Source organism: Bubalus bubalis, chromosome 7, assembly GCF_019923935.1.
Source record: "Bubalus bubalis isolate 160015118507 breed Murrah chromosome 7, NDDB_SH_1, whole genome shotgun sequence".
Classification (NCBI taxonomy): Eukaryota; Metazoa; Chordata; class Mammalia; order Artiodactyla; family Bovidae; genus Bubalus; species Bubalus bubalis.
The window spans coordinates 74540376-74612464 of NC_059163.1; positions in this window are offsets into that span (position 1 = coordinate 74540376).

The following is a 72089-nucleotide window of genomic DNA, read 5'->3' on the forward strand; positions in this document are numbered from 1 at the left end:
CTCTCCCAATATGATTAGGAAGATGAGTTCTTCCTATTTCTTGTTTCTGAAAAAGGAGGCTACTGGGCCTTTTGTTCACTTTTATGGTGATTATGATGCCTGTGAACACAGATACTCTCTCTTCAGCTGTCAAGGCCTAAGAGGCTGCTGCCGTGGCATTTATTAAAGGCTACTGAGAAACTCAACAGAACCAAGCATCTTGGTTAGATCCATTGACTTGATTCTTTTATGTGAATCTCAAAATATAAATATTAGCTATGAGGCACTAGCTATAAAATTTTTAAAATCTATCTCCATATGTTATTCTTGCTAATTTTTTACATATATATGGAAGTGCTATACTAAATCTGAATTTTGGAACTTGGTACCCTAGATCTAAGTCCTTATTCTACTATTTATTGATCATGTGACCAAGAATAAACACTAAACCTCTTCAGCTTCAGCTGTCTCCTCTGTATAAAAAGGATTAATAACATTGATTTGATGATTAAGCACAGAACATTTGTAGAGTGCCTACTACAATGCCAGCCATCTAATAGTCTTTACAATGTTGGCATTAATCTGTACAAACATAAGGCATATGCTTAATGGTTGTGTACTAAGATTTATAAGTCACACATAAAAATAGAACAGAAAATTTAGTGGGATTTTCCCTTTTTCCTAGGCTTAGTGCTTGAGGTCCAAAGCTGAAGAAAAATTGGTATTGAGTCCCCTACATGCAAAAGAGAACTTGTAACAACTCTGTCCTGTCCTAACAGCTCCTTCTGTATCTTACTTTAAGGCAGCAAAACTGGCCCTGCCACCAGCTACCAAAACCAGAATGCTCCACAATTCACTTCTAGCTAAAAAATAATACTGGAAAAAGGAAAAGTTAGTTGACACCCTGGGGAAGGTAGTGTCTAAGGTTTGAAAGGAACTGTCCTTCCACTCCTTGACAAAGCTATCTCACGATGGTAGGAAGAACCTCTTCTCAGAGGCTGGTGTTGTCTGAAAGGAGGAAGGACTCACATCTCTGTTTCCTGTTAGGTGATTGATTAACTAGCATACTACAATTGTTGAGAGAGAATGATTTGCATTTTCTGAAGCTTAGGGTCTTACAAGAGCACTGATACTGAGGTCTGACCTCACTGATACTGAGGCCTGTCTGGAGATTTCTGAAAGTGAGAAATGCTTTTGACAACACGGTAAAAGGAATCTCAATATAGTATGCCCAGGAATAAGATGGGGGCAGTTTTCTACCCGATCCCATTTTCTGCAGCCCTCTAAGACTATTGATAAAGAAAACAGGGATAGACATATATGCACTATTGATGCTATGTATAAAACAGATAACTACTGAGAATTGATTGCATATCACAGGGAACTCAATGCTCTGTGGTGATCTAAATGGGTAGGAAATCCAAAAACGAAGGGGTGTGTGTGTGTGTGTGTGTGTGTGTAGGGAGAGAGAGAGAGCTGATTCACTTAGCTTTACAGTACAAACTAACACAACATTGTAAAGCAACTATACGCTAATAATAATTTAACAAAGAAAAAAAGAAAACAACTATTTCAGATTCCAAAGAGTCCAGTGCTCTGAGGTAGAAGCAGATACCCTGGGCTGTCCAAATGTTCAAAACTAAGAGAACATGTTAGAGGCATGAATTGCTGGTAAGAGCTGGAGAGAGGCAGGAATTTCATCCCTACATGGGCCACAATAATAGAAAGTCTCAGGTTACAGCTGATCACTGCTGTAGTAAGCTACACACACTCTCCATGTGGAGACCAATACATTGGCAGAGACACCAACAATGAATACAAGGTACTAAACCAGAGTAAAATTAGGGAAACTTTCCTGCAACCAAGTCCGAGAAAATGATTTCTTTCTCATTTATTCCCCTGCCCATCCCTCATTCCTGAGGCTTTGAAAAGGGGCAGTTGCTTTAGAATAGAATGAAGAAGGAAAATAAAGGCCCATCCCTAAATCAGATCTCTTTGATAAGGAAGTGTGTATTAAGTGATTAAAATGATAATAAAAATAGCAGTTATTATATTAATAGCTAATCCATATTTCTTTCACTCTATTGCAGGCAGTATTCCAAGTTCTCCTCCACATATAGAAGAGCTGTATAATGTAGGTTATTTTATTATCTGCATTTACTTGCTAAGGAAATGAAGCCCATTTGAGTTTGAGTGACTTACTCAAGGAACCAAAACTAGTAGTTGGTGGTTCTGTGATTGAAACCAATAGAATATGGCACCGGCATCTGCATTCCTAGACATGAGTTCAAAATTGTAATCAGGACTGAAATTTTAATAGTAAAAATGTACACAAGTTTTTACTGAAGGATGTGAGAAAAGAATATGACAGAGTGTGAAGACAAATCCTGGAGAAGAATAGAAGCATCTCATAGTTATACCTTAATGAGTTAAAACTGCTCAATAAACTCTCATGATTTTAAAAGCATAGGAAAATATATATAGATGATATATAATATACATGCATTTTATATGCGTGTGTGTGTGTGTGTGTGTGTGTGTGTGTGTGTATACACACAGTGATAGTGGTTTAGTTGCTAAGTCATGTCCGACTCTTGAGATCTCATGAACTGTAGCCTACCAGGCTCCTCTGTCCATAGGATTTTCCAGGTAAGAATACTGGAGTGGCTAACCATTACCTTCTCCAGGATATCTTCACAGCCCAGGGATCAAATCTAGGTCTCCTGCACTGCATGCAGATTCTTTATCGACTGAGCTACCACGGAAACACCTTATATGTGTGTGTGTGTGTGTGTGTGTGTGTATGTGTACATGGATATGGAGGCTTCCCAGGTAACTCAATGGTAAAGAATCCACATGCAATGCAGGAGATGCGAGTTTGATCCCTGGGTTGAAAAGATCCCCTGGAGTAGGAAATGGCAGCCCAGTCTAATATTCTTGGCTAAGAACTCCCATGGAGAGAAATACCTGGTGGGCTACAGTCCATGTGGATGCAAAAGAGTCAGATGCAACTTAGTGACTAAACAACAAAAACACACACATATATATATGAAACAAATTTAACACTTATAAGGGCACCTAGTAAATTTTGTTAAAAGAATGTTACTCATATAACAACAACCATAATGTGTATAATTTGCATAACATATGTGCAAATTCTATGCAAATGTTAGAGATTATTATTGATCATAATTGAAATTATTGACCAAACTATATTGAATTTATTTTTATTTCCTAAATGTTTACCCTGAGTTTTCTTTATTTACAAGCCAGAGAAAATAAACATAGATATATCCTCTTAAGAAAACCAACTCTCAAAAAAAAAAAGAAAACCAACTCTCATTCTTTATATTTATGTCATTACAATGGAAATGGTAGATGCATGATCACAGGGGAATTTAAATATAAGATTGAAGAAAATATTAAAAAGTACAGCAGACTGGCTAAAATGAGTCTGTACTAGCACAGGGGAGGGTCCTGGTGACATGCTAGGTCTTCTCCTCATCTAATTTTGGTAATATGATTGATGATGTGATTTCTCATAAGAGGTGGAGAGAAACAACATCAAAACTAATCACATTATGCTGGCATTTGAAAGCCTGAATAAAAGGTATGTGAACTCATTACAGGAGGATATTTTTTCATTTGAAATTTAAATTTGCCAGCCCATCCATATTTGTCTGGGAAAGTTGTGAATTTGTTTGTAGATGAAAATGACCAGAGATGAGTAATCAGTTCTAGCTGATTACAGTTTATAATAGGCAGCCCAGGGACTTCCTGGCAGTTATAGATCTGCCTTTACAAATCTCAAGAATAAGGAGGATGATGCGATGCCCTGAGTCTTTGTGGCCATATTTCTATGTCCCTTCAAAGGAAGAAATGACCCCCCTCCACCAGCCAGACGCTAATGAAATTTCTATTTGCAAACGTGGTTTTCTCTGTAGTTAGATTTTTTTCCTTTAAAATGGAAATGTTTAGGAGTTTTAGTTGAGAGGATAGTACGCCTTTATTTCATAGACTTTTCAATGATATAGTCATGACTGTGTGGCAGTGTCTACCAAGGGGGATATTAAATTTAATATAAAAACACACAGCTAGGAGAACTCAAGAAGTCTATCATTTTTCCAATATGCAGTATTCAAGCCCCACAGTAGCACACCCTACACTTAAGCTATCAAGAAATTTAGGCTATTTGAAATGTTACAAATGTGCAAGCAATACCCATTATCCTAGATGGGCAATACAATTTATGGAAGATATAATAAATAGAGGGAAATTTAGTATGTTTGTTCAATACAGAGTAGGTAATTGAAGTACAGGATCCAAAGTAAAACCATAAACAATAATTAGATAGTGAAAATGTGGAGAGTTAACTGTGACCCACATAATAATACAGCTGAGCATCAGCAAAGACAGAAACTGGCTTGCATTTGGAAACAGATTATAAAGGGAATGTGTGCTTAATAAACATCTGGAGAAGCTGTGATGATATCTGAAGAAGAAGATTTTGAAGAAGGGAACTTTCTAATCTTAACCTTACAATCTTAATTTGTGGAGGAACATATGATTACGTAGATGTTATTATGTACATCTGGAGTGGAGTTAGTATAATATCCTTATGAGCCTCAGCGTTGAGCAAATTGCAATAAAACTGTGTAGAGTTGCTTAGTACAGCTAGTACCACTGATAGTTTCAAGTTAAAAGTTCTCTTCAAGTTTGCAGTACTGTTTAGGGTCTTGGGTGCAAAGAACAGAAAGAGATTATGTCTACATTAAGCAAAAATAGAATTTAATGGAGAGATACAAGGGGCTCACAGCATTACTGGGGGTGAAAGGATAGAACTGTAAAAATGAGTAGGGCAAAGCAGCAGGAATAATCTTGGGTAAAATGAAAGTGAAAGTCTCTCATTCGTGTCCAACCCTCTGCAACCCCATGGACTATAGAGTTCATGGAATTCTCCAGGCCAGAATACTGGAGTGGGTAGCCTTTCCCTTCTTCAAGAGATCTTCTCAACTCAGGGATCAAACCTAGGTCTCCTGCATTGCAGGTGGATTCTTTTAACAGCTGAGCTACAAGGGAAGCCCAAGAGTACTGGAGTGGGTAGCCTATCCCTTCTCTAGTGGATCTTCCCAACCTAGGAATCAAACCCAGGGTCTCCTGCATTACAGAAGGATTCTTTACCAACTGAGCTATCAGGTAAGCCTCAGTCTTGGGTAACGTACTCTCATTTCAGCTGCAATGCACACTTTCTAACCAGTACCTACCACATGACCAAGAGTCAAAGTACCAGGAGAGAACATCTGATTGGTTGATGGTAAATTGAATGTACATCCATCATTGTACTGGGACAGAGAGGCAGACTATGCCACCTGAAACTTCCCTTAGGAAGCATGTGCTTCTTAATGCCTATTATGTTACAAACACTTTTGAGTGTCTGTTATATACAAATATTATATAATATATATTAATATTATATAATAAACATCACAAAGCTTCAGGAAGTTTGCCTTTTGGGAATTTATTTTCTACATTTAATTACTGCAGGAGGTAAGAAAGAGAAGTACAAGACAGAACCAAAAATGGGAGCGTGTGTTACATACAAGGAAGGAGATTCCATAAAAGTGATATAACATACCACATGTTACACAGCTTGAATAAAAAGAAATGAAAATCATGAGCACTGTCCAATGAGTCAGTTAGGGTGGCCATAGTTTATTGACCAAATCAGAACATTTTTGAGAGTGAAAGGCTTGCCATTAATATTTTTGCCCAGACAATAGGCTTAAATAGGAGTATCCTTGGTTTATCATATCCTTAGTATATAAGAATGCAGTAATCTTGAGAATGACAGCATTCTACAAAAGACATTGTTTACTGGCTTTGTCCACTTTAGGCAGAAACAACAAGAACAGCGTCGATTGAAGGATGGAAATGTTCTTTTTTCATGTGCCCAGTGTGTGAAATCTGTCCAAAGTGTGTCAGATGTTAACTACATGTGGTTATTGATCTCTTGAAATGTAGCTAATATGATTAAGGAACTAAATATTTAACTTATTTCAATTTAATTAATTTAAATGTGAATATATACGCATGCCTGGTGGCTACCAATAAGAATAGCACAGAACTAGATTTTAATTTTAACTTAGGGTTCATTAGATTTTTATAGCTACTTACCACAAGACTCTAAGAGGTGTTTTAACTTGGGACTTCATCATGGAAGAAGGATTAATGGTTACTTAACAATGATATTCAAAGACTAAAAATGATAACTAATATTCAATTGGAATAAGTGAAAAAATATATACCAAATATGGCAAATAAGTCTCTGGTATTTATTTCTAATTCCATTTCATTAAGTAGTTGTGAAATTCTGGATATTCTTTTTGTTTCTTATTGTAGGAAAAGTAAAACAATTTACTCTCTTCCATTCTAGGTTCTTGGCTGAGACCCTCTTGTAATAAAAGCTATTAATAAGAGAAAAACAAACAGAAGTTTAATAACACGTATGCTTCCTATACACATGACAGATACTCAGGAATACTGAGCCAAAATGACTTGAAACACCACCTGAAATTCTATCTTCAGCTATTATTTTTCTCCCCTCCCTTTGCTCACGCAGAGTTTTGCTTTGTTTTGTTTTGTTTTCTTTTATCTGTGACTGATCTTCTGCTTTGGAAGCCATGGTTGGTGTGAGATGCTAACTAATTGCTTTACCCCAGGAATGACCTCTGTCAAAATAATCCCAAAGTCCTTAGTTCTTTTTCTTATCTATTTGCTTCTGTGTGTGTCCACCCTGCTTCTGAGGGAAGAAAGGGATTTTATATTTCATTTCTTGGCATAAAGAGTAACTACAGCTTGAGTGTAACAAATTGGGTCCCCCACTGGGCTGAAGTTTCGGATACCATTAAGCAGTATAATAGCATGGTTGGAAATACAGGCTCCGGTGAAAAGCTATTCAATCAATTACTAACTGGATGATCTTGGGCAAATTATTTATGTTTCTTGAGTCTCAGTTTCCTCATTTATAAAACAAATTTTAAAATGTGCTTTCCTCTACAAGTTACTGTGGGGCTGTGCATATAAAGCACAAAGCGTGGTTATAATGCTGATATAAAGTAAGCATTAATTCAAGTCAATTACACTTTTGAGCCCCTGTAGAGTATGCTAAGGGCTGCAAAATGTGTCACGGAGCTGACAGTTTAGTGGCAATTCTGCCCGTACCCCAAACCCTGACACTATGTTGATATATGTCGATAGCTTGATGGGAGTTCTCTTGTGTGTGACTTTGTTTTCCTCTTGCTGCCCTTAGAATTCTCTCTTTAACTTTTGCCATTTAATTATGACATATCTTGGTGTGGATCTCTTGGAGTTCATCTTGTTTGAGGTTCTCTGTGATTCCTATAACTGGATATGTGTTTTCTTCTTCAGGTTTAGGAAGTTTTCCACCATAATTTTGTCAAATACTTTTTCAAACTTCTCTCTTTCTTCTCCCTCTGGGATCCCTAGAACATGAATGTCAGTACACTTGATTTTGTCTCAGAGGTCCCTTAAACTGTTCTTTTTGTTTTCTTTTTCATGTTGATGTTCTATTGGGTGTTGTCCATTATTCTATCTTCCAGACCATTTATGTGTTCTCCTATGATGCTGGGAGGGATTGGGGGCAGGAGGAGAAGGGGAAGACAGAGGATGAGATGGCTGAATGGCATCACCGACTCGATGGACGTGAGTTTGAGTGAACTCTGGGAGTTGGTGATGGACAGGGAGGCCTGGTGTGCTGTGATTCATGGGGTCGCAAAGAGTCGGACATGACTGAGTGACTCAACTGAACTGAACTGATATCATATAGTCTCCCCTTTATTCTTTCTAATTGTTTTTTTCATTTTGGCTATTGTATTCTTCAGTACTGACTGGTTCTTTTTTATATTTCTAGTTCCTTGTTTAAATTTTCACTGTGTTCATCTATTCTTTTCCCTAGTTCAGTTAGCATTCTTATACTAATGCTTTGAACTCTTTATCTGATAAATTAGTTATCTCTGTTCCATTAGTTGTTTTTTCAGTTATTTTCTTGTTCTTTCACTTGAAACAAATTTCTGTGCCCTTGCATTTTGCTTTAATTTTCTTGGTCTCTAATAAACTAAGTGAAACAGTTACCAATTCTGGTCTTTAAGTTGTGTTTTTGTGTGGAAAGCACCCCTATCCTCCTGGAGATGGAAATGGCAACCTATCTCCAGTATTCTTGCCTAGAGAATCCCATGAACAGAAGAGCCTAGAGGGCAATAGTCCATGGGATCACAAAGAGTCAGACACAACTGAACAACAACAACAATCATTATCTGCTTTGTGTGTGACCTCTGGCTTTGGTGGGGCAGCTGAATCTGAAGTAAGAATGAGTTGTGTCTTCTTTCAAAGTGTGCTGACCCCTATTATCTTGTTGGGAGGTAGGGACAGAGATAGAGGGCTTAGAGCCAGAGCCATGTGTCAGCTGGGATTTCTGCTGTGCTCAGTGGTCAACAACACCCTACAAGAGGTTGGGTTGGGTCTTAAGGTACTGGAGCAGAAGCCCTGAGGACTGGATTCTAGCTTGTTCCATTTCAAGTGTGTGCTCTCCTCACTCTCAGCAATGGCATCATTGGCCCAGAGGTAGCAATGCCGGAGCAAGAGGGGCAGAGTGGGAGTCCAGTCCGGGCCAGAGCACATGCTGAGGCTGTCTCAGCACACAATCAGAGCTCCAGACAGTTCCAAGAGCACCAGTAATGGTTACCCTTGCCACATTCAGATGTAGTGCCAGGTCCAAGCCAGCTCCTTCACACTACAACTGCGCATTGTCCTCACCTACAACAGGTTTCACTCTAGCTGGGAGCTGCACAGGTGAGTAAGAGGGGTCAGGGCAAGCACTTGGTCTGGGCCAGGATGCAAGCTGGGGTAGGCGTGGGAAATCAGCCAGAGTAACAGGCAGTTCAGTTCAGTCACTCAGTTGTGTCTAACTCTTTGCGACCCCTTGGACTGCAGGACTCCAGGCCTCCCTGTTGATCACCAATTCCCAGAGTTCACTCAAACTTGTGTGCATTGAGTCGGTGATGCCATCCAATAATCTCATCCTCTGTTGTCCCCTTCTCCTCCTGCCTTCATTCTTTCCCAGCATCAGGGTCTTTCCCAATGAATCAGTTCTTCACATCAGGTGGCCAAAGGATTGGAGCTTCAGCTTCAGCATCATGTCCTTACAATGAATGAATATTCAGGACTGATTTCCTCTAGGATGGACTGGTTGGATCTCCATGCTGTCCAAGGGAATCTCAAGAGTCTTCTCCAGCACCACAGTTCAAAAGCATCAGTTCTTCGGTGTTCAACTATCTTTATAGCCCAAATCTCGCATCCATACATAACTACTGGAAAACATAGCTTTGACTAGATGGACCTTTATTGGCAAAGTAATCTCTCTGCTTTTTAATATACTGTCTAGCTTGGTCATAGCTTTTCTTCCAAGGAGTAAGCGTCTTTTAATTTCATGGCTTCAATCACCATATGCAGTGATTTTGGAGCTCCCCCCCACAAAATAAAGTCTGCCACTGTTTCCACTGTTTCCCCATCTGTTTGCCATGAAGTGATGGGACCAGATGCTATGATCTTAGTTTTCTGAATGTTGAGTTTTACGCCAGCATTTCACTTTCCTCTTTCACTTTCATCAAGAGGCTCTTTAGTTCTTCTTCACTTTCTGCCATAAGGGTGGTGTCATCTGCATATCTGAGATTATTAATGTTCTACCGGCAATTTGATTCCAGCTTGTGCTTCTTCCAGCCCAGCATTTCTCATGATGTACTCTGCATATAAGTTAAATAAGCAGGGTGACAATATACAGCTTTAACGTACTCCTTCCTGATTTGGAACCAGTCTGTTGTTCCATGTCCAGTTCTAACTGTTGCTTCCTGATCTGCATGCAGATTTCTCAGGAGGCAAGTCAGGTGGCCTGGTATTCCCATCTCTTTCAGAATTTTCCACAGTTTATTGTTATCCACACAGTCAAAGGCTTTGGCATAGTCAATAAAGCAGAAGTAGTTTTTCTTCTGGAACTCTCTTGCTTTTCCCATGATTCAGCAGATGTTGGCAATTTGATCTCTGGTTCCTCTGCCTTTTCTAAAATCAGCTTGAACATCTGGAAGTTCACAGTTCATGTACTGTTGAAGCCTGGCTTGGAGAACTTTGAGCATTACTTTGCCATCATGTGAGATGAGTGCAATCGTGCAGTAGTTGGATCATTCTTTGGCATTGCATTTTTTGGGGATGGGAATGAAAACTGTCCTTTTCCAGTCCTGTAGCCACTGCTGAGTTTTCCAAATTTGCTGGCATATTGAGTGCAGCACTTTCACAGCATCATCTTTTAGGATTTGAAATAGGTCAGCTGGAATTCCATCACCTCCACTAGCTTTGTTCATAGTGATGCTTCCTATGCTCGCTGGACTTTGCATTCCAGGATGTCTGGCTCTAGGTGAGTGATCACACCACCGTGATTATTTGGGTCATGAAGATCTAGTTTGTGTGGTTCTTCTGTGTATAGTTCTTCTTGCCACCTCTTCTTAATATCTTCTGCTTCTGTTAGGTCCATACCATTTCTGTTCTTTATTGTGCCCATCTTTGCATGAAAATGTCCTTTGGTATCTCTAATTTTCTTGAAGAGATATCTAGTCTTTCCCATTCTATTGTTTTACTCTATTCTTTGTATTGATCACTGAAGAAGGCTTTCTTATCTCTCTTTGCTATTCTTTGGAACTCTGCATTCAGATGAGTATATCTTTTCTTTTCTCCTTTGCCTTTAGCTTTTCTTCTTTTCACAGCTAATTGTAAGGCCTCCTAAGACAACCATTTTTCCTTTTTGCATTTCTTTTTCTTGAGGATGGTCTTGATCCCTGCCTCCTGTACAATGTCACGAACCTCTGTCTATAGTTATTCAGGTACTCTGTCTATCAGATCTAATCCCTTGAATCTATTTCTCACTTCCACTGTACAATCATAAGGGATTTGATTTAGGTCATACCTGAAAGATCTAGTGGTTTTCCCTACTTTCTTCAATTTAAGTCTGAATTTGCAATAAGGACTTCATGATCTGAGTCATAGTCAGCTTCTGGTCTTGTTTTTGCTTCTCCATCTTTGGCTGCAAAGAATATAATCAATCTGGTTTCAGTGTTGACCATCTGGTGATGTCCATGTGTAGTGTAACAGGCAATCTCAATTTAATTCCTCCACCTGGTTTTAGGAGTAAGCAAGTGTATACATATTCTTCATGAGGAGAGTTTAAGTTGCTCACAGCCTCCTTGCCACTGGTCTTCAAAGCAGCCAAGAGGAATTATCTTCCTGATATCAGACTCCAGGGCTGCAATGCTCAATACATGGTTTGAACCACTCACTCCCCAGGGAGGATCTTGAAATTTTTTCATTCTCCTCTTTCTTTGCCCCCCCTGGGGTACAGGTCCCAATCTACTCACTGTTCTTCTTCTACCTGACTTTGTATGTATCTTCTTTATAGCCTTGATTGTATGAGTCTTTCTGCCAGTCTCCAGTTTATTTTCAGTGAGAATTGCTCTTCATGTAAATGTATGTTTGATACATTCATGCACAGCAATGACCTCCATTTCCTCCTACTCACATCTTGATATCCTTCCCCTATATTCACTATTACTGTCGATGACCTTTCAGATACAATCTGAAGTTCACTTTGTGTGTATATATTATATCCTCTGTGTGTGGACGAATGTTTCTCAAACTATGAGGGCTGAAGGACCAGTTCTCTTTTTGAATCTGTTGATATTAATAGGCAGCTCACACTATACACAATCCATCATACAAGACAGGGAACACTAAAACCAACTAGTAACCAGTGCAGTAACACAAAGCAGGAGACCATGAGCTTGAATGTTACAGTGATAGCAAATTGCCATAAAAGTTTCTAGACAATTTTCATTTGTATACCAGCTACAAACAGTGGGTGTACTAACTCCTGTAAAGATTACATGGCTAGTAGCTCTGATATAAATTACATTAATATGGGAATAAGCCTACCATGTGCATTGGTGCTACTGCAAAGGAATGGGTGGAGGAGGAAGAGGAGAAAAGTTCCCATTCTAATGACTTGCGTATTAGATGACCGTGTATAGTTTGCACCCTGTTCATACTGGGAACATTAATGTGCATCTATATCCACAGCAAATAAAGTGTTCTTTCATTCAGGTCCACTGAATCCTCCACAGTAAATAAAAGTTTTGCAGCTGTTGTGTGGGAAAGTTGAGGGAGGAAATTTTCAACTTGCTTTTATGAAAGACTCAGAAACATAAATGGAAAATAATTAGATTTCAATTGACAGTAGGGTAAGGGATTGATGATAGTAGTAGTAGATATAGGGTAATATTTAGTATCCTAAATATCCTAATATATATGAAGGAGAATATTTACTAATCATTTTCCTGAAAAAAGTTAATACTGTTTTTTTTTAAGTTATTCATTTTGTTCCCAAAGATTATCAACCATATGTCAAATCAGATCATATCTTAAGGGTCATCTTTCATAAAGACAAATTTAATAAACTAGCTTATGACATATTTCTAAATATAACTAATAAAGAAATGTGTTTGATCACTTACAAATTTTTAATAAACTAGGATGAAATGGATATACTTATTGAACTTAGGCATGAGGGGAATCACACCTCTGATTAGTTATATTTGTAGATATCTGCTATTTTCCAACTCGTAAAGAATGCTTTTTGATGATTTTACACATTATATGATGCTATCTGCTATATTTTTATTTGGAAGATAAAGAAATGTAGAATCTAAAATTATCCATAATCCCAGAATTTAAATGCAAACACTAAATTACCTTGTGCTGTATTCAGCACCATCATTTCAATAATAGCGATTTTTGTGCTTGACGTAACTAGGCCTGCCTAACATTTCTGCTTCCCATAGTAATAAGTTTTTGTGGGAAATGAAGATTCCAAAACTTCAGCAAAACTTTGAATAGGAAGCTCTTTGTTGATGCAACCACTACAACATTGGACTATCTTGGTCTTGTGAATAAGACTCTGATACTCACAAAAGAAGAAATTATTTGGAGATTTTTAGCTCAGCAAGAATCAATTCTTAAGTCATATCTAAATTCTTATAAATTCAGAATCAAAATCCAAGTTAATGAGGTTTGATTGTATCCTGGGCTATTGATAAAATTGCAATGCCACAGAACACAGTGACTCTCACCGAAGTTGCACTCATTGCAGCTTCAACAAGGTTTGTGGAGGGCATATTCTTCCTGGCACCCAACATCAGCGCTTTTTAATTACACTCGTATGTGGTATAAGGTAGACCTATAAGGTGACCTATCAGAGGAAGTCAGCACTTTTTGAGTCAGCACCAGCATATTTTTTTTACCTGGCTCTGCAGCCCCCTATTCACTTTCAAATGGATCAGGTTTCCTTTCTTTGGATCTTAGCTTTAGTCCATTAGAGTTTCCCCTAAAGGCTATTTTATCAAACAAAGCCAAACCCTTTAGAAAAGATTGTAGTAAGTTCTTTGCAGAATTGTAGCCTATGTTTTGTTTATGTATAGTGAACACTTACTGAGTTAGCACTCCCCATAGGAAAATCTGGGAAGATATCAGGAAAATGTTTTCAGTAATTGCTACTTGGTTTGATCTCCTGGTATTTTGTTGTGTGTTATGCAGCATTAATGGAATAGCCTGAGATTCTCAGGGTATAAAAGAGCTTCTAAGTACAGGTCTATTATCAAAGGTAAGGGAGTCAATTTTAACTCTCAAAGGGAATCAAGCAAGTTGGTATTTAAATGTTGTTTTTGGAGGAATGTGACAACATGCCTATAGAAGATTTAATCCATTTCAATGTTTTATGTGTGTGTGTGTGTATGAGCATGCCTAATCAGAAATGTTATCTGGTTCCTCATTTTCAGCTACACAGAAATATCTAATAAAGTTATATTTGGGGACAAACCAGTCAATTAACTTCAGAATACCTATCATAGATGTTTATTGTTGGTGCTCAGTCACTAAGTCTTATCTGACTTTCTGCAACCACATGGACTGCAGCATGCCAGGCTTCCCTGTCTTTCACCATCTCCCAGAGTTTGCTCAAACTCATGTCCTTAAGTCGGTGATGCCATCCAACCATCTCATTCTCTGTCGCCCCTTTCTCCTCCTGCCCTCAATCTTTCCCAATAGATGTTTGTAATTTATGTAAATTTTGAAATTCCTGGAAAGTCTGTCAACTTCATTTAATTTGGCATGAAATATTTCTGGTCTCTAATCTTCAGCATTCTCATTCATAATACTTGAGACCTGGGAAGTGACAGAGGAGGTTGTCATTTATAAGGAGAAGGTCATAAGCAAGTTTATATCACTTACCACCTTGGTAGTTCACTAAGTTCAACTGCCCAGTGACTAAACTCTTCTCCTGGATCTGAAATCTGGCCTTGTCAATGGGTAATCAAAATGTCCATTAATTTGGTGGAAATATAAGCACATCCCACTATCTGTAGTCTTCAGGATACACTTATTTTTATTCCATATTTTAGTGATTGCAGCCATGAAATTAAAAGATGCTTGCTCCTTGGAAGGAAAGTCATGACCAACCTAGACAGCATATTAAAAAGAAGAGACATTGCTTTGCCAACAAAGGTCTATCTAGTCAAGGCTATGGTTTTTCCAGTGGTCATGTATGGATGTGAGAGTTGGACTGTGAAGGAAGCTGAGCGCTGACGAATTGATGCTTTTGAACTGTGGTGTTGGAGAAGACTCTTGAAAGTCTCTTGGACTGCAAGAAGGTCCAACCAGTCCATACTAAAGGAGATCAGTCCTGGGTGTTCATTGGAAGGACTGATGCTAAAGCTGAAACTCCAATATTTTGGCCACCTCATGTGAAGAGTTGACTCATTGGAAAAGACCCTGATGCTGGAAGGGATTGGGGGCCAGGAGGAGAAGGGGATGACAGAGGATGAGATGCTGGATGGCATCACCGACTCGATGGACATGAGTTTGAGTAAACTCCGGGAGTTGGTGATGGACAGGGAGGCCTGGCATGCTGGGATTCATGGGGTCGCAAAGAGTTGGAGATGACTGAGCGACTGAACTGAACTGAACTGATAGTGCATCTTTATTTTGCTGTATCTTTAGTCTTGGATATCTAGAGTGTATTTCACTAAGACAGATGCTCCAGGCACATTCTCAATGTACCTGGTCTCCAGGTCAGGAAGGAGAGGACAGTAGCAGACTCTATGACAGGAATTCTAGCTAAGACGGGCACTGGGAGCTGTTTTTCTGATGGTACCTGGAAATAAGAAGTATGCTATAAAGAATCTGGTTTTTGAATTCCCATTGAGTTACTTCCTCAGCTACTTGGATAGCCTCTCCAACCCTTAGTTTTCTCAGCTGTGAAATGGGGTGAAAGGACATACGTTAGACCTTTGCCATTATAATCACAAAGATAGGGCATCTTAAGAACTTACGGGTAGTTAAGAACTTATGGGTAGTTGTCACTTTAGATAACTGAAGAAAAGAGGATGAATCTCTGACACTTTAAGGAAAGAAAAAAATGGGTACAGGTATCTTAACTGAACCTAAAAAGTGATTCAATAAGCCAAGATGTTAGGAGATATGGGGTGTTTACTGGGAGGATAACACAAAATCTGCCTGGTATACCTGAAGCAATTTACCCACTGGGTGTGCTATGGACCCTGAGATTCCAAATTCATTTTTTGTGACCTTGGATATTAAAAAATGTGTGAAAACATAAAATAAAAAATAGTAACTAGAATAATAAAAGTTAATATAGATTGAGTGATTTCTAAGCAGCATGAACTGTCACAGGATAGTTATCAATATTATTTAATCATGTCAGTATTAAAAATAATAATTAATATTTATTGAGTGCTGACCGTGTGCCAGGCAATATTCCAAGTGTTTGATTTAAGCTAAAATATCCTGAGTTAGATATGTTGCTATATTCACCTTAAAAATGAGGCACAGATAGGCGAAATAATTTGTCCAGTGCTTTGTTGCTAGTAAAAAGGCAAGGTCAGGTTAGGAATTTGAACAGCCTGATTCTAGTATAGACTCTTAATGCCTAAATTTACCAGAGCATTCTGTCTTCACCCAATGCCCTGCCTTTTATCTAAACTTTAATGTGTCTGTTAAAAAAAAAAAATGCTTAACTATGTTGACTTTTAGGGTAGCTTGGAAGTACGAAAGAAAGAGGCTGTTTTACACATCAAAGTGGAAGTCTGGTTTAAATAGACACTGAAAGTGGCCACAAGAGAGTAGTGGTTGGGTGGCTAAGTATGATGTCACTGGAGCCACATTCTTGGTTTTACATCCAGCTATTTTGGGCTTCCTTGGTGTCTTAGATGGTAAAGAATCCTGCTTGCAATGCAGGAGACCTGGGTTTGATTCCTGGATTGGGAAGATCCCCCAGACAAAAGAATAGTGCCCACTCCAGTGTTCTTGCCTGAAGAATCCCATGGACAGAGAAGCCTGGCAGGCTACAGTCCATGGGGTTGCAAAGAGTCAGCCACGACTGAGCAACTAACACTACTACTACTATGCCACTCTTTGGCAATTATTTCTCCTTTTAGCTCAGCTTCCTTATCTGAAAATAGGTTTATTAGTACCTTCTCAGAGATTTCTCTGAGTTAGTATAAGTTAATGTGATTAAAGTATTTAGAGTGAGTTCTGACATATTAATAATAAGCAATGTGTAGATTAGTTAATGTTATCATTTGGATCCATATGCAGAGCTAGAATCATAAGTCTTCTGGAAACAAATTTCAACACACTAAGAGTTGATTTAAAAGACTGTCCAAAGGTGGAACTAGGAGAAATGAGCTCCTCATCATTGGAAGCATCCAAGAAACCCAGATTTGGTATAACTTCTGAGAGGTCATACTGACTGGATCACTTCAGGCCAGCTCGCTAGAAACTAACTTTTAATTAGGAGGTTTTATGCTTCTGTGCAGAGAAGGCAATGGCACCCCACTCCAGTACTCTTGCCTGGAAAATCCCATGGGTGGAGGAGCCTGGTAGGCTGCAGTCCATGAGGTTGCTGGGAGTTGGACATGACTGAGCAACTTAACTTTCACTTTTCACTTTCATGCGCTGGAGAAGGAAATGGCAACCCACTCCAGTATTCTTGCCTGGAGAATCCCAGGGACGGAGGAGCCTGGTGGGCTGCCGTCTATGGGGTCACAACAGAGTCGGACACGACTGAAGTGACTTAGCAGCAGCAGCATGCTTCTGTGACCATTTGTAATCTTTATCTATGATGGCCACATCAGAGCCAGTTCATACAAGAGAATGAAGAACTAAAGTAGTTAGAATAATGAGGTGTGCTGGGAAGAGACAAAGGCTTGTCAGCAGAGGGCTTGACCTTGCAATTTGGGGAAAGTCCTTAACTGCTTTGAATTTTTCACACACACACACACACACACACACACACACAGAGGGAGGGAGAGAGATGCTCTGGGATACAGTATATAACTTAGGATGTATAAAGAACTATAGATAAGGGTTTCATTTACTATGAGAAAGAAGGAATCAACTAAGGCCTAGAGCATGAAATACCACCCAGGATGAGCTAAAGCTAAACAAGCAGAGAACCAGGAGGACACTGGTTTGCTGGAGGGGCTAAGTTAGGATATTAAAGCACAGAAATGGAGGAGCTCCAGATCCTGGAAACAAAACTATTTGCTGCATAAATCCACCTGAGACTTCTAGCAACATCTCTCCCACCCTCCTAGTCAGAGCTCCACCAAGAGAATTCTGGTGAAATAAGTATCACCTCACCCTGCATTTCAGCTATCTCTGGCTACAATACTATAGAAGCCACCATTCTTAAAGACTGTCATCTTTTATTTATTAGCATCATGAAACATCCTGGCAGTGACTGAATTATGCGATCAATGTAAATGCTAATCAAAGTTATCAACGTCGAGTGTTCTCTTCTCCACATGGCGGGTCCTTGCTGCTCCCATGATGCCAATTGCATGATTTGTACATAGCCCTAATTTGCTGATTACACTGATCTTCTCAGTTCCTGCTATTCTGAGTCCTTACCCCCTTGCTATTTTTGGTTTCAGTTCAGCATTAATATTAGGGAAATGCCATTAGGAAGAACAAGGTATTCAAAAGAAAAACCAGTCAGATAAATTTTAGAACCTAAAATAAGTGACTCTTTTGAGTCTCTCAATTATTAACCATTCAATTTTTAATAAATAATTCAATCAGATTAGAAGGGAAACTGGTTTAAAAAATATACATTTATTTCACATATAAGCCTCAGTCAAACCATAACAGGAATCAGTAAGTCACATGCCAAGTACAGAAAATTACTTCCTGTAATAACTGCATCTTCTCTTATTTCATTGTATCAGACGGTAAGTATAAATTCATACGTAGATGCATTAGAACATCATTGTAGAATATGCTATTTCTTCCTGGACAGAAGGAGGGTTTCTGGAAAGAGAGGAAATGATTCAAGAGGTATTAAAAGGAAATTGAAGCTGGGGAAGGGGGCAGGGGATGGTTGGATTCAGAGTTTGGGACTAGCAGATACAAACTGTTATACACAGAATGGATAAACAACAAGGTCCTATTGCATAGCACAGGGAAGTGTATCAAATTCCTTCATTTGTGTGTGCTCAGTTGCATCTGACTCTTTGTGACACCACGGACTATAACCTGCCAGGTCCCTCTGTCCATGGGATTTTCCAGGCAAGAATCCTGGAGTGGCGTGCCATTTCCTCCTCCAGGGGATCTTCCCAACCCAGGGATCATACTTGTGTCTCCTACACTGCAGGCAGATACTTTTCTGCTGAGCCACTGGGGATGCCCATATATGTAAATATATTAATATTTGTATGTAAAATGCATGTGTATATAAATAGTTGAGAGAGAGAGATATATATATATAATCTGCTAGATTGTTTCCAACTTTTTCTCTATTAGCATTAGTGGTGCAACTTATATATTGATGTTATAAGCTTTTATCTAATTTATATTGTGAACCTCAAAAATCTTAAAGTGAATCTCAAAAAATGAACTCACTAACTCCAAGGCAAGTCTAGTGTTTAACTACTATACATTCAAATAGTGTATCTGCTAGCATTCATTTGTATTAGTAGGTAGTAATACTGTATCAACAGTTTAATATTTTCAATGAGAACTATGTTCTAAGAGTATAGAGATTTTTTAATGCATCATTTTTGAAAGAGATTTTTACAATTCAATTTGCAAAGTTCTCACCAAGCTGAGCTAAAATAAAATCTACCAGGTCATATTGAAGCTCTCTGCTTGCAAACATAAGAAACACAAATTTATCACAGAAGTTTAATCAATAGAATATAATGGAAAAAATATTAAATCTATAGATTACCTCAAAAGCTGAAAATCTCCCTCAAGGAACATTCTTTGTAGCAGATCCACTTTCCAGACTCACTCCAGGAGCTCAGAGGGCTTATTCTGCTCCCCAGCCTTCCTGCTTCTCCCCACCTGTCTTGTCCTGTGGGCCCTGCTTCCTGCTGGGTGGGGCTAGCACTATTGGTTCAACAGGTCCTCATCTCCACTGCCACCATTTCTCAGTTCTCCAGAATCTTCTCCAGTCTTATTTGGAGAAGGAAGGATCTCATCCTTGGGTTCTTTCTGTGAACTGCCACTTCCTTTGGTCTCTCTCATCCCTTCACGTGGGACCAGCCTTCTTTCTGCCTTGAAGGCAGCATACGCAATACCTTTCCTTTAGCGCTCTCTCTCCGGAGGCTTTGCCGGCTGTGGGGCTTCCCAGGTGGTGCTAGTGGTAAAGAATCCGCCTGCCAATGCAGGAGCCAAGAGGAAAGAAAGGAGGGTTCAATCCTTGGGTCAGGAAGATCCCCTGGAGTAGGAAATGGCAACTCACTCCAGTATTCTTGCCTAGGAAACCCCATGGACAGAGGAGCCTGGTGGGCTACAGTCCGTTGGGTCACAAAGACATAACTGAAGAGACCTGACTGACTGACTGCTACTGTCAGGCCTGCTTCCCGTCTGACAATGAGAAAGTAATATCCAGATGCCTCAAGAAAGGTGTAAAAAAGGTGTGTTACTTTGGTCTATCAGCCTTCAATAAAATGAATCTGAAAGTTAAATTCAAGCATATGAAATAAGCATTTAAATCAACCACATTATTGTAACAGAGGTTAAATAAGCAAATAAATGCATAATAAGAAGAACTTTTTTTCTGTAAAAATCTAATCATTTTCAGAAGACCTTGATCAATGGATAGTCAGGAAGGTTTACAAAGCATATTAATCGTAAATATACTCCTCTTCCTTAACTTAAGCTCATCTCTATCTTGTAAATATCCCATCAAGATCACCCTCCTTTCCTCTGCTCTTTACCAAGATAGTGTCTGAGAACAGGAGAGAGCTTTCAGCCTGTAGGTGCTGGTGATGAAGTGATATCTCACCTCTGGCTCCAGTTCTCCACATCCAGGCAGCTGGTCTCTGAGTGAGCATTGTCAGGTATCTTTTGAAATCTGCCCCCATATCTGGGGTCCCTTGTAGGATGTGCTGCTGCTGTCTGCTGCCGGGGCTCTTTTGTTCTGTTGTTTGACTTGATCAGGTTCTCAGCCCCATCTTACTTCTCCCTGGTGCTGCCTCCAGAGTTCAGACTGTAACAACTAGACCATTCCTGGTCTGGGTGCTGCTCAGTTGCCTCAGACATAGTGTAATATCCTTCTGTCACTGTACACTCCTTGTTAGGTTTCCTAACCAGTCCATGAGCTCTCTTCATCTCCAGACCTATTACAGGCTCTTTCCGCTCAGGATCTCAGTGTCCAGCTCTGGATTATTACCCTGGGCTCACTCTGGCCCACCTCTGCTCATTCTGCCTCTGCAGGTTGGAAGAGGGCCACACAACACAGAGAACTCTGAGGAACATAAGGAGGAGCTCATCAAAGCACTGTTGCTTTTATCTTTCCTTTGGTTACCATCTCTTTCCTCTGGGAAGACAATCAGACTTTTTCCTACTAATTCTTTCTTTTCCTTCCCACAGTTGCCAGCCGGCAGGACCAGTTTTCTTTTTTCTCTTCCTCTCTGGCGATGACTTTTACAGTGCTTATTCTCTCTTTTTCTGGAGGCCCTAAACCTGACAATATAGCTTTACTTGTAGACAGAGTGAAGAAAGGGAAATACACTTACATATAGTGAACATGTATGATTAAAATTTTAGAAATATTATTTTCATTACCTATTTTATGTTACGGCTTTGTTGGTATAACAGGGCTTCCCAGGTGGCTCTAGTGGTAAAGAACCTACCTGGCAATGCAGGAGGTAAGAGACAGGGGTTCAATCCCTGGGTTAGGAAGATCCCCTGGGGGAGGACTTGGCAACTCCCTCCAGTATTCTTGCCTGGAGAATCCCACGGAGAGGAGCCTGGTGGGCTATATATAGTCCATAGAGTCACAAAGAGTTCCGATGGCAAGAGTCTGCCTCCAATGCAGGAGACCCAGGTTCCTTACATGGGTTGGATAATCCCCTGGAAAAGGAAATAGCAACCTACTCCAGTGTTCTTGCCTGGAGATTTCCATGCACAGAGGAGTCTTTTGGGCTTGCAAAGTGTCGGAGATGACTGGGTGACTAACACTTTATTGGTATAACAAGAAGAGAGATTGATTTATAAGAAACTCCATGGAATATTCTATTGGAATCAAGATAGAATATTTCTGGATTTCACACCATAATAATAATTGCTAACACTTATATATTAATAACATTGCTAAATGCCAAGTCTGTTCCAAGAATGTTACATACAACTCACTTCCTCAAAACAGTTTTATGATACAGGCACAATTATTCTCACTATTTTAGAAATGAGGAAGAGAATGGATGGAGAGGTTATTTTTCCAAGACCAAACAGCTAGAAAATATTTATTTAAGAACTGAATTTTTGAAGCAAGAAAACCTGGCTCCAGAATTAGTCTTCTTGACCATGATGCTTCCCTGTCTTGGCATGCTCAACTCATGACATATCATCACCTTCCTTTCTTCCTTCTTTGTTTCACCATTTGCTTATCACATGTCTTCTAGAATCTGGGCAATGTTCTAAGAGCTGGACTCTATTAATAAAGAAAAATGATGCCCAGGAAAAATAAAGTGGGGAAGACTAGGAGAAGCAAACTTTATCGTATTCACTATTCCAGAAAGAAAAAAATCATCTTAGTGAGCAAAGTGGTAAAATTTGGTCAAAGCCTACCTTGTGATATCAAGGAAAATATTCAAAGCAGAAGAACTTACTTACTTCCCTACTTAATTACTTCCCTACTCATATTTCCCATGCTGCACTGGTTAAAGAAGGCTACATGATGTCATGGAAAAAAGTAAAAATTTAAGGCTCAGTAGCTTAGCAAACAAAGATTATTCCTCATTCTCACAAAGTCCAGCGTGGCTATTCCTGATTGGGCTATTCTGAGCAGACTCCTTCCGAGCAGTGACTCACCTGTATAGGTTCATGAACTCTTTCCTTCTCATTCAGATGAACAGGAAGGAGACAATGTATGGATAACCTGGAGCATTTTGATATATGGCAGCCCCTTTGCAACCATGAGCTTAAGGATGAACCATTAACGTACCACAAATGTAAAAGCAAAAGGATACTTGGGTCCTTGTTGATAGAATTCAAGCAAGTGACCCAAAACCTGAGCCACCAAACACCAGCAACTCTTCTTATGTATAAATATTAATACCTCCTTGATTGGGCCATTTGTTGCTGCTGCAACTGCTGCTAAGTCGCTTCAGTCGTGTCTGACTCTTTGTGACCCCATGGACTGCAGCCCACCAGGCTCTGCCATCCCTGGGTTTCTCCAGGCAAGAGTACTGAAGTGGGTTGCCATTGCCTTCTTCGGGGCCACTTGTTAGACCACAGCTATTTGGGTTTTCTCTCACTTGCAGTGAAATATCTCTGAACTGTTACAAAAGTATACTACCTATTCACTGAATTTGTAACATACTTTTGTTATATAAATATATATCAACTTAAAATCAACTCCCATTTTATGAATTTTTGAGATATAATTCACATATCATATAATTTACCCCTTTAAAGTGTGAATTCAGTGTATTTTGAGTACATGTAGAGCTGTGAAATCAATTTTAAAATATTTTATCATTCTCAGAAAAAATTCTATATTCATTAGTAGTCACTATTTCCCTTGAAAACCTCGAATATACTTGAGTTGTTTCCACTTTGGGTCTGATATGCATATTACTGCTATGATCTTGCATGTACAAGTTTTTGTGTAGACATATGTTATTTTTCTTTCATAGCTAGGGGTAAAACTGCTGGGTCATAGAGTAACTCTAGGTTTAATCTTTTGAGGAATTACCAGACTGTTTTTCAAATATTAATATTAATATTCTCATCAATAGTGTATAAAGATACCAATCTTGCCACATCCTCAACAATATTTGTTATTATCTTTTTTTTTAAGAAAAAACATTGGAGTTTTATTTTAAAAATCAATAAAAACACAAAAACTAGTTCTATTAACATTGATGACACTCCTTAGGATATATCCTGAAATATTTCAACATTTCCAACCCTATGATCAGGAAAATAATAATTTTAGAACACTTTCAAGTTTTTTTTTTTAGTTTATATATTTTTTATTGAAGGATAATTGCTTTACAGAATTTTGCTGTCTTCTGTCAAACCTCAACATGAATCAACCATAGGTATGTGTATATATATATATATACCTCCCTTTTGAACCTCTTTCCCATCACCGTCCCCATCCTACCCCTCCAGGTTGACACAGAGCCCCTGTTTCAGTTTCCTGAGCCATACAGCAAATTCCTGTTGGAAATCCATTTTACATATGGTAGTGTAAGTTTCCTTGTTACTCTTTCCATACATCTCACCCTCTCCTCTCCCCTCCCCATGTCCATAAGTCTATTCTTTATGTCTCTTTCTCCACTGGTGCCCTGTAAATAAATTCTTCAGTACCATTTTCTAGATTCTATATATATGCATTAGAATACAGTATTTATCTTTCTCTTTCTGACACACTTCACTCTGTATAATAGGATCTAGGTTCATCCACCTCATTAGAAGTGACTCACATGCATTCTTTTTTATGGCTGAGTAATGTTCCATTGTGTAGATATACCACTACTTCTTTATCCATTCATCTGTGGATGGACAACTAGGTTGCTTCCATGTTCTAATATTGTAAATTGTTCTGCAATGAACAATGGGATACATGTGTCTCTTTCAATTTTGGTTTCCTCAGGGTATATGCCTAGGAGTGGGATTGCTGGGTCATATTGTGGTTTTATTCCTAGTTTTTTAATGAATCTCCATACTGTCTTTCATAGGGGCTGTATCAATTTACATTCCCACCAACAGTGCAAGAGTGTTCCCTTTTCTCCACACCCTCTCCAGCATTTACTGTTTGTAGACTTTTTGATAAGGGCCATTCTGATCGATGTGAGGTGATATCTGACTGTAGTTTTGCTTTGCATTTCCCTAATAATGAGCAATATTGAGCATATTTTCATGTGTTTGTTAGCCATCTGTATGTCTTCTTTGGAGAAATGTCTGTTTAGGTCTTTCTTCCACTTTTTGACTGGGTTGTTTGTTTTTCTTGTATTGAGTTGTATGAGCTGCTTGTATATTTTGGAAACTAACCCTTTGTCAGTTGTTTCATTTGCTATTATTTTCTCCCATTCTGAGGGTTGTATTTTTACCTTGCTTATAGTTTCATTTGCTGTACAAAAGCTTTTAAGCTTAATCAGGTCCCATTTGTTTACTTTTGATTTATTTCTGTTACTCTAGGAGGTGGGTCATAGAGGATCTTGGTTTGATTTATGTCATAAAGTGTTCTGCCTATGATATCTTCTAAGAGTTTTATAGTTTCTGGTCTTACATTTAGGTCTTTAATTCATTTTGAGTTTATCTTTGTGTATGGTGTTAGGAACTGTTGTAATTTCATTCTTTTACATGTAGCTGTCCAGTTTTCCCAGCACTATTTATTGAAGAGGCTGTCTTTGCCCAATTGTATATTCTTGCCTCCTTTGTTAAAAATAAGGTACCCATAGGTGCATGGGTTTATTTCTGGGCTTTCTGTCTTGTTCCATTGGTCTGTATTTCTGTTTTTGTGCCATCCTGTCTTGATGACTGTAGCTTTGTAGCATAATCTGAAGTCAGGAAGCTTGATTCCTCCAGCTCTATTCTTCTTTCTCCAGACTGCTTTGGCTATTCAGGGTCTTTTGTGTTTCCATATGAATTGTGAAATGTTTTGTTCTAGTTCTGGGGAAAATGCCATTCATAATTTGATAGGGATCACATTAAATCTGTAGATTGCATTTGGTAGTATAGTCATTTTCACAATATTGATTCTTCCTACCCAGGAACATTGAATATCTCTCCATCTGTTTATGCTGTCTTTGATTTCTTTCATAAGTGTCTTATAACTTTCTGTGTACAGTTCTTTTGTCTCTTTAGGTAAGTTTATTCCTAGATATTTAATTCTTTTTGTTGTAATGCTGAATGGGATTGATTCCTTAATTTCTTTTTCTGATTTTTTCTTGTTAGTATATAGAAATGCAAGTGATTTCTTTGTATTGATTTTGTATCCTGCAACTTTGCTAAATTCACTGATTAGCTCTAGTAATTTGCTGATACTATCATTAGGGTTTTCTATATACACTATCATGTCCTCTGCAAACAGTGAGAGCTTTGCTTCTTTTCCAATCTGGATTCCTTTTATTTCTTTTCTTCTCTGATTGCTATAGCTAGGACTTCCAGAATTATGTTGAATGATAGTAGTGAAAGTGGACACCCTTGTCTTGTTCCTGGTCTTAAGGGGAATGCTTTCAGTTTTTCACCATTGAGAATAATGTTTGCTGTAGGCTTATCATGTATGGCCTTTACTATGTTGAAGTAGTTGAGGTAGTTTCCTTCTATGCCCATTTTTTGAAGAATTTTCATCATAAATAGGTGCTGCATTTTGTCAAAGTCTTTTTCTGCATCTACTGAGATGATCATATGGTTTTTATCTTTCAATTTGTTAATAAGGTGTATCTCATTGATTGATTTCCATGTATTGAAGAATCCTTGCATCCCTGGAATAAACCCAACTTGATCATGGTGTATGAGCTTTTTGATGTGTTGCTGAATTCTATTTGTTAAAATTTTGTTGAGAAATTTTGCATCTATGTTTATCAGTGACATTGGCCTGTAGTTTTCTTTTTTTTGTGTTGTCTTTGTCTCGTTTTGGTATCAGGGTGATGGTGGCCTCATGGAATGAATTTGGAAGTGTTCCTTCCTCTGCAATTTTTTGAAAGAGTTTTAGAAAGATAGGCATTAGTTCTTCTCTAAATGTTTGACAAAATTCTCCTGTGAAGCCATCTGCTCCTGGCTTTTGTTTTTTGGGGAGATTTTTGATCACAGCTTCAATTTCACTCTTGTAATTGGGTTGTTCATAATTTCTATTTTTTCCTGGTTCAGTTTTGGAAGATTGAACTTTTCCAAGAATCTGTCCATTTCTTCCAGATTATCTGTTTTATTGTCATATAGTTGTTCATAATAGTCTCTTACATCCTTTGTGTTTCTGCATTGTCTATTGTAATCTCTCCTTTATTTCTAATTTTGTTGATTTGATTCTTCTCTTTTTTCTTTATGAGTCTGGCTAATGGTTTGTCAATTTTATCTTCTCAAAGAACCAGCTTTTAGTTTTATTAATCTTTACTATTGCTTCTTTCATTTCTTTTTATTTATTTCTGCTCATACCTTTATGATTTTTTTCCTTCTATGAATTTTGGGGTTTTTTTTTTTTTTTTTTGGTCTTCTTTTTCCAGTTGTTTTAGGTGTAACATTAGACTGTCTGTTCAAAGTTTTCTTGTTTCTTGAGGTAAGATTGTATTGCTATAAACTTCCCTCTTAGGACTGCTTTTGCTGCATCCTATAGGTTTTGATTTGTCAGGTTTTCATTGTCATTTGTTTCTAGAAATTTTTTCATTTCCCTTTTGATTTCTTCACTAACCTGTTGGTTATTTAGAAATGTGTTGTTTAATCTCCATGTGTTTGTGTTTCTTACAGCTTCTTTCTTGTAACTGATATCTAGTCTCATAATGTTGTGGTCAGAGAAAATGCTTGACACAATTTCAATTTTCTTAAATTTATTGAGGTTTGATTTGTGACCCAAGATGTGGTCTATCCTGGAGAATGTTTCATGTGCACTTGAGAAGGTGTATTCTTCTGTATTTGGATGGAATGTCCTAAAGATATCAATGAGATCCATCTCATCTAATGTATCATCTAAGACTTGTGTTTCCTTATTAATTTTGTTTTGATGATCTGTCCATTGGTGTGAGTGGGGTGTTAAAGTCTCCTATTATTATTGTGTTACTGTCAATTTCTCCTTTTATGTCTGTTAGTCTAATGTATTGAAGTGCTCCTATGATGGGTGCATAGATATTTACAATTGTTATGTCTTCCTCTTGGATTGATCCCTTGATCATTATGTAGTGTCCTTCCTTATCTCTTGTAATTTTCTTTATTTTAAGGTCTATTTTGTCTGATATGAGGATTGCTATAGCACCTTTTTTTGCTTCCCATTTGTATGGAATATATTTTTCCATCCTCTCACTTTCAGTCTATATGTGTCTTGAGGTTCGAAGTGGGTTTCTTGTAGACAGCAAAAACAAAACAGGGTCTTGTTTTTGTATCCATTAAACCAGTCTGTTTCTTTTGGTTGGAGCATTTAATCCATTTACATTTATTTTTTTTTATTTTTTTTTTAATTTTATTTTATTTTTAAACTTTACATAACTGTATTAGTTTTGCCAAATATCAAAATGAATCTGCCACAGGTATACATGTGTTCCCCATCCTGAACCCTCCTCCCTCCTCCCTCCCCATTCCATCCCTCTGGGTCGTCCCAGTGCACCAGCCCCAAGCATCCAGTATTATTGATATATATGGTCCTATTGCCATTTTCTAATTGTTTGGTGTTGATTTCGTAGATTTTTTCTTCTGTTATATTTCTTGACTATAAAAATCCCTTTAACATTTGTTGTAAAGCTGGTTTGGTGGTACTGAATTCTCTTAACTTCTGCTTGTATGAAAAGCTTTTTATTTCTCCATTAATTTTGAATGAGATCCTTGCTGGGTACAGTGATCTTGGTTGTAGATTTTTCCCTTTCAGTACTTTAAATATATCCTGCAGTTCCCTTCTGGCCTGCAGAGTTTCTACTGAAAGATCATCTGTTAAGCATAGGGGGTTTCCCTTGTATGTTATTTGTTGCTTCTCCCTTGCTGCTTTTAATATTGTTTCTTTGTGTTTAGTCTTTGTTAGTTTGGTTAGTATGTGTCTTGGCTTGTTTCTCCTAGAGTTTATCCTATATGGGACTCTTTGTGCCTCTTGGACTTGATTGACTATTTCCTTTTCAATGTTGGGGAAATTATCAACTATAATCTCATCAAAAATTTTCTCATACCCTTTCTTTTTCTCTTCTTTTTCTGGGACCCTTATAATTTGAATGTTGGTGCATTTGATATGGTCCCAGAGGTCCATGAGACTGCCTCAGCTCTTTTCATTCTTTTTACTTTGTTCCACTCTTCAGAAGTTATTTCCACCATTTTACCTTCCAGCTCACTGATTTGTTCTTCTGCTTCAGATATTCTGCTATTGATTCCTTCTAGAGTATTTTTAATTTCAGTAACTGTGTTGTTTGTCTCTGTATGTTTATTCTTTAATTCTTCGAGGTCTTTGTTAATTGATTCTTGTATTTTCTCTTTTCTGTTTTCAAGGGTTTTTTTTTTTTTTTTAAATCATCTTTACTACCATACTAAATTCTTTTTCAGGTAATTTTCCTATTTCCTTTTCATTTATTTGGACTTCTGTATTTCTAGTTTGTTCCTTCATTTATGCAGTATTTCGCTGCCTTTTCTTTTCTTTCTTTTTTTTTTTTTAAGTTACTGTGCTTGAGGACTCCTTTTCCCAGGCTTCAAGTAAAGTTAAATTCTTTCCTTGAAGAAGGTTGAATTGACTTCCCTGGTGGCTCAGAAGGTAAAGTGTCTGTCTACAATGCGGGAGACCTGGGTTCCATCCCTGGTTTGAGAAGATCCCCTGGAGAAGGAAATGGTAATCCACTCCAGTACTATTTCCTGGAAAATCCCATGGACAGAGGTGCCTGGTAGGCTACAGTCCATGGGGTCACAAAGAGTCGGACATGACTGAGTGACTTCACTTTCACTTTCTCTTTCAAGGTTGGTCCAGTGGTTTGTGTGAGCTTCCCATAGGGTGAGATTTGTGCTGATTGAGATTTTGTTTGTTTGTTTGTTTTTCCTCTGATTGGCAAGGCCAAGTGATGTGGTAACCCTGTCTGCTGATGATTGGGTTTGTTTTGTTTTGTTTTTGTTTTGTTTTTTAGATGAGGTGTCCTGCACAGGGTGCTACTGGTGGTTGGGTGATGCTGGGTCTTGTGTTCAAGTGGTTTTCTTTGTGTGAGTTCTCACTATTTGATACTCCCTAGGGTTAGTTCTCTGGTAGTCTAGGGTCTTGGAGTTAGTGCCCCAACTCTAAGGCTTAGGGCTTGATCTCTGGTCAGGAACGAAGATTCCACAAGTGGTTTGTTATTGCATTAAGTGAGATTAAAACAAATATCCAAAAACAAGAAACCAAAGATGAACCTCAGACAAATGGCAGTTACAAAATCAGGCAAATAATAAATAAAATAATGGAATATATACATATACACCCATGAGCAAAGTGAAAACAGTCCAACAGAAATAAAGTACAGTAGATTGATCTGGCAAACAAAGGAAATCAAACATTATATTTACCAGTTAGGAACGAAACCGAAATAAGCAAAACTGGAAAACAAAACTAAAGCAAGGTGCCAAGTGGGGAATAAAGCAATGAAAACAAAACTAACAAATATATTGAGAGGAAAGGAAAGAAAAAAAGGATATGCAAAGTTAAATAGAGGCAGATGAAGATTTATATACATTAAAGATTGACTGCAAGAGGAAAAAAACAGTAGGAAAGGCAAGCAAAGGAATAAATATAGAAAAAATATAATAGGTTTAAAAAATTAAAATTCTAAAAAAGAGAAAAGAGGAAAAAATTAAAGAAGAAAGAAAAAAGGGGGAAAAAAGGAAAGTTCCACAGAACTGCAAAAGCCCAATGTAGAAGCAGAGGTTTATAATGACAATAGAAAATGTGAGTGAATATACACATATACATATACACCCATAAGGAAAATCAAAACAGTTCAAAAAATTAAAGTACAATAGATTGACCTGATGAACAAAGAATACCAAAAATTATATCTACCAGAACAAATAAATTAAAGTGCAAACTGGAAAACAAAACTAAAGTAAGGTGCCAATTGGGGAATAAATCAATGAAAATAAAACTAACAGATATGTTGAAAGGAAAGGAGAGAAAGAAAAGAAAAGAAAGATGTGCAAAGTTAAATAGAGGTAGATTTATATACATTAAAGATTAACTGCAAGGGGAAAGAACAGTAGGAAAAGCAAACAAAGGAATAAATGTAGGAAAAAATAATAGTAGGTTAAAAATTTTTTAATTTAAAAAGGAAAAAAAGAAAGAGAAAACTCCACAGAACTGCAAAAGCCCAACATAGAGTCAGAGGTTTATAACAACAGTAAAAAATGTGACTGAGGAAACAAAAAAGCTCAAAAGCTTAACTGGGTTTCTTAGTGCCAATAAAATTGACAACTAAAACAGAGGGAGAAAAAAAGGAAAAAAAGAAAAAAATCCAAAAGAATCTACAGAACCAGTCAAAAAATAAGATTAATAAATGTTTTTCTTGAGTCACTGCTGTCAGAGTCCTTTCCCGTGCTGGAAATCACAGTTCACCTAACCTCCCTAGGATGCCCTCCAACACTGTGCTGATCTCTGGACCTGCTCTTGTGGCTGCTCAGATTCTAATCTGCTCCTACTCCTGTGTGTTGTCTCCAATGTCCACAGCTATCAGGGCTAGTGCATTTTCTTTTGTGGGAGCTCTCAATGGCCTTTTATATATTCCATAGACACAGAGTCTGCTTAGTTGATCATATGGGTTTAATCTGCAGTTTGTACAGCTGGTGGGAAGGTTTTGGATCTTCGTCCTTAGCCAAGCTATGCTTAGGTTTCAATTGTGGTTTTATTTCCACCTCTACATGTGGGTTGTCCACTGGGCTTTGCTCCTGAGGCTTCCCTGGAGGACTTGGGTTTACCCCTCTGAGAACCAGGTATGGCAGTGGTACAACTACTTGGGTCGCAGGGGTTCTGGCAGCACCAGGTACTCAGGGGGGTTGGCAGCTAGGGTGGCAGGAAATATAGCGCTCTAGAAGGGTGTGGCAACCAATCTTGTCCAATACACTCCAGTATTCTTGCCTGAAGAACCCCCTCTCTGACAGAGAAACCTGGCAGGCTACAGTCTACAGGGTCGCAAAGAGTCAGACATGACTGGTGACCCTACGTGCATAATCACAAGACTTTTTTTGTTTGTTTGTTTTGCCTGTGGCAGTTCTCCCCCAGTGAGAGTTGAGCTTGAAGGTGGTACATCTGCTTGGCTTGTGGGGACCCTGGCAGCACCAAGCGTGCAGGGATATGGACTGCCTCTGCCACAAGAGTTATGGCCCTATCCGAGTCTTCTTTTTGAGCCTCTTGCAGCTGGCAATCAGAAAGCCTCTTTGGCCAGTCTTTCTCTGTAGCTCTGCCCATTCAGGCACTTAGAGGGATCCCTCACCTGGGGTCTTTTTCTGTTGTTCAGCACATCAGGCACATAAAGGGCTCCCCCCGCCCCCCCTGACTCAGGTCCTACCCTGTAGATCTGCGAATCAGTCACTGAAAGGCACACCCTGGGAGGGGTCCTACTCTGTAGTTCAGTGCGTCAGGCATTTGATGGGCCAACTTCTCTATTGTTCATTTGCGGATGCTGGCATGTGAGGAGAGAGAGGCTATGGTGATGGCTCCACCCCCTACACGTGACTCAGCACTATTGCCTTGCTTCCATGGCTACCTGGCTTTTTTCCACCTCATGTCTCACCATGATCTCCTCCCTCACATCCCCTCAATCCATCTCTCTGTAGTCAACAGCACCCCTCACCCTGGGATTGCTCCACAATCCCTTAACTCCAGCTCCCAGCTGCTGCTCCTTCCAGGAGACCCCTGTTACTGCCCAGGGTATATATGGCTGTGGCAAGGACTATCTGATTCTCATTCCATTTAGGCTGCCACAGATCAGCTATTTCACTCTCAGCCTTAAGTGTTTCTCCTCTGATTCAGACAATTGCCCCACTGTGGGGATCGGACTCCTGCTTCACTTCCCCCACCTGCCAAGCGCAGGTCCAGTCCTTCTAACACTCTTGTTTTTCCCCCAGTTCCTTCATCCTACCGAGTTTTGCGTAGTTCTATATATTCTTTTGCATTGTTCAGGTACTCCTGTCTGCTCTCAGCTGGTGTTCCGCATGCACTTCTGTGTCTGAAGCTATATTCCTGATGTATCCATGGAGAGAGATGTACTCCACATCCACCTACTCCTTCACCATCTTGTTCTCCCCTTATCTTTCTGATTACAGCCTTCCTAGCAGATGTAAAGTACTATCTCATTGTGGTTTTGAATTGCATTTTCCTGATAGCTGATGGTTTGCCTTTTAAAATATAGATTAATTCTAACTAAAAATACCTATGAAGCCAGAGATTTCTATGACAATTTTATTTTAATACACATTAAATAAATAGATAATCTAATATATGTCACACTTGAAATTCACTGCATTGTTTTCTTTTATTCTCAGCACTTCTGTCAGCTTCTTTTTACTTTTTTGTTAATTTTTGTATGGAAATCCCAACAGATGTGGAGCCAAGCTTAGAAAACCAGCAATTCATAACAAAATTAAATATTTTAAGGTTTTCATTGACTACAATTTCTATATAAGCCAACAATGAAATTTGGTATCACAAATGATCATATGAAATATTAGACAGTAGTAATCAAAAGAGATAATAGAACTCCCAAGAAGCAGCATCTATCATGCTCTACTCTGGCCATATGACAGCTACCAAAATGAGATTCTTTCTGGTGGCCGCACATAATGAGAGATATTAGAAAACAAAGCCCCAGTAAGTGAGGACAATCCAAGTGATAAGGGTAATATATATAAACTCGAAATCAGAACTTGAAATATCTGAGGATGTTTATACCAGAAAAGAGAAACCTAAGAAAACTGATAGTGATCTTCAGATCCTTATAAACCAATGAGAAACCAAAAATAGACTTGCTTTGCACCCTTGGGCTATAGTTCTCACAAGCATCTCCCAGTGGGACATACTGTTTTCCATTTGGAAGGTGATCCCAAAGGACTGAAAATAATTAAAAACCACAAGTCTGGGATTGAGTCTTACTTGTTATAAACTAAAGAAAATTGGGGCTATTCTTATAACATACTTTCATTCATTTGTTATTGAGAGAAAGATACAAGTGAATTTATATCCAGTAAAAGAGGAATTACACTCTGTTATCCTCAAGGGATTGTGAGTCACTCAGGAAGTTAGAACCAGTGTCTTGGAATAACATAAAGTCTGACTTCAATTCAATATAATGATATAGGATCTAATAATAGAAAGGTCAGAATGTAACCTGAAAATACACAGATGCTATTAGATGGATCCTGGTACTCAGTATGTGGCTAGATTTGATGTCTAACTTCCAGTAAAATAATATATTTTTTATTTTAAAAACTGAGACTTTCTGACTTTCTTCCCTTCCTTTAGCTTTAGGATTTACCTTACTCCTCCTAAATATTTATTGTGTATATCCCAGCCTTTCCCAAAATGTGGAACACTTTAAAGAGATTTATGATTTTAGCAAGTATATGCAATAGATTTTGTTTGTGGTACATAAACATCAAATCAGAAGAAAGATATAATCACCTCGATTCTTTTGGTCTGATTAAGTCAAGGAGAAGCTCAGTTTAATTTTGTCCCTCTTTAATATATCTTAAATTCTTACCCATCGTCTTGTGTTTCAGTCTTTTCTAGACAAAACAGTAATATCTAAAAACAATGTCTAAAATATTACTGTTTTTATTTCACCTTTTATATGGTTATGTTGTGTGTATTTAACTTACATTTATTCTAGAAATAAAAACTCCTTTTTATACAAAATGATTTAAATGAAAAACTAAATCACTGTAAAGAAAAATATTACATAACAGTACAGTTGGTATAGTTCATGGCTAAATTTGAAAAGGCAGTTTGACAATAACTGGAAGTTGAGAAACATAGCATGATGGGGAATACATGTGTTTTTAATTCTTCATTTTAGCATCCATTATTTCAATTAGATGACCTTCTTTCCTTCCTCTTCATTCACACATATTTTGTATGCACTTTCATGGCAGCCTGTAACTATTCCTATTAGGGAAACTGATTTTCTATATTTGTTTGCTTACTAGGCTACCTATTCCTTCACAATGTAAACTCCTTGCAAATAAGCAATAGATCTGGAATCACTGTTTCTCTCAGTGAAATGTATGTGATATATCAGATTTTCAATAACTTTGGTTGAATAAATAAAACTATCTGCAAAAAGAATCATAATTTGCAAACCCAATCTAAACACTTAGACCTTTTCCCTCTTGAGTTATGCTCTGTTCTAGACTTATTAATATTTCTCACTTGGATGCCTGCATGCAACAAGACCATATTACAATACTTTGCTTTCAGGTTATATATTTATAATACATTTATTATGTCTCCAAAGTTCTTAGGCTTTCTTAATGTGTAAGTTTTTGGAGATCAAAGTGGAGATTATGTCAAACTCCCTGTCATCAGGCAAAATGTTATAACAAATTAAGCGTATCATGATTATATTATATATGGTATATATAACATTTAACTCATTAGCAGAATAGCCACTAATGGTTGTATAAAATATGTTGTGCCCTTTAATGTCATTGGTCCAAGAAGCTTTGCTTATGAGTTTATTTTAAATCTCTGGAACTTACTCCTGTAATTGAGGAAATTCACTTATAAGTAAATAATTGGAAATATTATCTTATGCAAGAATTTTGTAAGCATCCAGAATCTTTGGGGCAACTCTGCTTACTTCCCAAGCTTTTACTGTGATTAAGTACTATTTAGTTTATGCTTGATTTATAGGACTCTGCTGTTTTACTCTCACAGAAAACCAGAGTTTTTAATACCACTGTCATGTCTGTCACTTCTGTCATGTTCTTCAACCCAGAGCCTGCATATCTAATTTATTGAGAGTGCTTCTAAAACTGACCGTATTTTATTATACATTTCTTTATCACTTCTTTTAGAAGACTTCTTTATTTCCCCAGGTATCAGAGACTCTCACAATCTTATCCATGAAAGCATGGGAAGAAATCTATATTTAAACCTCACCTTTTACTCAGTTTTGTGGACCCAAAATGTGTTTAAGGTGACAAAATCATCCCAAGCCTAGTACTTAATCTGCCAGAGTTGTCCTCCTCAAAATGACATATTATCCTATCTTTCTTGTTGCAGATGTGGTAATTCATCTTTAAACAAATGTTTAGTGTGATTTTAAAGCATTTTCTCCCTCTTCTCAGAGCTCAGCTTGTTTTATTTCTCCTTATATGCTTTAAAATAAGGATGAGAATATATTTCTCATTAGAAACAAAACAAATGAGAGGATAGTGAAACATCTTTAAAGCACTGAGAGAGAAAACTGTCAACTTGGAATTTTATATCTGGTTAAAATGCTTTTTCAAAACAAAAGCACTTTTTTTAGATCCCTTAGAGAAGTGAGATCATAGAGAAAACTACCACCCTCAAAGCTGGAGAGACAGGAGAATACAGAAAATTACAGCCATGATTACCTAACTTGTAGCAGAATCCACTGGAGCCATAAAATGGTAGGAATGCTTGAAAAATAATTTTAACAAACCACCAAGTCCCTAGGGTGGGAATGGAAAACTCCTAAGGGTTACAGTCTTAGACCCCTCTACTCCTCACATATAGTTTCATGAAATGTATCTCCAGGAACACCATCAGTTTCTTGAATTAAAGAACCAAGAAACATCCCCTTGGGTTTTAGGCAGGGAAAAGATAAGAGTAATCATTTGAAATATACCTGGAACACCCTTCATAATGAAGTTCTGCTCTCCAGGGGTACCTGCATACAAAAGCCTTGTATACCTGGAAAAGCGGCAACTAGGAAATTCCACCCCACACTAGCTTTCTTGACTCACCTAGAAGGGAAGCAAAATTAAGAAACATTTCTGAAGGTCATAACCCAGGGCTTCAGTTCAACTAGAAACCTGAGAATTAATCATAATGCTATGGACTGTTTCCTCTCTCCCAATTCTTATCACCATATCAACAGGGCTGTGATATAATAACAGTGGATTACAACTGGAAGACCTGGAAAACAAAGACTTTCTTTAAGAAGGTGCTCTTAGGGAGCCCAGAGACAACAAGATAGGACATAAATAAATAAGAACCCAGAATGAAACTGTAGCCTTTGGCACCTAGATATACAGAAAGTATTAAATACATTCTAGTTCCAGCTAGATTAATATTAAAGCTCACAATAAAGATATCTTTACCTTGGTTCTTATTATTCAGTATATTATATCCAGGTTCCAACAAAAAAGTACAAAATATATTAAAGGCAAGAAAAACACAGTATCTGAGGAATCAAAGCATGCATTAGAAGCAGACTCAGATATTGACACAGATTTGGAACTATCAAATAGGAAATTTAAATAACCATGATTAATATTTTATATACTCTGTGGAAAAGGTATATGAACTATAAGAATAAGTAGTAAGCAGAGAGATGGAAACTGTATAAAAAATGAAAAGGAAATTTTAAAAATCAAAACACTGTAACAGAAATGATGACTTTCTTTGATGGGTTCATCTGTAGACTAGAAAGAATCAATAAGCTTGAACATATGTAATATAAACTTCTCAAAGGAAATGCAAAGTGAAAAGAAAGATAAAATGTAAAACAGAATATGCAAGAAATGCACAAGATTTATAAAATGTTACCTATGCACAATCATTACATATTAGGGGAAGAATGAGAGAAAAAAGCAGAAGTATCTGAATTAATAATGGGTGAAAACTTTCCAGAATTAATGGCAGACACCAAACAATAGATCTATAAGTTCAGGTAACATCAAGCAAGAAAAATATAAAAAGTAAACAAACAAAATCCCCACATGTCGGCAAATAACACTGTAATAACAGCAAACCAAAGACAACCAGAAAAAAAAAAAGCCAAAAAGAGAAAAATATACCTTACCTATGGAGAGACAAGTAACAAGAATACAAAGTGAACCTTCCATTAGAAACCAGGCAAAGAAGAAGAAAGAGGAGTGAAGTATGTAAGGAGTAGAAAGGAAAACAGAACCACCAATCTAGAATTTTATATCCAGAGGAATTATCCTCAGAAGTCAAGAACAAATAGACTTTCTCAAACAAACAGAAAAGATAGGATTTATTGTCAGAAGATTCACCCTGTAAGAAATATTAAAAGAAGTTATTGAGATAGAAGGGAAATACATAGGCAAAAATGGGAACTATGTGAACAAACAGTGGTGGCAGAAGAATAAACATAGGTAAAATAAAATCATTTATTTTAAACTTCTTAATAGATAAGAATGCCAATGTATTGAGTGATAATAATATATGAATAGGCAAAAGAAGCCACAGCAATTTAAATGGGATAGAAGGGAGAAAATGGGAAAACTCTGTTATAAAGTTTGTAACTACTGTGTAAATATAAAAAGAATGCACAATCGTCATTACCCATGACATTGGAATAGTATTATTTGAAGGTGGACTTAGAATAGTTGTAAATATACATTGCAAATTCTAGGTTAGAAACCAAAAAGCTTTTAAAAGAATTGTACTCAATATGCTAAGAGAAGAGAAAACGTATAATCATAGAAAATGCTCAACTAAAAAAATGAATAAAAAGAAAAAAGTCAAGTGCAGCATATATAAAACAATTATAAACATGGTAGATACTAATCAAAATATATCAGTAGTCAATTTTAATGTAAATTATCTAAATGCAACTAAAAGACAACAAATTTACAATTTTTTTAAATTTTCAAAATAATTTTTTAAAAAGGGCTAAAAGAACTCACTTTAAATGCAAAGAGGAAAATAGGTTTTAAAAAAAGGAGGAGAGGGGTGGAGAAACATATACCAAACAAACATTAATCAAAAGAAAATGAGAATAATATACTAACTATTAAGCAAAATTATGCACAAATTGCCAGAGTATTACTTCATGATAAGAGAATTAATTCTCCAAGAAGACGTAAAAATCATTAACATGTATGTAACTTTAAAAAAAATCATCAAAATACATAAGATAAAAACTGATAGAAAAGCAAAGAGAAGTAGATAATTTTTCTTCTACAGTTGTAGACTTTATTGTCATTCAGTAATGGATAGGTAAATACAGCAGAAAATCAGTAAAGGTATAGTTGAAACAAACACCACAGTTAATCAACAGGATCTATTTGATATTTATAGAATAATGATTTCAAAAACAGTGGAATACATATTCTTCTTAAGCTCAAAAGCAACACTCACCTAGAAAGTTAAAATTTTAGCCATAAAAATACCTTAGAAATTTAAAAGAATAAAAATCATATGAAATATATTTTCAGACCATAATAGAATTAAATTACAATTTAATAACAGAAATACAGTTGGAAAATCCCCAAATATTTGGGGTTTGAAAAATAAAATTCTGAGTAACACATGGGTCAAATTTTTTTTAAATCCTCAAGAGAAATTTTTAAATAATTTGAACTAAGTGAAATGAAAATAGAGCTAATTAAGATTTATGGAATGTCACAAAAACAGTGTTTAGAGGAAAATTTATAGCATTGAATGTGTATGCTATAAAGAAGAATAATCTAAAATCAATAATCTAAGATTGCACCTAAGAAAGAAGAGTGATTTAATCGTAATGCAAATGGAAGAAAAATTAGTAAAAGTTAGAGTAGATATCACTGCAAGTAAAATCAGAAAGTCAGAAGAAAAAGCTCACAAAATTGAATGCTGTTCAAAATGATCAATACAACTGATAAACCTCTGGCTAGACTAATGGAGAAAAAAGAATGCACAGATTACTTTAATATCATGAATGAAGGAAGTGTCTTCACCACAGAACCCATGGATTTTTCTCAATTAAGATGACAATAAAGAAATATGAGCAACTCTAGGTCCACAAATTTGATAATTTAGATGAAATGGACCAATTCTATGAAAAAGGCACACTACCAAAGCTCTCACAAAAGCAGAAACAGATCATCAAATTGGCCTATATATATTAAAGAAATTGAACAAATAATTAATAGTCTTTTAAAATAGAGTGTCTGACCAAGACACTGGTGAATTGTAACAAACATTTAAGAAAGCAACAACCAATTCTTTACATTCTCTTCCAGAAAATAAAAACAGAATATTTCCTAACTCTATAATGCCAGTATTACACTAATAGCAAAACCAGATAAAGACATTACAAAAGGAATACTACATGTCAATATCTTTTATGAACATAGATCAAAAATCCTCAACAAAATATTAGCAAATTGAATTCAGCAAAGTACAAAAAGAATTATGCAAAATGACAAAGTGGGATTTATTCCAGTTACACAAGGCCAGTTCCCCATTTGAAAATCAATTTATGTAATCTACTATATCAATAGGCTAAAGAAGAAAAATTATGTCAATTGAGGCAGAAAACACACTGGACAAAGTCCAATATATATTCATGACATAAACTCTCAGATAAATAAGAATAGAAGGTAACTTTCATAAATAACATCTGCAAACTACCTCCAGCTAACATCATACTTAATAGTGAGTTACCAGGATAATTTCCCCCTAGATCAGGAATAGGCATATCTTTTTCTTTCACTTTTTTTTCCACTTTAAACTAGGAGTAGTGCAATAAGACAAGGAAAGGTAATAAAGTTATGCAAATCAAAAAAAAAGAAAACTATTTTTTCACAGATGACATGTTTTCTATGTAGAAAATCTCAATGAATTGAAAAGAATTCAGGTACAAATAAGTGATTATAGCAAGGTCATAGGATACAAGGTCAATATACAAAACTCTATTGCTTTCCTTTTTTTGCCAGCAAAGAACTTTTGGAATTGAATGTAAAATGCAGTACCATTTACATTAATATCAGAAATAAAATATTTAGGTTCACATTTAACAAAATACACATATGTTCTATGTGTGAAAACTGTTAAACTCTGATGAAAGAATTTCTAAAATCTAAATAAATGGAGATAGAGTCCATGTTTATGAATCGAAAGACTCAATATTTTTGAGATGTCAGTTCTCCCCAATTCTATCTATTGATTCAACACATGTAAAATATCAGCAAGGTATTTCATGGATATTTACAAAATCCTTCTAAAGTTTATATGAAAATCTAAAATATGAGAGTAACCAACATGACTTTGAAGAAAAAGAACTAAGTGGAGCACTGATGTTACCCAATCTCAAACTTAACTCAAGATACAGTGATAAAGACAGCACAATTTTATCAAAAGAATAGGGAACAGGATAAGGAGCCAACAATTTGTCCCACATAAATGTAATTAAATGATCTTCAAAAAAAAGGCAAAGGTAATATAATAAAAAAAATCCTTTTTTTTTAACAAATGGTACTGGATATTCACATCTGGGAAAAGAAAACTAATCTAGCCACATAACTTATACCTCTTACAACATTAACTCAAAATTAATCATAGACTTAAATTTTAAAATGTAAAAAATTGAACTTCTAGAATAAAATAGAATAAAATCTAAGTGAATTTAGATTTTCTAACACATTTTCACATACAACCAAAGTATGAACCATGATAGAAAAAAAGCAATAAGTTGGACTTTATTAAAATTTAAAATGTCTACTCTGCAGTGTTAGTTTCTCAGTTGTGTCTGATTCTTGGCGAACCCATGAACTGTAGCCCACCAGGCTCTTCTGCCCATGAGATTCTCCAGCAAGAATATTGAAGTAGATTGCCATTCCTGTCTCCAAGGGATCTTCCTGACCTAGGGGTCAAACACAGGTCTTCTGCATTGCAGGCACATTCTTTAGCATCTGAGTTATTGGGGAAGCCCAAAAAGCAAAAAAAATTGTACAGATTAACAAATATAATACTGATATGAATGTATGCTGGAATTAAACAAATAAATGAATGGAGATGGCAGAAGCTAGATTTGTACCTATCAGAGTGGAAATTTAGATTGACAAAGGGAGGAAGACAGAAAAATTCATGTTTCAATAGTTAGATATGGAGCCATCAGTATGAAGTCATGTTTAACTTAAAATAGATACAAATGCCTACATAAAGAAATATTTATATGTATGTGTATATATATAGGTTAGTATATACACATTTGTTTCCATGCTTTGTCAGTTGAGAGGGAAAAAAATAACACTCTAGTAGCAATGACTATATCTAACTTCCAGATATTTATTTCTAATGTCATTTTCCAATAAAATGAACCAGGGTTTGTTGATTCTTGGACTGGGATAGGAAATGTATAAAATTAACCTGGAAGGCTTTCCTGGTACCTCAGTGGTAAAGAATCTGCCTGCTAATGCAGAAGCCATGGGTTGATCCCTGGTCCAAGAAGATCCTACATGCTGCAGAGCAACTAAGCCCATACACCACAACTATTGAGCCTGTGCTCTAGAGCCCAGGAGCTACAACAAGAGAAGTCACTGCAGTGAGAGGCCCACGCACCACAGCTAGAGAGGAGCCCTCACTTGCCACAACTAGAGAAAAGCCAGAGCAGCAATGAAGACCCAGCATAATCAAAATTTAAAAAGTAAAATAAATGACTTAAAAAATTAGCCTGGAGTATCTTATATCGGCAGGAAAGCTATGCCAAACCGAGACAGTGTGTTGAAAAGCAGAGATATTACTCTGCCCACAAAGGTCTGTATAGTCAAGTCTATGGTCTTCCCAGTGGTCACATACGGTGGTGAGAGCTGGACCATAAAGAAGGCAGAGCACCAAAGAACTGATTCCTTTGAATTGTGATGCTGGAGAAGACTCCTGAGAGTCACCTGGACAGCAAGAAGATCAATCCAGTCAATCTCAAGGGAAATCAACCCTGAATACTCATTAGAAGGACTGATGTTGAAGCTAATGCTCCAGTATCTTGGTCACCTGATGTGGCCAGCAACTCATTGGAAAAGTCCCTGATGCTGGCAAAGATTGAGGGCAGAAGGAGAAGAGGGCATCAGAGGATGAGACGTCATCACCAATGCAGTGGAGACCAACTTGGGCAAGCTTTGGGAGATGGTGAGGGACAGGGAGGCCTGGCATGCTGCAGTCCATGGGGTCACAAAGAGGCAGACACGACTGGGCGACTGAACAACAACAATGTCTTATAATGGCAGAAAGTAAGAAAGTGCTTAAAATAAAAATTTTAAAAATTAATGTGGGTATGTTAAAAGGGCAATGGAGTTATAATAAAAAGCTTTTGATGGCCAAATTTGGAATAATTTGAACAAAAAAGTAAGATTATATTGGATTATAAACCAAATTGTAAAATAATTATTTATGGATAATACGTTTATCCATACACATATAAATAAATGACTGAATAAGTTAATAAATGAGAAAGAAGACAAAAATCTTCCATGCAGAAGAATGCCAATAAATTATTCAGATAGTTTACTTTAAAGGAGGTGGAGCCTGACTCCTTGCTCCTTTAATGTAGACAGCACAAAATGACTGCCTTCCAAAGGGGACAGTAGAAAAACAGGGGAGAGAAAAAAGTAACTTTGCAGCAGAGAAAGCTGAGAAACACTCTGTCGGCAAGGTGATCAAAGCTAACATCAAGAGTGATAAGAAGTCATGCTGATAGAATGTGCTCTTGCAATGATGTGATGAAATGGCACTTTACCTCTGTGATCTTCCTCCCCAAGTGCTACAACCTCAGTCTAATCATGAGAAAAACATCAGATAAAAACCAATTGAAGGATATTTTACAAAACCTGACCACCACTTCTCAAATTGTTAAGGTCAGAAAACAAGGAAAGTTTGAAAAATTGTCACAACCAAAAAGAGTCTAAGAAGACATAGCAACTAAATGTAATGTGGCGTTTTAGATGGGATCCTGGAGCAGAAAATGAATAATAGATTGAAATCCAAAGAAATCTAAATGAATTATAAACCCTAATATATCAATATTGGTTCATGAATTACATGAAATGTACCAGACAAATGTAGATGCTATTAATAGAGGGAAGTGAGTATGAAAGTATATGGGAAATCTATATACCCACTCAATTTTTCTGAAAGTCTAAAATGTCTCTACATCAAAAATGATTCTAGAAATTAAGTTTGTTAGTAAATTTTTAAAATGAAGGTGACATAAAAACATATGAATGAACATTTAAGTTAAAAGAAGTTACCACAGACTTGCACTATAAGACATATTAAAAGTAAGTTCTCAGGCAGAAGGATAATGAGACCAGAAGACTATATGAATCTACACAAAAAAAGAAAATATGTCTGAAAAGGAATAATATGTGAGTAAACGTAAGTTTTTAAATTATTTTTAATCTCTTTAGGTGACTATCTAAGGCATAAAGAATACCAAAGTATTGTGGAGCTTATAATATATGTAGAAATAAAATATATGATAAAAAGTAGCACAAAGTGGGAGGGAGTAAACTGTACTCCATTTTAAGTTTCTTGTGCTTTAAATAGTTATGTAAAACAACTTGGCAGCAGACTATGATCAATTAAAGATATATGTTTTAAAAATGCAACTGATAAAATAAGTATAATAAATAAGTTAATATTGAAGAGAAAAAGAAATATTAAAAGAATTCAATGTAAAATAAGTCAGAAAGTAAAAATAAGAAACAAAAAATAGATGGAACAAATATTAAAAAATGTGGAAGACAATAGATTATGTCAAGCACAAATTGTATAAACACTAAATTAAAAGGCAGATTAAAAATAAGATCTAATATTCGATATCTATGAAAAGATTAATGATACATATAAAGACAAATTTTTAAAATTTGTTGCAAGTAGAAAAATGCACAAATGTACCTCCCAAATTCTAATCAAAAATAAATTAGAGTGGCTTATTAATATCAGACAAGCTAGCCTTGAAAAAAAGTAAATATTACATTATGTAAAAATATTGGGGAGAATTATCAAGAAATATCAAGAAAAAAAATAACAAATATAACAGAAAACTGCATTTAAAATAAACAAATATTATGGAAATATAAAAATGATATTTATTATACATTCACAATTAGTGTTGGAAATTTTAACACTAAAAATTGACTTTTATTGAACTTCCACAGGTAACATTATATTAATTGTGGAAGACTGATTTTGCCCTAAGATATGTCTGCCTTTACTACTTCTATTCAACATTGAATCAGAAGTTCAAGTAAAGAATGTAGGTAAGAAAAAGAAACAAAATGTTCAAAAAATTAAAAAAAAAACTATTTTTTTTCAAAAATAACATAATTTTCTAAACAGAAAAACACCAGAGCTACCAAAAAAAGTTTCAAGGAGAAAGGACTGACTTTATCAGGATCACAGGATACAAGGTCAAAAGCAACAAAAGCAATCATGTTTCTATATACTCACAGCCTATAGTTGGAAACTGAAAAAGAAAATTTAATATCTTTTGTAGTAGCATCATAAAACATTATATATTTAGGAACAAATTTAACAAAATATGTGCAAAGCCTGTACTCTACAAAGAATAAAACATTACTGAGAAAAATTTTTAAATTCATTGAGTGAAAAAATACACCACCCATGGGTCTGAAGACTAAATATTACCAAGACGTAAGTTTTTGCCAAATTGATCTATAGATTCAAAGCAATCTCAATTCAGATTACATCAGGTGTATTTTTGCTTTGTTTTGAGAAATTGAAGTGATTTTAAAATTTGCACAGAAAATTCAATTTTTTTAAAAAAGATAATGCTCACTATTGGATGTCAAGATTTTAAGATGAAGATACAGTGATACAGTGAGTGGAAAAGAAACTGTATTTACTCATAATTAGCATAATTGTGAACATGAAAAATCACAGAGGGCAAAATATGCACATGAAAATAATTTATTGTCATTAGTCACTGTGGAAAAAACACAATGAGAGGAAATTCCCTGGTGGTCCAGGGGTTAGGACTTAGCACTTTCACTGCCTGCCATGGGCTGGTTTCAATCCCAGGTTGGATAACTAGGATCATAAGGCATATGTCATGGCAAACACATGCACACAATGAGATATCACTACCTCCTACTGAAATAGTAGGAGGTAAAACTAAACTAAAGGAGGTAAAACTAAAAAGACTGATAATACTAAGAATTGATGTTGATGTGGAAAACTAGAACTCCTTATATACTGCTTGCAAAATGTAAAATAGTACAGGTATGCGTGCTTGCTCAGTTGTATCTGACTTTTTGCAAGCCTATGGACTGTAGCCCTCCAAGCTTCTCTATCCAGGGGGTTTCCCAGGCAAGAATAATGGAGTGGGTTGCCATTTCCTTCTCCAGGGATCTTCCCAACCTAGGATTCAAACCCATGTTTCATGGATTTCCTGCATTGGCAGGCAGATTCTCTACCACTGAGAAACCCCATAAAATAATATACCACTCTAGAAAATGCTTTGGCAATTTTTCATAAATGATATATAGATATAGATAGATATGACTGCATAGACATAGATATAGATAAAGATATAGATAAAATACAGCTATTTTCCTTTTGGATTTTTACCAAAGAGAAACAAAAACATATGTTCATTTATAGGCATGTATGAAAACATCTAAAGCAATTTTATTTATCGTAGCCACACTTTAGAATAAACCAAATATACATCATTTACAAATGAATAAATAATTTGTAGTACATCCATATATTAAAATAGTATTTAGTAGTAAAAATGAACTTATGATAAATACAACAACATGGATGAATTTTAAAAGCATTTTGCATTGTGATAGGGAGATATAGACTATATGACTCCATTTATAGGTAATTTGGAAAAGATAAATATACAAGGATATGTAGTAAAAGAGTACTCATCAGGTCTTAGAGCAGAGGGAGAAAAACAAAGGGACAAGAGAAAACATTATGAAGAAAATATTCTTTTTTTTATCATTCTGATGGTTATATACCTGTCTAAACTCATCATACTGTACTCTTAAAAGAGTAAAAGAGTGAATTTTATTGTTGATCAGATACACATTAATAAACTCAACTTTTTAAAATTAACTAAAAATCCAGTAATAATGATCTTTGTCTCATTCATAACTTTATGCAGAAAATGCCAGTTGTTTTACAGTTAGCTATAATGTTGGATCAGTTCAGTTCAGTTCAGCCGCTCAGTCATGTTTGACTCTTTGTGACCCCATGAATTGCAGGACGCCAGGCCTCCCTGTCCGTCACCAACTCCCGGAGTTTACCCAAACTCATGTCCATTAAGTCAGTGATGCCATCCAGCCATCTCATCCTCTATCGTCCCCTTCTCCTCCTGCCCCCAATCCCTCCCATCATCAGGGTGTTTTCCAATGAGTAAACTCTTCCCATGAGGTGGCCAAAGTATTGGAGTTTCAGCTTCAACATCAATCCTTTCAATGAACACCCAGAGCTGATCTCCTTTAGGATGGACTGGTTGGATCTCCTTGCAGTCCAAGGGATTCTCAAGAGTCTTCAACACCACAATTCAAAAGCATCAATTCTTCGGCACTCAGCTTTCTTTGTAATCCAACTCTCACATCCATACATGACCACTGGAAAAACCATAGCCTTGACTAAATGGACCTTTGTTGGCAAAGTAATGTCTCTGCTTTTTAATATGCTATCTAGGTTGGTCATAACTTTCCTTCCAAGGAGTAAGCGTCTTTTAATTTCATGGCTGCAATCATCAACTGCAGTGATTTTGGAGCCCAGAAAAATAAAGTCTGACACTGTTTCCCCACCTATTTCCCATGAAGTGATGGAACCAGATGCCATGATCTTAGTTTTCTGAATGTTGAGCTTTAAGCCAATTTTTTCACTCTCCTCTTTCACTTTCATCAAGAGGCTCTTTAGTTCTTCTTCACTTTCTGCCATAAGGGTGGTGTCATCTGCATATCTGAACTGAACAGTTTTTCAATATAAACTTCTCTGAGCTCATAGAATTAGTGAATTAACATTTTTGACATAAGGTGATAAATATGAATATTGAATTTGAATTCTTTGTCCTCAGTTCAGTTCAGTCGCTCAGTCACGTCTGACTCTGCGACCCCATGACTCGCAGCACACAAGACCTCCCTATCCATCCTTTATGCACAAAAAGCCAGTTGTTTTACAGTTAGCTATAATGTTGATTCAGTTCAGTTCAGTCCAGTCGCTCAGTCATTTCTGACTCTTTGTGACCCCATGAATTGCAGCACGCCAGGCCTCCCTGTCCATCACCAACTCCCGGAGTTCACTCAGACTCATGTCCATCAAGTCAGTGATGCCATCCAGCCATCTCATCCTCTATCGTCCCCTTCTCCTCCTGCCCCCAATCCCTCCCAGCCTCAGAGTCTTTTCCAATGAGTCAACTCTTCGCATGAGGTGGCCAAAGTACTGGAGTTTCAGCTTTAGCACCATTCCTTCCAAAGAACACCCAGGACCTATCTCCTTTAGAATGGACTGGTTGGATCTCCTTGCAGTCCAAGGGCCTCTCAAGAGTCTTCTCCAACACCACAGTTCAAAAGCATCAATTCTTCGGCACTCAGCCTTTTCACAGTCCAACTCTCACATCCATACGTGACCACTGGAAAAACCATAGCCTTGACTAGATGGACCTTTGTTGACAAAGTAATGTCTCTGTTTTTGAATATGCTATCTAGGTTGGTCATAACTTTCCTTCCAAGGAGTAAGCGTCTTTTAATTTCATGGCTGCAATCACCATCTGCAGTGATTTTGGAGCCCAAAAAATTAAAGTCTGACACTGTTTCCACTGTTTCCCCATCTATTTGCCATGAAGTGATGGGACCAGATGCCATAATCTTCGTTTTCTGAATGTTGAGCTTTAAGCCAGCATTAAAATTTATTTTGTGAGTATTCATTTTTGCTGTTCATGATCTACTTTTTTCTTATATTCAATACTGATTTGGAACTTGGAAATCTTGTTTTCATTACATATTTTCCTCCAGGTTAACCTTAAAATATTTGAGAAAAATATTGGACATTTACAAAATCACAAATGCTACAATGACACATATCTTATTTGTAATTCTTCTATATAGGAGGCTTGTTTCTTCTCTCCATTTATTTATATATTCAAAAATTTATTTATACACATGTGTACTCACAGATACTTATTTTATAGTACGATATTACTTTATCTTCCTTGCTCATATTGTTGTCACTTTAGTCATTGGGAGTTCTTTCAACATCTCTTGTGTCCTTTGACATGGTCCCATCATAATAGTTTTTTAAATTTATTTATATGTAATCAAGAAGAATTGCTTTACCCTGTTGTGTTACATAATAGGGTTTTTTCCTTGGCATTTCCTTACCTCTGGCACTACAAAATATGTTAGGCTAATCTTTTGTATTTTTTGCCCCAATCTTTGAATCAGCCATTTCTCCAAGGAACCCTACATTCTTTTATTGAAAAATAATATTTAGGATCTAAGACCTAGATACCAGATATACATGTTGCTTCTAGGCTGTCTCAGCAGACAGAACAAGGAAATATATACATATGAATAATAACCAGCATATGTACACATATCTGTAAATATTTCTATGTTAGTATCTGTGTATATATTAAGCTAAACATGAGTTCATAGTGATGTTGTCTAATCCATTACAACATACTTATCTGTAAATTCTCACTTACCACTTGGCTCTCACCATCTACCATCCATGTACTTAATTTTTCAATTTCTATATACATGTATAGCAGTGTGATCATTTTTAACTAATAGCCTTGTAGGAAGCAACATTATCAACTAAATTACAGTAATTTTGTACTGTTTTTGACTTTAGATTTACAGATTCTACTAATTTCCAAAGTTATTTAGATCAGCACATTTTCTCTCATCTCCTTCAATGTGGTTGTTTCCCACATTTTTAATACAGTCATATTGTTTTGTCATAATCTGCATTCCATTCTGGGATTTTCCCAACCATGTAAATGACTTTTTTTGCATCCATCATGTAGATTACCTTAAGTAAGTCGACCATAACTCCCTACATCTGGACAATGTGCTGTACATAGTAACTCCCTTTCAAATAATATAGTATAAATGAAGGGAAGAAAAAGCCTTTACAGTGGAGAAACCTGACAAACACTATCTTAGCCAGGTGACCAAAGTTAACATCAACAGTTATAAGTCCTGATGATAGAATGTTCCCTTGACATGAGGCAATGAAAATGGTACTCTACTTCTGTGGTCTTCCTCCCAAAGCCCACAACTCTAATCTAGCCATGAAAGGAGCATCAGACAAGTCCCTTTGAAGGGTTTTGTACAAAATATGTAACCAGTACTGCTCAAAACTGTCAGGGTCTTCAAAAACGAGGAAAACCATACAAACTATCCCAGTCAAGAGGATTCTAAGGAAACAGGATAAACAAATGTAACATAGTACCAAAATGGGATCTTAGAACCAAAAAAGAAAAAAAAAGTATATTAGTTAAAGCCCAAGGAAATTTGAATAAAGAGTGGAACTTAATGATAATACATAATATTGGTTCACGAATTGTAAAACGCACCATTAAATGTAATAAATGTAAGATGCTGATAACATAGGAAACCAAGCAGATTCTATGGAAATCCTCTGTACTATCTTTACAGTTTTTCTGTAGGTATATAAACTGTTCTAGAAAAGAGAGACTGTTTTTTAAAAATAACATATCTCTAATCACTATTCCTTGATAATTTAAACAAAATTACTTTTTTTATTATCTTCTTTTCCTAGATTATGATTATTATTTAACATTTTACTGTATCCAAATAACTTCTTTCAAGAATGTTACAATTTAAAATCTATATTAAAGTGGCCATTTTGGAAACTTTCATTGGTTTATTGCTCACAACCATTTAGCTAATAGTATGCATTGAGGAAGTTGGTCCATATGTCAGTAGGAGTACATTTGGGTAGTGTTTATTTTCTGAGTCCTTTACATATTTTCCAATTATTTTTATTCTCCAACAGCAACAAACTTTTCTGCTTAAGCATTAATATTTTTTTAATCATTTTAGTGTGAATCTGGAGTGGGATAAAATAGGTTATAGATGTATTTACCCAATTATTTTTATTCAGGGATTCTGATCGAAGTGCTGAAGAATCAATAGAAGACAGGCAGACACTTTGGGAACTAAGGACATGTAAAGTGCAGCAAGCAGTCTGACCAAAATTCAGTAGGGTGCTTAGAAGAAAAAAATCAATAAGTCCTCAGGGAAGAATATTAATCACAAAAAGCATTGTGTTGTAATCCAGGCTTTTTAGTACTTATTCTGGCAATAACTTAGATGGTAAATTGGAGGAAAGCTAGACAAGAGGAAACAATTCCAGGTAGAAAATCATTGTGGTGTCTCACGTAAGAACTTATGAAAAACTAAGCTAAGGCAATAATGGTGGGTCTTGATACAAAAAGATAAGTCATAGTATATTTCCCAAACATCATTGCTTGCATATCCTTTTCATGATTTTCCCTGTATTAGTATAGTGATACATTATTATTTCATATTTTCCTCTAAATTGTTATTGTTGTTATTCAGTCACTCAATAGTGTCTGACTCTTTGTGACCCCATGGACTGCAGCACTCCAGGCTTCCCTGTCCTTCTCCATCTCCCAGAGCTTGCTCAAAGTCATGTCCATTGAGCCAGTGATGCCATCCAACCATCTAGCCCTCTGTCGTCCCCTTCTCCTCCTGCCTTCAATCTTTCCCAGAATTAGGGTCTTTTCCAGTGAGCTGGCTTTTCGCATCAGGTGGCCAAAGTATTGGAGCTTCAGCATCAGTCCTTCCAATAAATATTTAAGACTGATTTCCTTTAGGATTGGCTGGTTTGACCTCCTTGCAGTCCAAGGGACTCTCAAGAGTCTTCTCCAATACCACAGTTCAAAAACATCAGTTCTTCAGCACCCAGTCTTCTTTATGGTCCAACTCTTACATCCATACATGACTACTGGAAAAACCACAGATTTGACTAAACAGACCTTTGTCAACAAAAAACAAAAACAAAAACAAAAACTCTTTGTTTTTTAATATATCATCTAGGTTTGTCATAGCTTTTCTTCCAAGGAGTAAGCGTCTTTTAATTTCATGGCTGCACTCACCATCTGTAGTTATTTTGGAGCCCAAGAAAATAAAGTGTGTCACTGTTTCCATTGTTTCCCCATATATTTGCCATGAAATAATGGGACCAGATGCCTTGATCTTAGTTTTCTGAATGTTGAGTTTTAAGTCAGCTTTTTCTCTGTCCTCTTTCACCTTCATCAAGAGGCGCTTTCATTACTCTTTGCTTTCTGCCATAAGTCCTTAAAATTGACTACCATTCAAATACATTTTGATTAAAAACATATCAATCCCTCAAGTGTAAAATTAGAATAATTTATCATAAATATAATTTAAACATAAAATTGGCAAAGTCAACTCTCTCAAAATCTAACTTATCAAAGTTTTCTGAAACATCTCTATTTGTTAAAATAGGAGTTTCTGAAGTACTATAGAAGCACTAAAGACATATTAAGTCTGAAAAAGAAACTTCCTCCTTGATATAATCTGAAGGATTTGAATTTAAAAAAATGAAAATTGTGTAATTAAATGTAATTTCATTATGTAATTTAATGGTATCTATTGCTATGGTTGTATCAGATCAGATCAGATCAGTCGCTCAGTCGTGTCCGACTCTTTGTGACCCCATGAATCGCAGCACACCAGGCCTCCCTGTCCATCACCAACTCCCGGAGTTCACTTAGACTCACGTCCATCGAGTCAGTGATGCCAACCAGCCATCTCATCCTCTGTCGTCCCCTTCTCCTCTTGCCCCAATCCCTCCCAGCATCAGAGTCTTTTCCAATGAGTCAACTCTTTGCATAAAGTGGCCAAAGTACTGGAGTTTCAGCTTTAGCATCATTCCTTCCAAAGAAATCCCAGGGCTGATCTCCTTCAGAATGGACTGGTTGGATCTCCTTGCAGTCCAAGGGACTCTCAAGAGTCTTCTCCAACACCACAGTTCAAAAGCATCAATTCTTCGGCACTCAGCCTTCTTCACAGTCCAACTCTCACATCCATACATGACTAGCAGCTAAAATTATCTAGTAAATAATAAGAGTGTTGTCACTTATGGAAAAAATCTGCCTCCAATGCAGGAGACCCGGTTTTGATTCCTAGGTCGGGAAGATCTTCAGGAGAAGGGAATGGCAATCCACTCCAGTATTGTTGCCTGGAGAATACAACGGACAGAGGAGCCTTGCGGGCTACAGTCCGTGGGGCTGCAGTGAGTCAGTTACGACTGAGTGACTCACACTACTACTTGAAAATGTTAGTTGAAACTTTGTGATTTAGATCGGGAAGGAACAAAAACTCAGGAGAGAAAAAATCTGAAGGATAACTACACTAAGCCTGAAAGAAACAAGAGCAACCAAAGCACTAAGAAGAGACTCAAGAGATGAAGGTGTTCCATAAACTGGGAAGGAGAATTTTGGTGGGTTTAAATTTCTAGACCTGACAGATATATACAAAGAGAATACTAGATAGTGCATGCAAATGATTAGTCAGTGTAAGTGGACTGCAACTGGAGGTAAGTGATTGGATGTTTCACCCATACACATATGATGTTCACCTATACACACACGAAGTAATCTGGCATCTAGTGGTCACTGAGGGTTGAATTGTGTGTCCCCAAAATTCATCTTGAAGTCCTAATCCTCCAGTACCTCAGAACGTGAGCTTATTTAGAGACTGAATCTTTATAGAAATGAAAATGCAGTTATCAGGACAGGCCTTCATCCAATATAAATGATATCCTTATGGAAAAAGTGAAACTTAATATACATGGGAAAGATGATGCGAAAAGACATCATAGGGAAATGCCATCCATCTATAAGCTAAGGAGAGTGGCCTAAGATAGATCATTTTTTTATGACCCTCAAAAGGAACCAAATCTGCAATACCCTAATTTTAGACTTCTAACCTCCAGAGCTATGAGACAAGCAATTTTGTTGTTTTAAGTTATTCAATCTGTGGTGCTTTGTAATGGCAGCCCTAGAAAATACAAATCTAGCCCATGTTCATGCTCAGTCGCTCACTCGTGCCTGACTCTTTGCAACCCCATGGATTCTAGCCTGGATACATTTGCTGAAAAGGATGATGATGAATGGAAAGTGGTTGGGCTTCTTGTTTTTCCTACTTTTTTTTTTTTTAATCAGCATGAAATGGGCTTTTGAAAGAACATAGTTATAAGATCCAAGAGAGAGAGGATAGCTAGAGGGAGCTGGCTTTCTCTGCCCTAGAAAGCTGACACTACACCTTCAAGAAGCGAAGAGTAAGGCTGGATGGGGCGGTCCTTATTGCTTTCTTATTGTTAACAGTGGGCTTACCTAGTGGCCCAGTAGTAAAGAAAAATCTGCGTGCAATGCAGGAGATGGGGGTTCAGTCCCAGGGGTTGGAAGATCCCCAGGAGGAGGAAATGGCAACCCACTCCACTATTCTTGCCTGGAAAACCCCATGGACAGAGGAGCCTGGCAGGCTACAGTCCATGGAGTCACAAGAGTGAGACACAGCTTAGCAACTAAACTTCAACAACATCATTAAGGGTAAGAAATTTACCTCCCAGGGCTTTTTTCTTTTAATCAATGTTCTCTCAGATATCGTAGCATCATAGAGGTGTAGAGACAGCCTGAAAACTCTAGTATTCATATAATCTGCATTCATATTTTAATTTCCTTTGGTGAAGACTAATCCTTGGCAAATTAGCCAGCATTTTGCTTTTCAGAGGTGAAGTACCTCTCCATTGTGGGAGCCATTCCGTTCACATCTTTTTTCCTTGATGCATTTACTTGCTCAGTATCTAAGGCACTTACTACACGGAGATTCATGTTGGAGGGAATAAGTTTTTCATTGCACATGACACCTTGAATTGTAATACAGGAGCCTATGATACTCTGATGTGCACAGAACTTGAAATTTTAGCAAATCAGTCCACTGGGGGTTGGGATTTTTCTATATAGTCTAAAATATTTCTGTTCCTGGAAGACAGCAGGAGGAAGAAGCGCTGTTTGAACCAGAGTCAGGTGTAGTATGGCTTTTTTAATATATATTAAAGTGAATGCTGTGCAGACTGAGGTGGCTCCTTTTCCATCTGTCAGCACATTCTTTACAACCACGCATAAACCTTATTATCACACTCAGTGTGTTACTGCAAAAATTATCCTGGTCCTCAGAACAGTCTGTCTACAGCTTTGAGTGGAATTCAAACTTTGGTGCAGTTAATGTAAAAACAAGCAACCTAGTAAACGAGAGGAAAGGTGATAGACATTTACCTTCCACAAAAAATTGGCTAGAGCTCCTTCATTTTGTCATATGTACAAGGGTAAATATTTTGCACTGAATAAAATACGGGCTGATGACACACATTTGGCCCTGATACAGTTTTCCCACTGGATTCACATATATTAACCTTTGATGAAAAGACAAGAAGAAAAAGGCATAAGAAGAATATGGCAAAATTTCAGAATTTTTTTTTTTTTTTACATTAACCTTTGAGTTCTGACCTGGTGTAGTTGTATGTTTGGGGGTATATTTGGATAGAGATATTACTGCCATCCTGTTCATATTTATGGGCCTGACCTTTGTATTATAGTAGCCTGCTTTGAAGCACAGTTATTTTTAATTGCTTTATGTGTCCACAGAGACTGTTCTTTGCCTCTGTCAGTTATATACAGTACCCTGGCACATATGTTTGCTCAATGAATCTTTCAATGACTGAATATTTACAACCACATCTGAATACAAGAGGAGGAAATGCTACATTTTGGGATAGTGTGTGTGTTGTGTATTTGTGTGAAAATGTGTTTTATTGTCAACGTTGCCGTATACTTAATGAAGTGACAGGAATAATTAAAAGTGACAGATTGTTTTGGCTTCACTGGGGCCATCTGAGATATAGTCTCCTATAATGCAGCTCAATAAAGCCAGCCTGTGTGAAGCCCTCAGTGTATGATTCATGGCTGCAGTAGGGCTACTCACAGAGGCTTAATGAGAGACAGGGGCTGGGCGGTAGGAGGCTGAAAATGCCATCAGAAGACAACGGCAAGCACTGTGTGCCAAAATCACACCTGAAATCTGCAGGAGTGCCATGATCACCAGTGTCCTAATAGCATTATTCTCTATGCGCTTGATTACGAGCTGGACAGACTGATTGCCGGAAATGCACAACTCAGGAGAACTCATTTGGAAAAAAGAGGTGCACCTCCCTTCTTATCTGAAGATAGCATGTGTTCTGTGTTCTTTTAGTTGATGATCGGTTAGGTGTGGCCTCAAGGCACTACTGGTAAAGAACCCGGTGCCAATGCAGAAGACATTAGAGATGCAGGCTCGATCCCTAGTCAGAAGATCCTGAAGAAGGGCACGGCAACCCACTCCAGTATTCTTGCCCAGAGAATCTGATGGACAGAGAAGCTTGGTGGGCTGTAGTCCACAGGGTCACAAAGAGTCGGACATTATTGAAGGGATTTAATACATACATAGCATATTTTCTGTGTTCTTCTAGCAAATGGTCGGTTAGGTGCTCACAGAAGAGACAGAAGAAAACATGTTCATTCTAGTCTTAGCTCCTAAAGAAGGGATCACTGCATGCCATGCAGAGTTACAGGGGAATGCCAAGTTTTGGTCAGGTAGCAGATGACAAGAGTAAGGGGAAAGATGAGGCAAAAAGCTTTATTGGAGTTTCCATGAAAAAGTCAAAACAGCAGAGTAAACAATTAGGATTGGCTAGTTTGAGTGGTTTTGGTGGGCTTTGGATTATAATGGTGGTCTCTAGCTGCCTGGTACCTAACCCTGGGATAATTCAGTCAGAGGAATATTGTTTTCTGGGATGTATGGGCCCAGAGAGGAGGTTTGGCTCTGAAATAGTTAGTTTACATATCAAAGGTATACTCCCAACTGAGTCCTTTGCTGTCTCTAAGCACTGGCTAGCCCCAGGGGGGACAGACTCTCCCCAGCCAGAAAGTTTTTTAAGATGACAAAATATCATAATATACAAAAAATAAAATATACATATATACAATAGAGCATTGCCGTGAAGTTTCTTCTGCAAATGGCTTTCTGGATTGTGACAAACATCTCAATATATCAATTGATGGAGAAATCAGCTGTGACCCTGCTGCTGAGGATGTGGTCCCTGCAACAAGAGATTCTCTATCCCATGAGAGCTCATTAGGCAAGGAAATTTTCTGCCCCATTCTAGATGTCTAGAATCAGAATTTCTAGCTTCTGGAAGAGGAAGGGGAAGAGAATCTAAGTTTTAATAAGCATGCCAGATCGCCATTCTGCACGTTGAAGCCATAGTCTTTAATAGCCCATACAAGTAATTATGAGAAATGAGAAAAGAAAAATAATTCTACTTATCAGAGAGTCAACTTCACCTAAGGTAAAACGTCAGTTAACAAGTGCCAATTAAGTAGAATCCTAAAGACAATTTTAGTTCTTACTGCACTGTGTATTAGCTTGGACCCTCAGGAAATCACATTCTGTCTAAGATTCAGCCTCCCAATGGGTAAAATAAGGACGATAATAGTACCTAACTCTTGGAATTTATGAAAGTTAAAGGTAATGATTTTGTAAATATAATTTGCAAGCAGTGATGTGCAGACAAATATTAGTTGTACTTCATATTAAATAATCCTTATTGGGCATGCCATTTGAAGACAGATCACAATGAAACAAGTTTACAACAAGACTGAGATAATACCAGTTACCCCATATTTATTAGATTCTTATTGTGTGCCAGACACTAAATTAAGCATAGTATGTACATTATCCCATTTAATTCTCAAGACAACCATATTAAAGAGGTTATAAAACTGTACCACCCAATTTTTTAAAGAGAAAAGTAGATAAAATATGTTAAGTCATTTGTTACAGGATGTGCAGAGTGCCAGGCCTATGATTCACACTCAGAGCTATCTGACTTGATGTGCTTTATTAACACCAATGCAATTCCTTCTCTGGGAAAAGAAAACAATTTTCATTGTATTTTCTAGCACCATAACTCTATCTAAGTCTTGTTCTATAGTATCATGATTTCTGAGCAATAATGATGCCCATGAATTACAGTAAGATGCCTTAGAATTAAAAAAAAAATGTGGGTACAATTCTTTGAGTAGTAAAATAGAAAAAGATAATGTATTATTAAAAATTGTAATAATATATGAAGATGCTAAAAGGGGTTACTTTAAGACCTCACAATTAAATTAGTGTTGCTCTAAAGTATATTAATTATTCAAGTTCTCACTATCTTATATAAATAATATTATACAACACTTCTTATTGCTGGAGCCCTCAATCACCCCCAGCTACCATCATGTCATTCCTGATACACTATTTTGATCCATCCAATATATAGGTGCAAAATAAAAGGTCAAGAATTACCTAAACCAGAGACATTTCAGATGTCAAGAGCTTACTTATTCTTATAGCAAGTTCCCAGGGATTGATGGTACAAGCTGTTTCATGTTTGGTTTGATTTTTCACTGCCAGGGAAACAAGGGTTTGGCGTATCTAGAGTGATTTTGGACTGCTGGATCCAAGTAGCTTGTGCATCCCAGGGCTGACACTGCCTTCCTTCTTCCTCTCTCTCTTTTCCCTTGTGTGTATGTTGGGGAGTGGAGAGAGGATCTCTTTTTATCTTTTCCTGAAGGAGCCTGCCCAGGCATTGCTGATGAGTGTTTGTTTGTTTTTGTAGACTAGACAGTGAAAAAACAAAACAAAACTAAAGCAAGCAAAAGAAGAAAAGAGAAACAGAGCAACAGAAAGTCACAATACCAGCTACTTTCTTAAAAGGTGAGTCATTGTGCCCTACAATGGTCTGAGTATTTCCATGTGCAGGGCAGAATAAAGTGCCCCAAACTGTCCTTTGCTCACATCCTGAAATGTGAAAAGGGTTGTCCTAGTTTCAGTCATTTGCTTTTATTCTTCTGCTCAAAGGGAGCTAATGAAACAAAAAAGAGAGGTCTAACAAGCACTGCTGTCTGGGTGAATTGTATGGGAAGTGGCATTCCCATCCTTAGTCCTGCTCCTCTCAGATTGTTTCTGAGCCTCAGTAAGCATTCTCTTGGTGAGACAGACTCTCCTGGATGGCAGAACATCTTCTCCAAGTGCTCAGCTTTTCTCATCAAGTTCAGATGAACACCACTTAGTCCACTGACCAGGTTGATGGAACATAATATTAGGGAAGCCAAGAGTTATCGAACGTATGACATCACCTATCCTTGTAGAAACTGAGAGTGCAACCTTTCCATACTCATGTTCTTTCTCTTGATTATCTGATAAGTTGGATACAGCATTCTGGGAGGTGACTTTATTGTAGAATAGATATTTTAAAGCCCTATGAACTGAGGAAATACATTTAATCTTTCTTAGTTTCACCTTCTAAATATGTTATTGGAGGAATAAAGCCTAATTAATGGAGAAGGGATTGTAAAGTTTAAATTAGATGAAATGTTAAACTATTTCTTCCTTCTTTTGGCCAACAAACATTTAAGTTCTTACCATGTTCCAGTACTACACCAGACTTTTTACAATGAAAGCCTTAAAGAACTTACGGTTTACAACTGAAATAAAGATTCTAGAATTGAACTTTGCTTGAAATAATAATTATATCTTTAGCTTCACTTACCTTTAGTAAAATTTAGCCCTTTTTAAAATTAGGATTGTAGACAAAAACCACAGTAGTACTTTGTCACAATAAAGATGACAGACATCATATTGGAGTGGCAGAAGGTATTCTGAAATATTGTTTTTACTCACCACTACTTCCAAAGTACAATAGTTAGTGGACTTACTGCTAGGCTTTCTCAATTTTTACTCCTTTTATAAAATATATTTTAAATGTATAATGTACTAGAGTACAGTTTGTTAATATTTTGGTAACTTTATATCATTATAACTTTTTTCTTTGTAATTAATTTTTTTGTCTTCTGAGTTTAAAAACATGACTATGAGAATGGGTCTCTGGGCTGGAGGAGCCGAGATGGCAGAGGAGTAGGACGGGGAGAACACTTTCTCCCCCACAAATTCATCAAAAGAGCATTTAAATGTCTAGTAAATTCCACAAAACAACTTCTGAATGCCGGCAGAGGACATCAGGCACCCAGAAAAGCAACCCAACTCTTTGAAAGGAGGTAGGAAAAAATATAAAAGACAAAAAAAGAGACAAAAGAGGGAGGGATGGAGTTCCGTCCTGGGAAGGGAGTCTTAGAGAAGTTTCCAAACACCAGGAAACCTTCTCACTGCCGAATCTGTGCCGAGCTTTGAAGCACAGAGGGCAACATAACAGGGAGAAAAAAATAAATAAACAATTAAAAATCGCAGATTGCGAGCCCTACGGTAACTCCCCCAGTGGAGAAGCAGTGCAGATGCCTGCACACGCCATTAGCAAGTGGGGGCTGGGCAGGGAAGCACGGCGCAGGCTGCGTCGCTTAGAGTAAGAATCTGGCCCTAATGTCCTGAGCGCTATCTGAGTGAAATAATTTGGGCTAGCAAACCAGAATGTGGGATATCTACCACTCAAAAAGCCAGCCCTAACCTAAGACACTGCCAGGCCCGCACACGGAACAAAGGACTGAACAGAGATAGCTGGCTGCACACCTTCCCCTTCCGGTGACAGGCAGCCAGAGCCAGAAGGGGGCAATCGCAGCCCCAGAGAGACACTATCTATAAAACTGTAAGCAGGCTTCTTTGCTAACTAGAACTTTTTGGGGGTCTGGACGGTCAACATCTGCCTGAGAAGGTGTGCCGCTTTTACACCCAGATAACCGAGTGGCGGGGAGGCGATAAGTTGCAGCATTGGCGCTCGCCAAACACCTCATCACCTGAGCTGCTCGGACCTGGGAAGAGCACAAAACGCAGGCCCAACCGAGTCTGCGCCTCTGAGGACTACCCGAGTGCCTGAACATTAGCAGCTTGGACGTGGGAGGTCAGCCCAGGGCCGGCCTCTGATTGTTCCCGGCGGAACAACCTAGAGCCCGAGCAGTGTGGGCAGGGAGGCTACACGCGCCGTGAGCGGGGGCAGACCCAGCGTGGCTGAGGCACTGCGCGTGCACGCCAGTGTTATTTGTTTGCAGCATCCCTCCCTCCCTCCCCACAGCGCGACTGAACAAGTGAGACTAAAAAAAAAAAAAAAAAAAAAGTGTCCTCCACCGTCCCCTTTGTGTCAGGGCAGAAACCAGACACTGAAGAGACCAGCAAACAGAAGAAGCTATAACAGAGGGAAATGTCTTGGAAGCTACAGGCCATAGATTAAAACCCTGTGGTTACCACGGACTACATAGGAAGGGGCCTATAGATCTTGAGAAATATAAGTTGGACCAAGGAACTAGCCAAAAATGAACTGAACCCACAATACTCACAACAAAAGCAGAGAAAACCTAGATATATTTTTACTATTTTTACAATCAATCTTTCTTTTTTTTTAATTTTTTTTTTTAAAATTTAAGTCCTCTACTGTCCTTTAATTTTCAATTTTATAACCTATTACTTTGCAAAAAAAAAAAGACCCTATTTTTTTTTCTTCTTCAGCAAACTTCATATATATATTTTATAATTTTTTGACCGTGTTTTTTTTTTTTTTTTTTTCTTTTTCTTCTTTTCTTTAACATTGTATTTTTGAAATTCCAAACTCTACTCTAGATTTTTAATTTTAGCCTTTTGGTATATGTTATCAATTTTGTACCTATAGTTTTTTTATAATTTCTATGACTTTTTTCCCTCTGTTTCTTTCTCTTCTTCTTTTATATAACATTGTATATCTGCAATTCCAAACTCTACTCAAGATTTTTAATTTATGCTTTTTGGTATTTGATATCAATTTTGTACCTGTATTTTCTTTATAATTTTTGCAACATTGTTTTTGTTGGTTTGTTTTCTCTCTTTATTTTTCTTCTTCTTTTTTTAACATTGTATTTTTGAAATTCCAAACTCTACTCTAGATTTTTAATTTTTGCTTTTTGGTATTAGTTATCAATTTTGTACCTGTAGTTTCTTTATAATTTTCGTGACCTTGTTTGTTTTTCTTTGTTCGTTTTTTCTCTTTCTTTTCCTTCTTCTTTTCATTAACATCATATTTTTGAAATTCCAAACTCTACTCTAGATTTTTAATTTTTGCTTTTATGTATTTGTTACCAATTTTGTACCTTTAAGAACCCAATCTTCAGGACCCATTTTTCACTAGGGAACGAGATTACTGGCTTGACTGCTCTCTCTCCCTTTGGACTCTCCGTTTTCTCCACCAGGTTGCCTGTATCTCCTCCATAACCCCTCTCTACTCTACCCAACTCTGTGAATTTCTGTGTGTTCCAGACGGTGGAGAACACTTAGGGAACTGATTACTGGCTGGATCTGTCTCCCTCCTTTTCATTTCCCCCTTTTATCCTCCTGGCTACCTCTGTCTCCTTCCTCCTTCTTCTCTTCTCTGTATAACTCCGTGAACATCTTTGAGTGGTCCAGTTGTGGAGTGCACATAAGGAAGTGACTACTAGCTAGCCCACTCTCTCCACTATTGATTCTACCTCATCTCATTTGGGTCACCTCTAACTCCCTCCTCCCTCTTCTCTTCTCCATGTAACACTGTGAACCTCTCTGAGTGACCCTCACAGTAGAGAAACTTTTCATCTTTAACGTAGATGTTTTATCAATGGTGCTGTATAGAAGGAGAAGTTTTGAAACTACTGTAAAAATAAGACCGATAACTGGAAGTAGGAGGCTTAAGTCCAAACCCTGACTCCAGGGAACTCCTGACTCCAAGGAACATTACTTGACAGGAGCTCATCAAACGCCTCCATACCGACACTGAAACCAAGCACCACACAAGGGCCAACAAGTTCCAGGGCAAGACATACCAAGCAAATTCTCCAGCAACAAAGGAACACAGCCCTGAGCTTCAAGATACAGGCTGCTCAAAGTCACCCCAAAACCATAGACATCTCATAACTCATTACTGGACACTTCATTACACTCCAGAGAGAAGAAATACAGCTCCACCCACCAGAACATCGACACAAGCTTCCCTAACCAGGAAACCTTGACAAGCCACCTGTACAAACCCACACACAGCGAGGAAACGCCACAATAAAGAGAACTCCACAAACTGCCAGAATACAGAAAGGACACCCCAAACTCAACAATTTAAACAAGATGAAGAGACAGAGGAATACCCAGCAGATAAAGGAACAGGATAAATGCCCACCAAACCAAACAAAAGAGGAAGAGATAGGGAATCTACCTGATAAAGAATTCCAAATAATGATAGTGAAATTGATCCAAAATCTTGAAATCAAAATGGAATCACAGATAAATAGGCTGGAGGCAAGGATTGAGAAGATGCAAGAAAGGTTTAACAAGGACTTAGAAGAAATAAAAAAGAGTCAATATATAATGAATAATGCAATAAGTGAAATTAAAAACACTCTGGAGGCAACAAATAGTAGAATAACAGAGGCAGAAGATAGGATTAGTGAAGTAGAAGATAGAATGGTAGAAATAAATGAATCAAAGAGGATAAAAGAAAAATGAATTGAAAGAAATGAGGACAATCTCAGAGACCTCCAGGACAATATTAAACACTACAACATTCGAATCATAGGGGTCCCAGAAGAAGAAGACAAAAACAAAGACCATGAGAAAATACTTGAGGAGATAATAGTTGAAAACTTCCCTAAAATGGGGAAGGAAAAAATCACCCAAGTCCAAGAAACCCAGAGAGTCCCAAACAGGATAAACCCAAGGCAAAACACCCCAAGACACATATTAATCAAATTAACAAAGATCAAACACAAAGAACAAATATTAAAAGCGGCAAGGGAAAAACAACAAATAACACACAAGGGAATACCCATAAGGATAACAGCTGATCTTTCAATAGAAACTCTTCAAGCCAGGAGGGAATGGCAAGACATACTTAAAAGGATGAAAGAAAATAGCCTACAGCCCAGATTATTGTACCCAGCAAGGATCTCATTAAAGTATGAAGGAGAAATCAAAAGCTTTTCAGACAAGCAAAAGCTGAGAGAATTCTGCACCATCAAACCAGCTCTCCAACAAATACTAAAGGATATTCTCTAGACAGGAAACGCAAAAATGGTGTATAAATTCGAACCCAAAACAATAAAGTAAATAGCAACGGGCTCATACTTATCAGTAATTACCTTAAACGTAAATGGGATGAATGCCCCAACCAAAAGACAAAGACTGGCTGAATGGATACAAAAACAAGACCCCTACATATGTTGTCTACAACAGACCCACCTCAAAACAGGGGATACATACAGACTGAAAGTGAAGGGCTGGAAAAAGATTTTCCATGCAAATAGGGACCAAAAGAAAGCAGGAGTAGCAGTACTCATATCAGATAAAATAGACTTTAAAACAAAGGCTGTGAAAAGAGACAAAGAAGGTCACTACATAATGATCAAAGGATCAATCCAAGAAGAAGATATAACAATTATAAATATATATGCACCCAACACAGGAGCACCACAGTATGTAAGACAAATACTAACAAGTATGAAAGGAGAAATTAACAATAACACAATAATAGTGGGAGACTTTAATACCCCACTCACACCTATGGATAGATCAACTAAACAGAAAATTAGCAAGGAAACACAAACTTTAAACGACACAATAGACCAGTTAGACCTAATTGATATCTATAGGACATTTCATCCCAAAACAATGAATTTCACCTTTTTCTCAAGCGCACATGGAACCTTCTCCAGGATAGATCACATCCTGGGCCATAAAGCTAGCCTTGGTAAATTAAAAAAAATAGAAATCATTCCAAGCATCTTTTCTGGCCACAATGCAGTAAGATTAGATCTCAAATACAGGAAAAAAAACTATTAAAAATTCCAACATATGGAGGCTGAACAACACGCTGCTGAATAACCAACAAATCACAGAAGAAATCAAAAAAGAAATCAAAATTTGCATAGAAACGAATGAAAATGAAAACACAACAACCCAAAACCTGTGGGACACGGTAAAAACAGTCCTAAGGGGAAAGTTCATAGCAATACAGGCATACCTCAAGAACCAATAAAAAGTCAAATAAATAACCTAACTCTACACCTAAAGCAGCTAGAAAAGGAAGAAATGAAGAACCCCAAGGTTAGTAGAAGGAAAGAAATCTTAAAACTTAGAGCAGAAATAAATGCAAAAGAAACAAAAGAGATCATAGCAAAAATCAACAAAACCAAAAGCTGGTTCTTTGAAAGGATAAATAAAATTGACAAACCATTAGCCAGACTCATCAAGAAACAAAGGGAGAAAAATCAAATCAATAAAATTAGAAATGAAAATGGAGAGATCACAACAGACAACACAGAAATACAAAGGATCATAAGAGACTACTATCAACAATTATATGCCAATAAAATGGACAACGAGGAAGAAATGGACAAATTCTTAGAAAAGTACAACTTTCCAAAAGTCGACCAGGAAGAAATAGAAAATCTTAACAGACCCATCACAAACACGGAAATTGAAACTGTAATCAGAAATCTGCCAGCAAACTAAAGCCCAGGTCCAGACAGCTTCACAGCTGAATTCTACCAAAAATTTAGAGAAGAGCTAACACCTATCCTGCTCAAACTCTTCCAGAAAATTGCAGAGGATGGTAAACTTCCAAACTCATTCTATGAGGCCACCATCACCCTAATACCAAAACCTGACAAAGATCCCACAAAAAAAGAAAACTACAGGCCAATATCACTGATGAACATAGATGCAAAAATCCTTAACAAAATTCTAGCAATCAGAATCCAACAACACATTAAAAAGATCATACACCATGACCAAGTGGGCTTTATCCCAGGGATGCAAGGATTCTTCAATATCCACAAATCAATCAATGTAATACACCACATTAACAAATTGAAAAATAAAAACCATATGATTATCTCAATAGATGCAGAGAAAGCCCTTGACAAAATTCAACATCCATTTATGATCAAAACTCTCCAGAAAGCAGGAATAGAAGGAACATACCTCAACATAATAAAAGCTATATATGACAAACCCACAGCAAACATTATCCTCAATGGTGAAAAATTGAAAGCATTTCCTCTAAAGTCAGGAACAAGACAAGGGTGCCCACTTTCACCGTTACTATTTAACATAGTTTTGGAAGTTTTGGCCACAGCAATCAGAGCAGAAAAAGAAATAAAAGGAATCCAAACTGGAAAAGAAGAAGTAAAGCTCTCACTATTTGCAGATGACATGATCCTCTACATAGAAAACCCTAAAGACTCCACTAGAAAATTACTAGAACGAATCAATGAATATAGTAAAGTTGCAGGATATAAAATCAACACACAGAAATCCTTTGCATTCCTATACACTAATAATGAGAAAACAGAAAGAGAAATTAAGGAAACAATTCCATTCACCATTGCAACGGAAAGAATAAAATACTTAGGAATATATCTACCTAAAGAAACTAAAGGCCTATATATAGAAAACTATAAAACACTGGTGAAAGAAATCAAAGAGGACACTAACAGATGGAGAAATATACCATGTTCATGGATTGGAAGAATGAATGTAGTAAAAATGAGTATACTACCCAAAGCAATTTATAGATTCAATGCAATCCCTATCAAGCTACCAACAGTATTCTTCACAGAGCTAGAACAAATAATTTCACAATTTGTATGGAAATACAAAAAACCTCGAATAGCCAAAGCCATCTTGAGAAAGAAGAATGGAACTGGAGGAATCAACCTACCTGACTTCAGGCTCTACTACAAAGCCACAGTTATCAAGACAGTATGGTACTGGCACAAAGACAGAAATATAGATCAATGGAACAAAATAGAAAGCCCAGAGATAAATCCATGCACATATGGACACCTTATCTTTGACAAAGGAGGCAAGAATATACAATGGATTAAAGACAATCTCTTTAACAAGTGGTGCTGGGAAATCTGGTCAACCACTTGTAAAAGAATGAAAGGAGAACACTTTCTAACACCATACACAAAAATAAACTCAAAATGGATTAAAGATCTCAACATAAGACCAGAAACTATAAAACTCCTAGAGGAGAACATAGGCAAAACACTCTCTGACATACATCACAGCAGGATCCTCTATGACCCACCTCCCAGAATATTGGAAATAAAAGCAAAAATAAACAAATGAGACCTAATTAACCTTAAAAGCTTCTGCACATCAAAGGAAACTATTAGCAAGGTGAAAAGACAGCCTTCAGAATGGGAGAAGATAATAGCAAATGAGGCAACTGACAAACAACTAATCTTGAGAATATACAAGCAACTCCTACAGCTCAACTCCAGAAAAATAAATGGGCCAAAGAACTAAATAGACATTTCTCCAAAGAAGACATACAGATGGATAACAAACACATGAAAAGATGCTCAACATCACTCATTATCAGAGAAATGCAAATCAAAACCACTATGAGGTACCATTTCACACCAGTCAGAATGGCTGCGATCCAAAAGTCTACAAGCAATAAATGCTGGAGAGGGTGTGGAGAAAAGGGAACCCTCTTACACTGTTGGTGGGAATGCAAACTAGTACAGCCACTATGGAGAACAGTGTGGAGATTCCTTAAAAAACTGGAAACAGAACTGCCTTATGATCCAGCAATCCCACTGCTGGGCATACACACTGAGGAAACCAGAAGGGAAAGAGACACGTGTACCCCAATGTTCATCACAGCACTGTTTATAATAGTCAGGACATGGAAGCAACCTAGATGTCCATCAGCAGATGAATGGATAAGAAAGCTATGGTACATATACACAATGGAGTATTACTCAGCCATTACAAAGAATACATTTGAATCAGTTCTAATGAGGTGGATGAAACTGGAGCCCATTATACAGAGTGAAGTAAGCCAGAAAGAGAAACACCAATACAGTATACTAATGCATATACATGGAATTTAGAAAGATGGTAACAATAACACTGTGTACGAGACAGCAAAAGAGACACTGATGTATAGAACAGTCTTATGGACTCTGTGGGAGAGGGAGAGGGTGGGAAGATTTGAGAGAATGGCATTGAAACATGTAAAATATCCTGTATGAAACGAGTTGCCAGTCCAGGTTCGATGCACGATATTGGATGCTTGGGGCTGGTGCACTGGGACGACCCAGAGGGATGATATGGGGAGGGAGGAGGGAGGAGGGTTCAGGATGGGGAACACATGTATACCTGTGGTGGATTCATTTTGATATTTGGCAAAACAAATACAATTATGTAAAGTTTAAAAATAAAATAAAATTAAAAAAAAAAAAAAGAGAGAGAGAGAGAATGGGTCTCTGGGCTTCATCAAATCACCAAAAGGGTTGATGGTATGAAAGGATTAAGAATCCTGGCTCTAGAAAAAGTGATGCTTAAATAAATCAACAGTTCTAATACATTATAAGTAATTGATTGCAGTAGTACAGTTAATGTCATGGTACGAATAATGCCACAGTCTAGGTGAGTGTGTGTGTGTAATGGGAGTTTGGGGGAGAGCAGATTTAGGAGATTAGCTTTAGAAAATCTCCATGGCAAAAAAATGCTTTAGCTAAGCCTTAAAGAGGAGGTGAGAATTAGCCAGGCCAACCTGAAGGTCAAGTGAGGACAAGATACGAGGGAGGGAAGATGGACATTACACAGCAAGCAGGGGTGTGTGAGAAGGCTAGGTGTACCTGGCAACATGTACATGCAACAGCACGGGCAATAAGGCCATGAAGGTCAACAGGGGTCAGGTCAGGGAAAGATCCAGATGCCTTGTGAAGGAGTCTGATAAATACCCTAGATGAGGTGCAGGACCATGCCAGCATTTTCAGCAGAAGGATGCTCTCAGCAGATTTGTGTTAGAAAGATCAATTTGAGTGTATTGTGAAGGATGAATACTGGGGTGTAGCAATTGTAGGCTTGGTGGGGGGCAGTCAAGGGAGGAAGAAGAGCTGTTAGGAGCCTTCAGTAGCAATCCAGGCAAGAAAAAACAGGGCCTGAAGCATTGCAGTGGCAGAGTACGAAATTACTTTGTACATTGTAAAATATCACAGTGATGCTGAGAGAAGGCAAGAGGGAAAGAAAGAAGGAAGGAGAAAAGGAAGTAGAGAGGGAGGGAAACAGAAGGAAAACAGTCAGGGAGAGAAGGGAGACAGCGGAATTGAGTCTTCCACTAAGTAGACATTTGAAGTCAAAGTGTTTCATTAAACTACAATCACAACTGTTAGTCTGGCCTGAGGTGTGATAGGATTACCAGTACGCCAAGTCTCAGCCAATCAGACAGATGGCTGTTGATTGGTTCCACTGAAAACTAATCAGAACCCTTCTTCAGTGGTTCAATTGTTGTACAAATAGCCACAACCCAGGAGAGCTCAGTGAACAGAGCCTGTTGCCAAATACACTTCCAAAAGGAAACGGGAAATGTGGCACAATTTCTTTTTTGACAGTTTGCAGTAGCTAGGCTTGTTTACAAGTTTCCAGAGACTGACAGCCCACACATATACACACACACTTCTGGAATTTTGTATTTAAAGAACATAATATTGGCTGTATTTCATGGTAGATTCAAGGGAGTTGCAGGAGCACATCTAAGGGTATATTCTGACTCAGAAGAAATAAATTAATACATGCCCATTCTAACACAGAAAATTTTAAGGGGAAAAAAGCTTTCTAAAAGCAATCATTCCAAGTGATATCTGAAGATGGCTTTAAGAGAACCAAACTCTTCTCACTGAGCTAAATTATGTCAATTTTTCAGTTCTTTTTCTTGCCTTTTCTTTCTTCTTTTATATTAATTATTGATGTCAAGAGAGAATCACCTATTAGACACCACTGAAGCTATTTTAAAGCATTTTGAAGTTATTGAAACTCGTTTTTTTACACGATTCTATTCCAAACAAATGACATTCTGCTTTCATCTGGATGAATTTCTGAGAATTGCATAATTGTCCAGAAGAGAACAGGTTTGATCTTGGAAAACACTCAAAGTCAAAGAGGCTAAGCAGGGAGTGTGTGGAGGGCACAGCTACCCACTCCAGTATTCTTTCTTGGAGAATCCCATGGACAGAGCAATCTGGTGGACCGCAGTCCATGATGTCACACAGAGTTGGACACAACTGAAGCAACTTAGCATGTGTGCAAATGAAGTTACATATAATCTCAGAAGAGTTCTTAAACAACTCTCCCCATTCCACAATAAATATTCTATTCAAAGTTGACAATTCAGCAGATCAGAATCCACTTATCAATGGGTTAGCTTCTTCCCTGGTGGCTCAGATGGTAAATCGTCTTCCTACAATGCGGGAGGCCCAGGTTTGATCCCTGGGTTGGGAAGATACCCTAGAGAAGGAAATGGCAACCCACTCCAGTACTCTTGCCTGGAAAATCACATGGACCCAGGATCCTGGTAGGCCACAGTCCATGGGGTTGCAAAGAGTTGGACATGACTGAGTGACTACTCTTTCACTTTCTTTAAATGGAAAAAAAAAAAAAAAAAAAGGAGAGAAAAGCAGATAATCCCAAATAAAACAGGAAAAGCAAAGGACACTCTTAGTGTAAAAGTTCACAAGAACAGTGACATCATAAAAACATAGAATTAAAATTTTAAGAAGATGTCAACATAGCTTTGTTAGGATAAAAGTTATATGAAGGATGCTATTTCCTTAATAAGTAGACTAACATTTAAATCTTTGTTTTAAACAATGTTGATGGTATTTCCGAAGATAAAGAATGATGCATTGTTGTTGCCAAGGTTTACAATTTAAAAATGAATGCAAGATCTACCCGTGGAACCCTTGCCATTTTGAGGAACTAGGTTTGTGTGAATATCTGCCAGACCAACAGAAAGAAAAATTCTTTATTGTATTCAGTTTTTATAGAGGCAGAAGTATTTCAACACATTCCAAAAGCCCCTAATGATTCTTCACCCAATTCAGCCTCCGGAAGCTTGGTACATAATTAATGAGGTAGTGAAAGTTCTCTAGAATTAGTTTTCATCTAAACAAAGGTGCCTGATGTTTATCTTCACCCTTTGTACTCATTGTTGCCTTGAATATACCCAGCTTCCTGTCGGTACAGAGAACTATCGATTTGCTGACTAATCTTTGTATCTGATCATTATAGATTGTAACTCTGAGTCTATAACCTTTACACACTGCTATTGTGGTTAAATAAAACGCAATACAAAATAATTAACATGTTCCCATATGGATATTTCTCTTCCAGGCAAGAGTAGAAGTGAGACTTCGATGTGACAACTAGACATTCGCAGTTTTAGAGAAAAATATAAACAGAAGATGCATATACAAAATTTACTTCCTTAATATAAATTACTCAGGAAGAAATAGTATGGAGCCTTGGGGAAATCAACAGCTTCTTCAATTGGATTGCTTCTGTCACTGTATGGACACAGTCTTGTTTGATGTCCTCCCACCATTTGTCTTGTATGGAGTCTTTTATCTAAATCCAAAGTAATGCAGTCATCAGGGCTGCAATTCAATAATGGCTCCACAGGAGCTGTCATCCACAGTTTGCTATTCATCTTGTAAAAGGCTTTGAGTTTTCAAAGTACCAACTAAGGTTGGCATTTCAATGCCACAGACAGATCGCTTAAAGTTCCTTTGTGTTCACAAGAAAAGGAGTGAAATGGAGAATGGGGGTGATTAAATGGCCAACCTGCTACTCTACCTGACTACCTAGGGGTAACCCCAAGCTACCCAAGGGAGCAAAGACATTAGGTGATCTGACCCTCACAGTAATGGGACATCATGATGAATGGGGAACTCATTGAGTGGTGTTTTGTTCACACTGAGTTCCACTGCTATAATTAAGAAGCAACAATTTATGGAAATTGAGATCAGAAAAAAGGGAAGTTTAAAAAAAAAAGAAATGATGAGGAAGTTTATTTCTTAAAACATTTTCAGAATCAAAGCATCTTAGAATTTAAAACATCATTAATGGATTTAGAGATGGATAAACTTAAAGCTGAAGATGTGAATAATGGGTCCAAGTTCTCATGTATGGTTATTCTTTGTATGTGTTCAGAACTGGACTGTGATTACCATTACTGGACCTGATTGTTGACTTCTTTGGCTGGAAGTATGGATATTTCCCTGTTCTATTCACACTTATTTTCCTAGTTTTTCTAAGAGCATGATATATGTGCATTAGGAATGACTAGACAAAGAGAGCAGACGGCAAGAATTCCTGGAACTATGAAGTGATTAAGCCAAAAATACATTTACCAGACCACTAACATTCAAATATTTGCTTGATGGTCCCTGAGGATAAAGGAGAGAGGAGACACTGAAGCCACCCAACTGTTGCACTAATTCTCTGTGATTCTGGCTTTTAGCTTGCACTTTGGGAATGAAGAGCTTAGAAGAGATAAGCTGTAACATAATCAAGAGTTCAGAGTAGTAATGAAAACCTAGATTCTAAGGCCAGCGCTTTCATTGTAATTAACTGTACAGTCTTAGGCAAGTCATTTGGTTTCTAGGTTTTAATTTCCCTAACTAGTGAGAGATTTAAAATAAAGGGTTTCAAAAGTACTTTTCTTTCCAAACACACTATGATCCTGTGAATACAATGACTATGTAGGTTTTGCACACATCATAGGCTCATGAAATGTCAACAATATTAATAACTATGTATCGAGTTCCTTCAGTTCATCAAGAGCTGTGGTAGTAGCTGAGGATGGAACGGTTTGAAAAACGTAGCTTTTTTCCTGCTTTCATGGAACTTGCAGTCTAGAGAAGAAGACAGACCTTTTATCAATAATGGCCACAGCTGTACATTTA